The 70,094-nt window shown below is 43.6% G+C and overlaps 1 protein-coding gene and 1 pseudogene across 3 annotated transcripts; one reads left to right on the top strand and one right to left on the bottom strand.

The window, feature by feature from the left end:
* Window positions 1-9,955: 9,955 nt before the first annotated feature.
* On the bottom strand, window positions 9,956-65,659 carry WDTC1 (WD and tetratricopeptide repeats 1). Of its 3 annotated transcripts, none has more exons than XM_016216702.2 (16): window positions 65,564-65,659; window positions 46,047-46,194; window positions 44,235-44,318; window positions 28,739-28,785; window positions 28,214-28,325; window positions 24,316-24,503; window positions 21,569-21,751; window positions 20,635-20,729; window positions 20,122-20,237; window positions 19,288-19,363; window positions 18,569-18,677; window positions 17,612-17,785; window positions 14,300-14,535; window positions 12,633-12,813; window positions 11,543-11,735; window positions 9,956-10,283 (listed from the first exon to the last, which is right to left on the bottom strand). In XM_016216702.2, the coding sequence occupies exons 2-16, from the start codon at window positions 46,092-46,094 to the stop codon at window positions 10,086-10,088; spliced, it is 2,040 nt and encodes a 679-aa protein (XP_016072188.1). In that variant the 5' UTR covers window positions 46,095-46,194; window positions 65,564-65,659; the 3' UTR covers window positions 9,956-10,085. The 3 variants fall into 3 exon arrangements, with proteins under 3 accessions (XP_016072188.1, XP_016072181.1, XP_016072204.1); XM_016216695.2 differs by lacking the exon at window positions 65,564-65,659 and adding an exon at window positions 64,833-64,974; XM_016216718.2 differs by lacking the exons at window positions 44,235-44,318; window positions 46,047-46,194; window positions 65,564-65,659 and adding an exon at window positions 30,239-30,591.
* Window positions 65,660-68,086: 2,427 nt separating this feature from the next.
* LOC107540048 (NADH dehydrogenase [ubiquinone] 1 alpha subcomplex subunit 12 pseudogene) lies at window positions 68,087-68,512 on the top strand (annotated as a pseudogene).
* The last annotated feature ends 1,582 nt before the right edge of the window (window positions 68,513-70,094 follow it).

Here is a 70,094-nt window from a genome sequence, read left to right as displayed (position 1 = left end):
ATTAAGGCTCAAGGGGTGAGGTGAGTGGCCACGACTCAAACCCAGGTCTGTGTCTCCTTTGTCCATTTCATTCCCTGATCTCTCACGAGGCAGTGGTAGCATAAAGGACAGACTAAAATATTGTGTGTGGCGAAACAGGGAAGACTTGCCTAAAGATATTTGAGCTGGGTCTTGATATTTGCCAGATGGCACAGAGGTGGAGGGTGGGGGTGGAGGGGTTCGTGCAGCGGTGCAAAGAACGGCATTGCAGAGCTCAACATGTAGGAATGAGAATATCGCTTTGGCTGGAGTAAACCCTGAGCTTTAGATGCCATCCGATCCCTTCATTGTACAAATGGGAAAACCGAAGCTCAGGGAAGTTACGTAATTGTCTGAGATCACACACAAACATATGAAGAAACTAGTCTCAAATCTTGGATTCTTTGGGTTTTTTAAATGATGCCAAGATAGACAAAAAAAATCTGCTGGGTAACAAGAAGGAAAACAGGAACTAAAAACCAGGCCAGAGGGCTATATGGACAAGTCTACCTAGGAAGGTGGGAGTTACGCCTTTTGGGGAAGGTCTTTCTTCCATTAAATACCTCCCTCAATGCTGATCTACATAAAGGCTGCTGTCCTGTTTTTTAACACCTAATATTTTAATGCATTTTGAGGGATATGTCTGTCTCTTTTACGGAACTGTAAGGTCCTTGATTTCAGTAGCTAGCATAGTTCCTAGTGCAGAGCAGATGCCCACTAGATGTTTATTGATTTATTGAATGATTGAATGGATGTTTTATAAAGGCCTCATAGATATCACAGATGAAAATGATTCTAACTCACTCAAAATTCTTTGAGTATGTTTGTGCCTCTACTGTGACCCATGTGTGGTGTGTGATCCTTGAAGGGCAACAACCAGCATCTACCACCAGGTTTGGAATAGATTAGGTGTCCAGTATGTGTTGGTCGAATGAATAAATTACATGACTTCTCAATTCAGTCACTATAGCTATCTAATTTCTTCTGAATCACAGGCTCTGAGGAAGGTCTGTGGCTTAGACATTCCTCTACCATTACTGTCAACACATAATTCTAGCCCTTTAAGTACTTATTGTGTGTATGGATGAATAACCACCTGTCTTTCTTAGGGCCTGCCACAAATTGGGTAGCACTAACACAAGTACTGAATTTAATCTGACAACCTTCAGTGGCTTCCTATAGCTCTTCAGATAAATACAAATATCTTACCATGGTTTACAAGGCCCTGCATCTGGATATGCCCTTTTCTTTTCATGTTTTTATTCATTTTTGAGAGAGAGAGAGGGAGGAACATCAATGATGATCAGCTGCCTCCTGCATGCCCCCTACGGGGGATTGAGCCCACAACCTGGGCATGTGCCCTAACCTGGAATCAAACCATCAACCTGTTGGTGCACAGGATCCTGCTCAACCAACTGAGCTACACTGGCCAGGGCTGGGCATGCCCTTTTCTTATTAGTTCACTATACTATAGTCACCCTGGCCTTTTTTCAGTTTCTCTCATGTGCCATGCTCTTTCATACCCAGGAACTTGGCATACTCTGTTCTCTGAAATCCCCTCTTCCCCCCAACACTTAAACTGGCTAGCTTCCATTCATCTGAGATTAAATGTTGCTTTCTCAGAGAGCCCTTCCCTGGTCACACAATCTAAATGAGAAAGCCCCTGGCAATCTCCCTTGGGACACCCTGTTCTTTTTCTTCACAGCACATTTGTAGCTGTATATATTTGACTCCCTCACTAAACTGGAAATTCCTTGAGGGCAGAACTCCCTGTTCACTTTTATAAACCCAATGCCTAGTAGTGTCTAGCACATAGCACTTGCTTAATAAATATTTGCTAAATTGAATGAATGGCAAATACTTATAATCTGGTGTCATGTGCTGGCTAGACAGTCTAAGGGCAGGAACCTAGCTTGTCACTTGCTACCTCTTGGTGCCCCAAGCTTTTTAAAGCGGTCCAAGGAGGTTGATTGGCACAATGCTCTGAAGTAGGTCCTGACCAGAGAGCCCTAACTCTCTTCCCTGTGGCCTGCACCATCCTACCCTTGGCCTAGACAGCTGCATGGCCTAGGTAGGCCAAATGAGGAGGGCCAGGTACCTGGAGGGAGAAGCTGCTTCCTCCTCTGACTCCTCTGGGTCTCCTACCCCAGGCTTATTCCCCACCAAAGCCCATCTACAGGGCCCCCTCTCACACATACACATCACCTTGTTTCTCTCACCCACTGTGAAAACCTTCCTGGCTTGTGCCCTTGCCTCCTCTGCGGCTGCCACCCCTATCACCCACAGACAGATGGGAAATCTCCATCAAAGACTAACACTTCCTTCCAGGCTCCGGATCACAGCAGGGTCCTGGAAGAAGCTCCTCTAACAGAGAGCTCAGGAAAGGATTGATAGGGCTCATAGCTACCCCTCCCCCAACACACACTCCGACCTAAAATAGGAATGACCATCTGGATCCACTTATAGGGCTGGCTGGGGGAGGGAAGGAGGGCAGAGCTGGAATTGTCAAGCTGGGAAAGCTTGGAGGGTAAGATGTTGCTTGTCTGAAGGGTGAACTCAGGGCACGTTCTCTCGTGGTGGGAGTCAGGACACCTCTCACTTGGCCCCATGTATGAGTCCCCAGGGATCACATACCACCTCCCTCAGGCCATCTCACTCCTCACCCTGGCATTCAAGGCCCCCCTGATCTGGCCCAAGCTCCAAACTTGTTTTCCAGCCTCATCTCTGCCTCCCTTGGGACCTGCTTGGAGTTAACCTCACTGGGATGTCTGCCCATCGGAGAATGGAGCCCTGCACTGCATACCTCATGTCTTTGCTCACACTGTTCCTTCAGCAGCGTGCCCTTCCCCTAGTCTCCTATGCCACTTTCAAGGTTTCTGGCAAATGCTCCCTCTTTGCTCCCAGAGCACGGAGGCTGTTTCTACCTATTGAATATTCATGTGTAGTTGCATTAGCATTAGCTGTTTACATGTCTGTCTCCCCCAAGAGACTGTGAACTCCTTGAGAAGGGAACTGACTCGATCTATTGGTTCCTGGATTCAGTACAGCAATTGGCAGATAGGCAGTGCTCAGGGAATGTCACTGCAGCTATTTGTTGACCATAGATGGCCTCCTTTTAGGCTCTGGGGGAGAATCACCTCAATCAATAATCCAGGGAAGCAGGGCTGAGGCTGGAGGAGCAAAGGCTCAGGTTGGAGGAGCTGCTGGGTGTCATGCAGTGTGTGTGGTGTGTGGGAGGGCAGTGTCCTCTCTTCTGCAGCCTTTCTGCTTCTGTTCCATTCATTACCTTCTCTGGTTCCTGGAGACTGGGATTCTCCCCATGAAGCCCTAGAATGTCTCCTAGGATGGCTCCAAACCTTTCCACGGTGAGGAGGGGATCATTTGAGAACAGACCTTCTGAGGCTTTAGACATCAGCGTTTACAACTTTCTTTTCCATTCTATTTTATAGATGGACAAACATACCCAAGATTATAGAAAGCACAGCTAGGACCAGAATCTAAGTCTCTTACTCCCAGGTAAACAGTAAAGCACCATGGTTAAACATGTGAACTCGAGAGACAGCCAGCAAGCCCAGTGTTTGAACAGCCATACCTTAGGAAAGTGACCCTTCTCAGGGCATCAGTTTCCTCATCTCTAAAATGGGAAATTCGCATCTTGTAAGGTTTTTGTAAGGTTTGATAGGCTATACTTGAACAGTTACTGACCCCAAATAAACACTATTACAGCAGTTAAAACTACACATCATCGTTGTAGGACTCAACCACTTAAAAATCACTTTGATATGCATAATCTCACTATGATTTGGAGCCTCCTTACAATGCAGTGAAGTAACTAGAACAGTATTATAACACCCATTTTACCAGTGAAGAAAATGAGTCCAGAGAGGTTCAGAAACTTTCCTGAGGTCTAAGCATATATTAGAGTTGGGGTTCTGCATCTCAAAGCGGGGCTCTCTCCTGGTTACCTCTTTTAGGGCCATTAAGTGAGTGGATGAGGCCAGCCTGAGATTCTGTAAATCACTATAACATAGGTGCAAACTATGGCCTCATTAGGACCAGAACCGATTTTTGATATATTTTTAAAAAAATGGCTTGGGAGCAGGAAGCAGAACAAGGCCAAACAATAGAATGCCTCATGCCTGCCACTGTGTCCATCAGAATGCCTTTCTCCCCTGCCAGACGCAGAGCCTGGCACACAGCAGGGCACTTGATGGCAAATGTATGGGGGAGGAAATACAACATGCAGGGATCTTGCACAACCCCCATATTTGCTATTCCACATCTTCCAGATACTGTGAAGGCTCCAGGAGGGCAGGGACTCATTTGTTGTGTGCATTTTCATTAGGCCTGTGCCAGGCACATAAGAGGAGCTCAAAAAGTATATTAAATAAGAAAATGGTTTTTAAAGAACTGGACAAGAAATCGGAGATTAGGGATCCAGCCTTGGGTTTGCGTCTAATCCACTGGGGTCCTTAGGCAGCCCATCCCTTTCCCGCCCCTCTTTGGAACTCACTGTCCCTATTTGTACAGTGTGGGAATAGGACTCAATCAGTGGTTTCCAGCTCAGTTGGTAATTAGAATGAATCTCGGATGCTTAATGGGTGGACGCCTGCGACCCACCTTAGGCCAATTAAAATAGAATCTCTGGGGTGGAGCATGTAGTTTTTAAAGTATCTTGGGTGATTCTGATGTATAGCCAGAGCTAAGAACCTCCGAGCTAGATGATCCCTTACTGCCTCTTAAGTTCTGCAACCACATTCCAGCATGCTCCCAAGCACAAAGACTGGCAGCAGGCTTCTGGGGCTACACCTGCCCACCGCAAACACAGGGGGCCCAATTCTAATGTCTGTTTTGCTGTACACTCACTGTCTAGGCTTATCTAAGCCCCGGGCTCTCTATCCGCAGAGCTGGTGAGAGCTCTGGATGAGTCACACATGCGGAAGCACATTAAAAATGGAGCACCATGGGTCTTTTTACTGTCTATAGTTTTGCCTTTTCCAGAATGTCATATAGTTGGAGTCATACAGTGTGGCTTGCAGACTGGTTCCTTTCACTAGGCAACATGCATTTAAGTTTTCTCCATGTCTCTGTGGCTTGAGAGCTCCTTTCTTTTTATCATTGAATACTATTCCATTGTATGGCTGTACCACAGTTTATCCATTTACGGTTTGAAGGGCTTACTGGTTGCTTCCAAATTCTGGCAATTATGTATAACGCTGCTGCAAACATTCACGTAGGTTTTTGCGTGGACCCAAGTTGTCAATTCATTTGGGTAAATACTAAGGAGAGCAATTGCTGGATCCTATGGCAAGGCTATATTTCTTTTAAGAAATTGCCAAACTGTCTTCCAAAGTGGCTGTACCACTTTGCTTCACACCAGCGATGAGTGAGCGTGCCTATTGCTCTTGTTCTTTGGTATTGTCAGCCTTTTGGATTCTAGTCATCCTAAAGGCATGTGTAGTGGTATTTCATTGATTTAATTTGTAATTCCCTAATGAAAGAATGCTGAACATTTTTTCATGTTTATTAACCTGTATAGCCTCTTTGGTGAGGTGTCCATTCAGATCTTTTGCCCATTTTAAAAATTGGGTTGTTTTCATATTGTTAATAGTTCTTTATATATTTTGGATGTAAGTCCTTTATTTGATGTATTTTGCAAAATTTTTCTCATTCCTTGACTTGTCTTTTCCATTTTCTTTAACAGTGATTTCCTAGAGCAGTTTTTAATGAAGTCCAACTTAATTTTTCCTTTCATGGATTGTGCTTTTGATGGTGTATCTAGAAACTTATTGCCAAACCCAAGGTCACCTAGATTTCCTCCTTCATTATCTAGAAATTTTACACTTTTTTACATTTAGGTCTGTGGTCCATTTTGAGTAAATTTTTGTGAACAGTGTAAAGTCAGTGTTTAGATCCTTTTTTGCACGTGGATGTCCATTTGTCCCAGTGCTGCTTGTTGAAAAGGCCTCCTCTCTACATGAAACTGACTTTGCTCTCTGGTTAAAGACCAGTTGACCGTATTTGTGTGGGTCTGCTTTGGGGCCCTTATTAACTCCATTGATTGATTTGCCTAACCCTTTGCCAAGGCCACACCATCTTGATTACTGTAGCTTTATGTTAAGTCTTGAGGTTGGATAACATCAATCCTCCAACTTTGTTCTTCTTTGACTTTTTTATTTGTGTTGGCTTTTCTCTGTCTTTTGCATCTCCATATAAACTTAAAAAAAATCAGTTTGTGAATATTCACAAAATAAGTTGCTGGGATTTTGATTGGGATTTCACTGAAGCTATACAGACCAAGTTGGGAAGAAATGATATCTTAATAATATTGAGTTTTCCTGTCCATTAGCATGGAATATCTATTCACTTATTTGGATTTTTCTTGATTTCTTTCATCAGCTTTGTAGCTTTCCTTATATAGGTCTTGTATATATTTTGTGAGATTTATTCCTAAGTACTTCTTACTTATTGAGGGGGTGCTGATCAGGGCTGAACAGGTGGCGCACGATGAGTGATTCTGTATGATAATATAATGGCGGATACATGACATACATCTGTCAAAACTCACGGAACTGTACAATATAAAGGGTGAACCCTAAACTATAGGCTTTAGTTAATAATGTGTCAATAGTGGTTCATTAATTATAACAAATGTACCATACTAATGCAAGATGTTAATAATAGGGGAAACTGAGCCAGGGAGAAAGGAGGTATCTGGGACTCTCTTGTATTATCTGCCTAATTTTCTGTACACTCACAACTGCTCTAAAATAGAGTCTATTACTTTTTTAAAAAGGAGTAACAACTCCAAATGAAAAGGAGGAGCCCCCAGTGAAGTCTTCCAAAGGCTTTCAGGATTAAGCCTACTCCTTCACCAAGCACAGGGAGTCCTTCACAATTCAACTTCCCCTTCAGTCCATGGGCCACCCCTCCCTCTACAATGCAGCTGAACTGAAGCCCTCAGGCTCCATCAGGGATTCTGGGTCTTTGCACGACTCTCTTGGCCTGAAAGGAACATTGTCTTTCCCTTGCCTGGTCTGCAAATGTTTTGAAAAAGCTTCTGCAGACTTCAGTTTGGGAACACAGAGGAATGATACCAGCCCACAGCACCTGCTTCTGAACACCACCTACTGTGTTTCTGGCAAGACCTCTTTCCTGTCAGTCTCCTGTACTAAGCCGACCATAGCCTGCTGGCCCCAGTTTGGTTTTCAAATGTGCAAAGAGAAAAATAACAAAATTTCTGTAGTGAAACTATTGCTCCCACAGTACTGAACCACAGTTCCCAAATTGTGCATCAAGACACCTTAGGGCGCCCCATCAGACCTACAGGGGGTGCAGCAGGATATTGTAAATTTGAGATATTTGACATCTGTTGGCTGCGGAGAGAACTGCTAGCTCACGGTAGCTCAGTTCCATCATTAGGTTGTGCTACATTCCTCTGATTGTCCTCTCTGAGAAGCTGGGCTTTTAGTGGTTGCTGTGATAAAAAGCAAATAAAAGTCAATGTGCAACAGGAAATGAGGGTGGTGGTTTCCAATCTGATTAGAAAGCTTGACACATTTTTCAGTGCCCAACAAGCACACAGATCCCATTAGTTATTTAAGAAATAAATAAAAATATTATTTCATCTCATTTATATGTAGTATTTTTTAAATGACGACTGACTTGGTAAGACATAAATTCTTATTGATTTAACTACTTAATAAATCAAATTGTTGAGGTATTTCTTTTGGGTTAGAGGCTCCATGAAAAAAAATACACTAATGATGGGGGTAAGTGGTGTGAGCTGAGAAAGTTTGGGAACCTCTGGTCTAAGAAACCCTCTAATCCAGGACACATAAAAAGATCCTGCAGGCTGTGAAATAAATTTAGTGGGTTATAACCAGCATTTTTTCTCCTCAGTAAAATAGAATGGTAGATAGAACACAGTGCATGTAGCAATGGTATTACTGTATAAAATGTATGTTCATTATATACATACAAATAAGCATAGGTATCTTGGGTCACAATGTAACATGTCTATTTCTTGTCTGGGTTCTAATTTAAAAGTTTGAAAAAAACACTAAGACCCCAACCTCCTTATTTTACAGGTGAGAAAACAGCCCAGAGAGTGAAAGCTGATTACTGCAAATCACAGCCACCTGTGAGTGCTGAGTGCTGGGCTTGGGGACTCAGCCCTGCGAGGCTGGGTAGCCACTGCTCACAGGGTCCTTCCCAAGGCATGCCTCATTTTGCCTGGTAGAGGCGTAATTACTCAAAGTCACAGATTTACAGAGGTGAGAGATCAGGTACCCTCACTTTGGTCCCAAGACCCCATTTGCACCCCACAAATGCCACTAGCCACACCTAGAACAAAACGGTTTTAATCAATTGCGTCACCCTCACTCTCCTGGGAGCGGAGCAACAAAAAGGCTCGGCTCCTGCCCCCAGAGGACAGTAAGGCTTATGTGTCTCTCCACACTGCAGGGCCAGGGCTGGACAGGCAGGGCACGGGGGCGGGGTGGGGGGGGGTGGGAAGCAGGGAGAGAGGAAATGGTGGGCAGCTCCAACACAGGAAAGCAAAGGGGCCCCTGCTGGTCCGTGGGCCCCAGGGCCCAGCCCCATTACTCCAAGCTCTCCCCTCCCTGGCTGGAGAAAGGTCATGAAGAAGTGTCAGGGGAGCAAGTCCCAGCAGCAGGAGAAGCAGCAGCAGCTGTTTCCTTCGCCAATAAATATACTTCATTACCAAGCTAGAAGAGAGGGGTGGGAAGAGGGATTGGGGTGGGAGGGAGGGAGAGAAGCTGCCACCTGTGTTGCTGGGATTAAAGCAATGAGGAGATAGTGCCAGACCCCCCACCACTATCCTCACCCCCGTCTTCTTAAAATTGTGAAAAAGCTTTTAACATGGCCTTCCTGTCTCCAGGGCTGCTCTGAAGCCTGACTGAGAGGAGGCACCTGGCAGAGACAGGGGTGGAAGGAGAGGGAGGGAGGAAGGGAGGGAGAAAAAGAAGGGAGGCTGCTTCTCCCCAGAGGCTGCAGCTGGAGGGCTGGAGCCAAGTAAGCACTGAGGGGAAGGAGGAGGGAGAGGGGAGGAAGGATAAACCAACTACCAGGAGCGGCTCCTGAGCTGAGAGCCAAGGGGGCAGAGAGAGGGGGGCTTGGTGAGAGGTGGGGTGACCGCTGCATCCAGTGTAAAGCTTGGGGCTGCTGAGGAGGGAGGGGACTGAGTTAGGGACTTTCCCATCTGAGTGGCTCAGGAGAGTCACCCTCCTCCCCCCAGAGCAGCAGGGGACAGAGAAAAGCCATCACTTCTTTGGTCTTTGTGGCGGCTCTGCATGTGGGGTGGAAGGGAGGGCAGAAAGGGCGAGAAGGGCCCTTAGCAGGGAGCCCCACCTTAGCAAAAGTAGGCCTGGCTGGGAGCTCTGGCAGAAAGGTCACAGTGAGGCCAGGAGCGCCTGAGAAAGGAGAGTGGCCGTAGTGTGGAAGGGCTGGCATGGGTGGGCAGGGTACGGTGTGGTGCCCCACCCTTGCCAGGGTCCTCAGGAAAGGCTGAGCCCCCAGAGGTGGCCAGTAAGAGCAGGCACAGTGGCCTGGCCTTACCCACTCCAGGGCTCCCCATTGTTTTTTCAGAACCTTCCCTGAAGACCACGGGGAAGCTAGCCTTGCCAGTCAGGGAGCAAGAGTGGCAACAGGTCAAGGCTAGCCCTTATGGACTGGGAATTCCAATCCCCTTCCTGTTGCCAACCAAAGGGTAGGGCAGTCCTTGAAGACAGCTTCAGCCTTGCCTCCACACCTGAGGCAGGCCAGAGCCCTCCAGGGACCTGAGAGGGGGAGGTGGGGGGCATAGGGAGGGGCTTTCCCTCCTGCTCTTTTGCTCAGGGCTGGGGTCAGTCAAGGGCAATCTGCCCAAAAGTCTGAAAGCCAGCAAAATGTAGCAACCCCCATCCCCAATGCCAAACTAACAAAGAAAACAGGGGAAAAGAAAAAATGGGGTAGGGGGAAGACAAACCAAAACAGAACCCCCTGACCTCCTGCCAGGGCAGAGGGTCCAGCCAGTAGCAGGGGCTGGGGACCAGGGCTAGGAGGGTCTAGCTGGGCCGGCACTGCACCTGGCCCTCGGAGCTGTCCTCATCATCAGAGGCCCCAGCACCCCCGCTGCTCAGGCCTGTGATCCGATAGCCCATGTTGAGCAGCATCACTTCCAACGGGTCTGCATTCATGCGCCGCTGGTTGGCCTGGGAAGCACCCTCCATGTCTTCTACAACTCTGCCTGTGAGGTCTTCACTCTGTGGGGGGAGGGACACATACATCTGGGATATATGTGTGGGACATACAGACTGAGCTATACATGTGGAGGGGGATGTGCACACCAGATATCTGTGGGTTTATATCAGTTTGTCTATACCTGTACATGGGTAAAAGGAACATACACACTGGGATATGCACTGGGACACACACACCAGGACATACGTGAGGAGACACCCACATGGGAGGGAACAACACACTGGGATATGTGTGGGGGATGCACATGCTGGGATAGTGGGGGGAACACACACACCAGGGTATACATGGGGTGGTCTGCACCAGTAGATGATGGGGATATAGCACATCAGGACTCACACATAGGGGCCCACACATGGGCATGTGTGAGGGAGGACAGACACAACTACCCCACCCCCGTTTGCTGTTGCCATTCCCAATAGCCCTCCCTTTGCCCTTCTCTTCCTCCCCCCTGAAGGAAGGGCCCTGGGGCTCTCTACAATTTGAAGAAAATTGACTTTGGAATTAGATACACCACCTGCCTTCTGTTTTGCCAGCTGGGAAGAGGGAGGAGGTGGGGCAGAGGGCACTGGAAGCCTCAGGCTGGCCCACGTGGCTACCCACCCTGGAAGTGGAAGGGACCACACTGTTCTGAGTGACACCACACAGGCATCACTTCTTTAATCCTTAAAGCAACCTTCTGAAGAGGTGCTGTCACTCCCATGCCAGTGTGGAGATGATAAAAACCTGGGTCAGAGATGGTTAAGTTCCTGAGGCAGTGAGTGAAGGGACCAGGGTTCAAACTGAGGCCCACCAGACTCTAAAGCCTGAACACTTCCGCGTGACAGAGGGAGAGGCCTCTATACGGCGTCTGGGAACACACCACAGTGGTATATGAGGGGAAGAGTACCCCGGGAGCCTGAATGCCCATTCTCATGACATGCTGGAGCTGGTCTGGTTCCCTCTCTGCCCTGCCCTTGGATACTGTGTCCTGTATGTGAGACACATCTTCACAGCTTGCTCAAAACTATGGCCCTCAAAGGCAGGAGCCAACTCTTGGCTCTGGGACTTCTCACTGCATCTGGAACTGTCAGAACTCAATGGCTCCCACCTTCACATAGTCTTGGGCCCTCGAGGGAGAACTCACCCTAGCAGCTTCTACCCTCTGTGTGATGCATTTCCCTTCCCAACCCTCACAGGTTCAGTCAGAGGCCCAGCATTGGGTCCATCCCTACCCATGGACAGGGTCCATGTCTAGCTTCGGCCACCTTGTCTACACCCTCACCTCTGGCCGAGGATTCCACAGCCGTACAACAGGGTCGATGCCGCTGGTGGCCAGGAAGCAGTAGCTGGGGTGCGGCTGCAGGCAGTTGACGATGGACTCATCCCCCTGGAGTACGCGGACTAGGTTGGTGGTCTCCTTTTCCCAGATGAAGAAGGAGCCATCGTCAGAGCCACTGACGATGTACTGAGCATTGCTGGCGGGAGGGGCAAAGGGCAGGGAGATCAGGTGGGGTACTGCCCTACAGCCTCAAGGAGAGGCTGTGTGGCTTAGGGCAAGGGGGAGTAGGGAATTCTGTATCCGTTCAGCACCCCAAACTCTAGGGTCTTCACTTGACTCAGCACATGGTAGTTCTCTCCATACTGCAGAGCTCCAGTTACTGTTTAACTGTTCTCTTAAACTCAGGGTCAGGGACTGCCTGGGTCCCTCCAAGTTACTATCCCTCAGAGTACATCCTAAGCTTCTTGGGTGTCAGGATTGGGTCTTGTGTCTCTGGGAACGCCCTGGTCTAAGCATTCCTTCAGTAGTCCTAGCCTACTGGATCGAGATGCCCAAATCCTACATACACCGTGAACATTTAGGTGGATCTTGGTGGAGAGATTCTCAATCCATGTTCATGTGTCTTACCTACCAAAGAAAGTGCAACATCTACAAAGGAGGGTTGGGGATGATGGTATCTGGGACACAGGCTCTGCGTCAGTACCATGGGGCACATGATAGGTGTGCCAAGACTGCCAGCTTCTGAGGGCCCTTGCCTCATACCTCCAGAGGGAGACTCCAAGCACCCAGATAAAGAAACCAAGCTTCTTGGAGACAGAGGGAGGAGGTGGGGAATGGAGGAATAGTCCAGGTACTGCACTAGATGCTCTTATGAATTATCTCATTAGTCCTGCTCACTATGGCTCCATGAGTGGGGGTTAGGGTTTCATTTTATACATGAAGAAACTGAGGCTGACAGAGGTGAAGCCATTTGCCCAAGTGTACAGAGGCAGAGCTGGGATTTGAGACTTTTCTAGAAAAAGTGTGCCCTCATGTCCCCCAACCTCCTGCTGCCCAACCAGGCTGTGCCCTGCTCCTCTTCAGGGCCTCGGACCTGCCAAAGAAATTGGCCTCCTTGATATCCGTGGTGGTGTTGCAGTGGCCACAGTAGCGGAACTGATAGTCGTAGCTTCGTTCCCGCAGCACCATCTCATCTTCTGAGATGGAATCCTTGCGGCTCGTGCTGCGGAGGCGGACTGGGCCGCCACCACCACCACCAGCTCCCTTCTTCTCCTCTGGGGGCAGAGAGCAAGGAAATGTAAGAGTCCTGTCTCTCTTTCCCCTCCCCCATCTGTCCCCTTCCCTTAGTCCTGTTTTCAGCCCAAGTACTAGCAATGTAGGCTACCTGCCCTCTACCCCTAACCTGGAAAACTGGGAATGACTGGGAGAGAAGCTTTTTTGGACCTAACCCTTCAGGATATTCAAGAGGTGACCTCTGATGCCAGGAAGGCATTGGCTCAGGTCCCTGAGGCCCCAAGGATACACAGACCCAAGGTCTGTTTCTATGGAGGTGAGAAGCACTACCAAGAAAGCTTGAAGGGGTGATTTTTCTAAATAGATCCATAGCTCCGAAGGCAGTGAGGTCCAAGCCCTTCCTTTCTGGAAGACAAGTTATCATGGATACCAAGTGAAGCACTGATGGGCTAAGGGCCTTGGGTTAAATCACACCAGTTTTCTCAGTGCCTTAAAAGTGCCTTGTTCCTGCCTGCTTCAGGGCCTTTGCATGTGCTGGTCCCTATGCCAGGAACTATTCACTTCCCATAGCTACACTCTGTATCTGGTCAACTCTTCTTTCTCATCCTTGAGATCTCAGCTTAAATGTCTCCCTCAAGAACCCCAGACTGCTGTCAAGCCCTCCCCCATACGCCTATACCATATCAGGTCGCCATGGCACTCCTCATGCTCTTAGTTTCTCCTTCATTCCTTGGTTCCTTCACTAGGCTGTAAACTCCATGACTACAGAAATCCCATCTCACTTGTTCACAGCTGTATTCCCAGGACCCAGCACAGTGCCTGGCACATGGTAGAAGCTTGATAACTTCGAACAAACGAATCACTGCATGGTTAGTAAATTGCAAAGGAGAGAGATAGGAGTCCATGTCTGCCTCCAGTGAGCTCACCTTTCATGTTTATAGCCCACACTACAATCACCCAGCTTTTTCTCCAAAGCTAACGAGGTGAGCTGGGCAGGACTTTGAATGTTCTCTGTGCGGTAAGGCAGCAGGTTCACAGAGGCTGCGCTTTACCAAGGTCATATGCTCACTACATGGCAGAGCTGATATTGGAACCTGAGGCTCCACACCCCGCACCCAAGGCATTTCTACTGCCCTCTGCTGCTGTCTGTTGCAAGGGTGCCAATGGGAACAAGCACAACCCCAGCTGCCCAAGGCCCTGTCTGTGAGAGGGTGAGTGTGTCCTGCAAGCCACATGGCCCGAGTGGGCTCAGCTTCCTCTTATCCTGATTCCCGGGCATCACACAGGTGCTCTAAACAGACTACTGCTAACCTTCATAGAAACTGAATGGGAAGTGCTATCCTTCCTCATTTTCAGATCAGGAAATTGAGTCTCAAAGAAACCAAATGAGTGTCTCAAGGTCACATGGTTTCTGAATCAGCCTCTGAACCCAGGACTCTCCAATCCCAGAACTATGTCCTCCCCAGAATGTCATGTAGCACCTCAAATAGAAAGACTGAGGGCAGCCCTTCCTCAGTGCCCACTCACCACTATCATTTTTGGAGAAGAGGGCGGCAGTGATGTCACGGCCCAATGCATCACAGGCGCTGCTGTGGGCCTGCTCCGGGAACTTCCCTTTGAAGTCATCCAGGCACTCCAGGGCCTCAGCCACGTACTTGAGCTCAAAGAGGCAGCGGGCCAGGCGGAAATGTGCCTTCAGATGGCATGGATTTAGGGAGATGGCCTTGAGGCAGTCCCTCAGGGCATCGTAGTGGTCACCATCCCTGGATAAGGTAGGAGAGTGTGGCTTGGAGGTGGGGCCACATGGCAAGCAAAGAGTTGTCCTCACTCAGTCCCTGCTTTCTGTGGCCACCCCAGCCCACCTCTGACAGTCTCAGAGCAATGGTACTTGGGGATGAACAGAGTCTTGGCTCAGCCCAGGTCTTGCTCCCCAGGAGACAGAGTATATTCAAGAGGCAAGCCAGAAACCTTGAGGTCTTGGGGGTGGGGTGGGAGGTGGGTGTGTAGCAAAACCCAGTGTTAGGCTGCCCTCTGCTGGATATAGCATGTAACTGCATACCCGTTCACCCCAGGCACCCGCAGCTCTGCAGCAGAAGGCCTGGCATCTTGCCCATCTCAGGCTCCCCAAGCCCTCCTTCTCTCTTCCTCCGTCTACCTCCTCAAATCCCCCTGACTGGCCTTCAAAGCCATGTCCGAGGCAGGGGGCCCTCAAAGACACTTCTGTGGTCTGGGGAAGCCAGAAGTGCCAGGCTGGAGACTTAGGGTCTGACCAGCAGGCAGCAAGCCCTCAGCCAGACCCCCCTCTGTCCTGGCTGACTGATCCACAGCATCTGTGGCCTCTACCTCCGGGGCTGGAGGATGGGGCCTGGCAGACTGGCAGAGTCAGCTCTCTGGAAGCTGATGGTGAAGGGGGGTGGCGGCTTGCACACCAGGAGCTCCAAATCGTCCCTGCTTACTTCTCCAATCTCCCAAAGCATGGGTGAAGGGAAGTGGAAATGTTTCTTTGTGGGGGAGTAAGTGGGGAGGGTCAAAGGAGAAGCCCCTCCTCCCACCCTGTGCTAGAATATAAGATACGCACTCACCCAGCACCAATAGACTGGTTCTCACCTCTCATCTGGACCCAGACATCACAGGAGCCACTTCTTTGGGAGCTGTTTTTCATCCTTCTGGGCTTAAGACCCAACTATGCCAAGCAGCACACCCAGAGCTGGTGGCCCCTCCACCAAAGCAAAGCTCACAACTCTCCTGAACAGGGCCAAAGCAGGCCTGACATGGGAAATGTCCTCCTGACCCTCCTCTCCTACAACACTTTGAGGGTGTACCCAGCCCTTGGAGCAGCCATGCTCAGACCAAGAAGCAGCAGCTCAGCCAGTGTGGGGGCAGGCAGGAGGCAGAGTGCTTCCATGGCATGGCCAGTGTCAGAACGAGTGGCTGTGATGAGGGAGCAGGCGCTGTTAGGAAACTCAATTACCGCCTGCAAGGTGCCCCTCAGAGCTCCTGGGGAGAGCCAGACCAGAGACCAGCCAGAAGCCAGAGGGTGACAGCTCCCACTGCATCCAGGAGCAGATGGCAGCCTTGGGGAGACTGGCCTGGGACAGAATGTGACATTCTAGGGGTCACTGGCAGGCATGTGAGAGAGAATGAGGAGAGAGCAGACTGGCCCCAGGGCTCACCCATCCAGACTCACTGCCAGATCAATCTCCCTGAAAGGACAGCCCTCAGCACATCCCTCTCCTGCTCAAAACTCAAAACTCTTCAGTAGCTGCCCATCATCCACTGAATCAAGGCCAAAACACTGCCACCGCTCCGCATTCCAAGTCCTTCCCAGGCCGGCCCCAGGCTACCTCACAGACTCATCTCCTGCCAGTCCCTTCCCGAACCCTCTGCTCCAGCCAAATGGATTTGTTGTTCTGCAAACAAGCTCTTCATTCAGTTCCCCACCCCCATGCCTTTGTTCACACCATTTCATCTCCCTGGGAATGTCCTTCCCCCACAGTCCCCTCCTCCTTTTCATCTCCTTGTCTAAGCCTGCCTACACTTAAAGCCCATGCAGCACCATATCTTCCGGATGCTTTCCTGATCGATCCCGAACTATAGTGACCCAACTTTTCTTTGACTGGTCAGCACTTCACCTGACCATTCAAAAAGATCTACTGCTTCCTGCCTCTTTGATGACAGACCATGTCCCTGTCTTTGTCCCCTGTCCAGAGGCTGGGGACTCCAGAGCACAAGAACTCAGAGTGACAGAACTTTGTGCACAGGAGGAGAACAGAGAACATGTCAGGGGCAGCCATTGGTTAGGAATTTATCAGCCTCTCTCAGCAAGAATGCAGGTGTGAAACAGCTCTCAGGCTAAAGCCTGATGAGAACCACCCAACTACTGGGGAAAAGAGGCAAAACACTTCAGGAACCCCCCCCCCAAACCATCATCTCCTGGGTCTGGCTGCCATCTGAGCCCTTGGCAAACTCCTGTTGCCTAAGCTAAGGCCTGTGAGAATAGCATATTCCCAAACCCCCATCCACCATCCTGCTGACTTGGGTGGGTTTCTTAAGCTTCCCTCTCTGGCCTGCCTACTTGCAGCCAGACGATGGCACACCAGCTGGCCTGTCTGTCTGGGCAGAGCCGACGGATGCCAGACGGAGCAGAAATGGCTGTGGGCCCAGCTCTATCCATCTCTAGTCCTGGCCCTGGCTGGGGGATGGGGTCTGCCTGTCTGCTTGCCTGCTGGTGCTGCAGGCAGAAAAGCTGGGGGCCCTGAGGTTCCCCAAAGATAAAGGGTTCTTCACGATATGGACCTACTCCTTTATCACTGGCCACTACAACCTAGCACAACCCACAGCCAGCTTCAGACATCTGGGATTTTGCTTGTGCCTGGTCCAAAGGGTCTAAAAGCATAGGAAAGCACTCCCCAAGGTCAAGGAGCTGCAGAATTGTTTCAGACAAATATTAACTGAATTCACCAAACGCCTCATTTCCATCTAGCAAGATTCTGCTGCTCCTTCAAAGTCCAATTCAAGGCCCAATTCTCCAACAGTTTAGATTAACCATTCTCTCAATTCCTACTTCCCCAGTGGCCACAGCACTAATAAGAAAGCACCATGTTGAAGCTACTCGTGCACATGTTCCACTTAACTGTGAGCTTTCCTGGTGCTTGAGACATCCTGACTAATAGGTCAGGTGCCTGCCCACCACCAGCCTAGAGGTGAGGAGGAGAGGCCTGGGCCCAAGAAGCCCTAAGGGGTTGCAGCATGTCACTACCACCTTCCTTGGATGCCTCAGTAACATGGCTCCGTCAAGCTCATTGCCTTCATTCCTCACCCTGGCCCAGACCCACTCACCACTTGCGCTTCATGTAGGCAGCAGCTCGGTTCCCATACAGCATGGCATTGTGAGGGGCCCTCTGCACGGCCTTGCTGTAAAGCTGAATGGCCTGGGTCCACTGCTGGCAGGCAAAAGCTTCATTGGCTTGCTGTTTCACACGCTCCAGGTATGGGGGCAGCTCTACCTGGGGGCTATAGAGGCAAAGCCAAGTCAGGCCAGCCAAAGAAGGTCAGAGCAGCCCCTCAAGAAGTCTGTAGCCTTGTCTGAGGGTCACCCAGGCTTTCTTGGCCTTTGGGATCTGTACTGTCATCTAGAAGAGGGGACCACTCCTATTCTTGGCCTGAGTTACTGTGATAGGTAATAGATACAATTCTAGATACTCTGAGCCAGTAAAAAACAAGAGAGGCAGAAATGAAGCTGTCCTGGATAGGTTTAAGGCCATTCTTAACCAAACTCCTGAGCATGATAGTAGCTGACACCACCTGCCTCCACGGTGAGCTAAATCTTGTGACCACCCAAGTCCCTCCCATGGATCTCTCTAGAGAGAATTCTGTTTTTCTCAAGGGCTAGAGGATTTGAACACCTCTGTATCCAAAGCCCAGCACATGGGCCTGACAGAGAATAGAGGCCAAAAGGTGCTATGTGATGGAGAAAAATATAATGAAAGAGGCCCATCTGTGTGGAACCCTTTAGGAAGGAGCTCAGTGATAAGAGGCACTTAGCCTCTGGGTCCTGACCACAGCTTCTGGTCCAAGGGACCAGAGCTTCAGTCTGAGCATGACTGGAGTCCTACCAGGTAGGAATGGCATTGGGACCACTAATCACCCTCCAGAAAATTCTTTGTTCCAGTCCCCTGACTCTGGGGTATGTGCCTGGGTGGGGAGTCAGGAGGAAGGGTTATAAGATATGCTCCACCCTCTGGTCTAGAGATGCAATTGGGACTGGGAGGGTTGGACAAGTGAGGCTGGCCTCACCTGACATGTCCCCTACTCTCCGGCAGCCGGAAGCCGTTGCTGTGAAGGTGCAGGCCATTGGACACACCGTTGGACACACCATTGGTGGACATCTTGCCATTTTGAACTTCTGGTGGAGGATGAGGAGAGGGGAAGAGCAACAACTCAGGGAGAGGTCCTCACATCTCCTTGGCAGCCCTTCAGCTTCCATCAGAGGGTCTCATGGTTCCATTGTGAGGCCATCCTCCCAGAGTAAGATCCATTCCCAGAAAGCAAGTTCGGACCAGCAGGCAAGGGCATAAAGAAAACCTGTGCGCCCTCTGCTGGCTGAAGAAGGACACCGCTTCAACTTGGCATTACCCTCAGCTGGAGCTGGGATGGGGATGGGAGGGGGGGTGAGGAGGTGCCTAAATCAACTTAAGGCCCCAGTTAGAAATGAGTGAGGAGACTGATCCAGGAAAATGCAGGAAGGGCAACTCCTTCAGGTCCTCAAGAGCCAACCCATGGGAAGAACCTGCTTTTTCAGAGGGAAGTGCAAAGGGCTGTGGTTTAAATCCTTCTGACAGATTTCTGTGATCTACTGTTATCTTCTTTTTCACTGTATAGACAGTGTATTTCAGAAAATATACTCATTTTGGAGGATCACGCCACAGCCCAAGGTAAGGTTTCTCAGCAGAGGTGGCGCACACTCAAGCTCCTCAGAAGAGATACTCTAAAGGACATCCTAATGGAGAACTTACCCCCTGAGGAGTGGCATTTTCTAGGCAACAGGAACGTGTACGGCCGCTGCTTGTAAGTCAGGTCAAATAAATAGACCTAGAGTAGAGGGGTCAAGAAGAAATGAGGGCTGTGAAGTAAGCATGTGGCTGAGTAAGGCCTGGGTTGGCTCTCAGGAACACAGTGAGTGTTGGGCAGGGAACCATCGAGCAAGGCCAGGAGTGGTTTCTATGGAGCAAATCTCAAGTAGAGAAATCTTCCCAGTTCCTGCTGGAAATGCTGTCATCAATTAGAATCACATGTTTAAGCTGAAAAGGTCCTCGGAGGTCACAAAGAAATGTCTCATTTTACAGATGGGAAAACAAGCCTCAGAGAAGAGAAGCAATTTACCTAAAATAACACTGCTAGTTACTTCCCTGTAAATATTGTCTATTATTACTTAACATTTATTGAATTCCTACTTTGCTCCAGGAGCTCTGTTTAGTGTTTTATATGATGTATCTCATTCCATCCTCAAAACCATCCCACGAAGAGGTACTATTATCATCACCCCTTTTACAGAAACGTACACTCAGAAGAGACTTGTTCAAAGTCAGAGCGCACAGCTAGTAAATAGAAGTTCAGGATTTGAAGGCAGGTCTCTCAGTTCTAAAACTTATGCTAAAAAAAAAAAAAGACCAGGCCAGGGCACGTCTCTGGGACCTCCAGTGATGCCATGTGACTGCCACATTTCACTATAACATCATTTACTATAAGGCTTCTTGTCTGCATCATGGCAGTGGACATGAGGTACACAGCCCTGGCTGCTGGATATGGGGTGGTGGTGGGGCAAAGCCAACTTAGTCAGTCATACGTACCTGCTCCCCTCCCATGTTCACCAGCAGCTCTGTGCCATTGGGGCTGAAGGTCACATAGGTGGCAACCAGCACTCTCAGACGGTTGTTGTAGTCAGGCAGCTTCACTGGCAGATGACCTGCAGGGAACAGTCCAGTCACCCTAGTGTGAGGCTCCCAGGGCCCCCAAAAAGGGACACGGAGTTGTGTGAAGTCAGCCATATAAACGATGATAGCAATCATCTTCATCATAAAAAGAGCTACAAGTGTTGAGCCCTTACATGTGTTGGGCTGCTTTATATGCTTTATATCATTTAGTCATTATAACCCCATTTTATAGAAATTAAGATTCATCAAGGGTCAGTAATTTGCCAATGGTCATGATGGCTCATTAATGGCAGTCAGAATTAAAGCCCAGGTATTTCTGACTCTAAAACCCTTGCTCTTGACCACTGTGCCACGCCACCTCCCTGCACTGCCCCAGAGTGAGCCAGTACCCCACCAAGAGTTTGGGGCCAGAGCTGGGCTGAGCCCTACCTGCTACGTAATACTGGGCTGCACCATCCGGAAGGGGCTTCTGCCGGTCACAGAAGGTGTGCACACCTGCTGAAGGGCTCTGCTTCATGCTCTTTCTGGTGGAAAGGCAAACCATATAGGTTACAATGCTTAGCACTACCCCTGGCTAGATCAGACTACACTCCCTAGAGGAAAATCTAAGTTTGTATCCCTGAGAGAAACAGAAAGTACCTTTCTTCTTTATGTCAACACCCCCACAGGTCTACCAACTAGACAGCTGTGGACACATACATTACAGTACCTAACAAGAAGGTCCTGCGCAATGTTTCATTTTGTGACCACCCCATTACCCTCATTTTACAGATGAGGAAGCTAGGGCCCAAGGCCTAATCCAAGTTGTAACGTGTGAGGAGCAACAGTGGTTGCCCAAACCCATGAATGAAGGTAAAGCAGGCCAGACGTTCTTGCACCTCCCTCAGGAGTCCATAAAACCCAGGCTAGCAGAGCTGCTCAGGTCTGGGACTTCTGTGGAGGTTCTAGTATATCTTACTTTTGTTTTTGAAGAAAAAAAAAAAGAACAAAATAAAACTACATGTACAAAAAAGCAATTACGTACAAGATTATAACCCTGTACAAACACTCATAGTAAAAGAATAAGCAGAAAATATTATAGATGGTGATTTCTTTCAGGTGATGGATTATGGGTAATTTTTAATTTATACTTTTCATATTTCCAAAACAAGCATGAATTACAGTTTTTTAAACATCACAAAAATTAACCTCTATTAATTGTGTTAACCAATGTCACTCCAATAAATTCAATAAAAAAGAAAAATTATTTTAAAAAAATCACAAAAATTTAAAAACCCACCTTGAAAAGAAGAGGGCATGGTAATGAGGGAAAGGGGCAGCAGATTCCTGGGGACTTGCCCGCAGGAGGCTGAGCTGTTCATACCTGTGGTTATGGATCATGCGAATGTCGTAGAGTCTCACGAAGGGCCCACTGGCCCCTACTGCCAGACAGTTGTTGTCCTGGGGGTTGACAGTGAGGCACTTGGCCTCCACCAGCTGGCCACAGTACTCTGTCAGGTCAATCAGCACTTCCGAGTGTTTGCTGTTTTCCCGAAGGTCATACTGTCTGTGAGAGAGGGCAGAGTTAGGGGACTGGGGGCCAGACCCCTGTGTTGAAGGCAGGGGAGAAGCCAAAGCCCTGTTATACAAGGTGATTGGGAGGGGCTCTTAGACCTGTTGTAAATAATAAGAATGTCAAAAACCACTCTCATTTCTTGAGTGCCCACTGTGTGCCAGGCCCCTGTAGCAGGCATCTCAGTGTTTTATTCTAACATAACTCCTTAACGTAAACACTACTGTACCTTTTTAAAAAAACCCACACAGATGTCAGTATTATTGCTACTAAGTATTATTACTACTGATTACTAACACAGTGAGAAATTGCTTTGTGTCCAGTACTGTCCCTAAGTGTTGCGTGTATGTTACCTAATTAAATCCTCACACCATCCCTAGGTACCATTAGAACATTGAGGTTCAAAGCAGTTAAATAACTTGCCTGGGACAACACTGCTAGTAAATGCAGAGCTGGGATAGCTTCCTAAGACTGCTCTGCTCCTTAATTCTAATTCTTATTGTAAATCTCGTTTCTTATAGGAAACAAAAGAAGTATGGAGGTGACAAAAAAAGAGTATTTGGAGATCATCTAAGAGCTACCTAGAAACACCAGTGCCAACAGAAGCCCAAGAGTCCCATCTAGGTGGCAAAGGTCATGCCAAACATCCACCTGGCAGCAGCACACACCCATCACTGCAGCCTGGGGAGCTTTTTGGCTGCCCAAACACAGGCACAAGCAGAGAGTGGGAGGTACATCATCCTGTGCTCACCTACCTGTTGCCTAGACATCTGCAATGATCTCTTCACTGTTTGCCTTATCTTTCTAACTAACTCTCTAGCTCAAAACTGCAGCAATTCCTCGATATTTTCAGCATGAATGTACTTTTAGTTTACTTTTACCAAACTCCTCAGTCTGGTTTTCAAGATCTGATTTCACATCCCTCTCCAACCTTGTTCCTCAGTTTTCTAAACGTGGGTCAATTACAACTACAGAACTCTCTATCCTTACATGCCACGTTTACCCCTGCCTTTAAAAACTCTGCTCAAGCTGGGAATCCCCTCTGCTTTTCTTTGCCCATCCAAATCCTGTCTATTCTGGAAGGCCAGTTTATGCTTACCTTCAACTAGGACACCTTCCCTGACTGCTTGCGTTGAAGTGCTCAGGCTCCTACCCAAGGCCCTTGATGTTCAGCTTCTACCTGTTGCCCTGACAGTCTGGTCAGTCAAGGTCAGCAAGTGCAACATAGAGTTGTACTCGCCACTAACCCAGTGCTTTCTGTTTTCTAAGTACAGCAGGTCCTTGAATAATGTCTTTTTGTCATTCAATGTTTTTCATTATAATGTTGATGAGATGCATTGGAACTTAACTCTTGTTTATATCAATGAGCCTATGGTGAAACTGGTTTCATTATGTGTCGTTTCACTTAAAGTCACAGAACCTATGGATGACATTAAGTGAGGACTTAATGTACTATGCTAAGGTTTTACTGGCACTATATCAATTTCAATGCTCAGGCCAACAAGGGAGATACATTTTATAGATGAGGAAACTGAGGTTCAGGAGTTAAGTGACTTGCCCCAGTCAAACACTGAGTGACAAAGGCAGGACTTGACCCCAGATCTGTCTGACTTCAGTGCCCTGCTTCTAATTGCTGTGTTACAGTTTATACATGACTTAGCTACCTCTCCTCCTTTGTAATGGGGGAGAGGGCACAAGATCCTATAGGTTCTTAAGGGAGGCAGTTAAGGCAGGTTAGGGAGATAAGGAAAAATGTCTAAAGTCATATCTGAAGAGACGAGTTAAAGAAGGACAATGAGACCACTTTAGGATGAAGGGAAGCAGAGGCAAAGGTGTGACAATACTGGCCACTGGAAAAAGGGACAGTCTACCATTTCTGGATGACTCTCCCCCTTACAGGCACATGCCCACTGACCAACCATTCAAGAGAAATGTATCAAGTGTATCTATGTGCCAGGCACTGTGCTGGGCCCTAGGGATACAACCCAAGGACAAGACAGACATGGAGCTGCTCTGAGAGAGTTTACTATTCAGCGAGGAGGGATACAGACAAAAAAGTGAACCAACAAGTAAATAAAGTAACTACAGGTGATGACTAGAGTTATAGAGGATACAATAGGGTGCTGAGACAAAGAATAATGAGGGAGGGTCTACTTTAGGATGGTCAGAGAAGGTTCTTCTGAGAAGGTGATTCTTAAGCAGATCACTTTAGGATAAGAAAGAGTCATACACGGAAAGAGCTGGGTACAGAGAAAACCAGGTAGAGGGAACAGCAGTGTGAAAGCCCAGAGGAGGCAGACTGCATCTGAGGTGGTGGGAGGCCGGCAGGCCTGGAGGCAATACAGGAAAGGGAAAAGAGTGGGGAAGGTGAGAGTAGGGGAAGCAAATGTTCCCAGGTGAGCTTGTCCACAGACGACTGCTCTGGGCAGACTAATGAGGCTGGAACTCTGCTGTAAGGAAGGAGTCAAGCCTGTGGAAGGAAGTGGTATGGGCAGGCAGGAGGGAAGAGCCAACATGCAGTGAGAGGTACAGGCCCCATCAATGCTTCAGGCCCTTACCGGATAAGCCCATCCTCAGCGGCACTCCAGAATGTGTTGGGCCACATGGGTGCTGTGGCAATGCGTTTCACCCTGTTCGTGTGGTCTCCAAACATGTGGATCGTCTCCTTTACTGTCAGGTCATGGACATGCACCTTGGAGTCAGCTGCCCCCGTAATCAAGATGCGGTCCCCAGCATGAGGCAGGAACTGCTCCGGAGAGATTGAAGAAGACATTGGCAGGCAGTGGAGGTAGGGCTGGCCACGGAAGGAGACTGCCCTGCATATTAGCACCCTCTTTCTCTTTCAGTATCAGATAAGAAAATGAGTCTATCTAAGATAACCCACCAGGAAAACTTTGGACCTCAAACATTAGTCCTCAGGCCTAAAGGTCAAAATCAAGGCTTCACCTTTGCTTTTCAGAAGAGTCCTGACCTATGCCAAGCTGGACTACCTAAGGAAACATTTTCCTCTGATTCTTCCACAGGTTAAGAGCTAAGTGAATGAAAATCATAGCTGTTACCATGTACTAAGCATTTACCAAGTGCTAGACAACAGGGCAGGTACTTTATCTTATTGATAGTTAAAATAAAATAATCCCATTAACAACTCAGGTTTGGCATTAACATTCAGTAGGACTGTCTGACTCCCTTATGCCATACTGCCTCATGACCACTACTTAAGAGCCTGGAGGTTAAGTAATACATTAGTCTTAAGTTGAAAAGGACTTTCAGTGTCTTAAGGGAGTGGGTATTTAAAATTGGTTCAAGTATTTCTGGAGAACAACCTGGCAATAGGTAGCAAAGATAAAAACTTCTATCTTTTGAAAAACTTTCTATCTTTTGATCCAAAACTTCTACTTCTGAGAAATAATTCCAAAATAAAAAGGGATCTATGCAAAAATGGAACTCATTATAATGACAAAAGCTGGAACAGGCTCAAATGTCAGACCTTGGGGAAAGAAGAAGGGCTGAGCACCTAGAGGATACATCTCTTTGAGGCAAGAACCCTGGCTGGTGCGGCTCAGTCGGTTGGAGCATTGTCCTGTACAACAAAAGGTTGTGAGTTTGATTCCTGGTAAGGGCACATAGCCAGGTTATAGGTTTGATCCCCAACTGGGGTGCATGTGGGTGGCAGCCAATTGACGTTTCTTTCTCATATCTATGGTGTTTTTTTCTCTCTCTTTCCCTTCCCTTCCTCTCTCTAAAATTAAAAAGAAAGAATGAGAATCCCACCATTCTGATGAGGTGGAGAACAAAACACTCTAGGTGACATAATAGTAAGAACAAAACAGCCACATAGTTTAAATAATAGTAATTTTAAAAAAAATCCTCGCCCAGTCGGGCGTGGCTCAGCGGCTGTGCGTTGACCTGGGATCTAGGCAATCGGGGTTCGATTCCCAGTCAGGGCACATGCCCAGGTTGTGGGCTCAATCAATGACTCTCTCATCATTGATGTTTCTATCTCTCTCTCTCCTTCTCCTTTCCTGTCTCTGAAATCAATAAAGATATATATATATAAATCCTCACCCAAGGATATGTAAGAGAGAAGGGGGAAGGGGAGGAGAGAGGGATAGGGAGAGGGAGAGAGAGAGAGAAACATCAATGTGAGAAAGAAACATAGTCGGTTACCTTCCATACATGCCCAAAAACCCACAACCTAGGTATGTGCCCTCACCGGGAATCAAACCCATGACCTTTTGGTGTAGTGGACGATGCTCCAACCAATTGAACCACACCAGCCAGGACTGAATAGTAATTTTTAAAAGTATGCTATTCTATCACCAGTTTTGAGGAAGAAAATTTTTGAGGTGTGGTGTTGAGTTCTCTTCTCTCTTAGGTTCAAAAGATTGAATTATCTTTTTTTCTGAATTGAAAAGTTTCTCACAACCCACAACAAGGCTGAATGGGTGCTGGGGGGAGTGCAATACTCTGCATTTAAACAACTAAAGTCCCACCTGGCTTAAATGTTCACACAAAAGCAACAATTCACTCTTCCAACATATGCTTCTCTAATGGCTCACTAGGACAAGGGCTAGATGAAATAGATGGAATTTAGTAATTTTGAGGGACAACCAGTAGTCTTTAATCCTGTCTGGAGACATGTACTCCATGCACAAAAGAAGTAACAGGAGAACTCTTGGGAAGAACTTGTGACTGCTGCCACACTTGTCATACACTGTAGCAGCCACCAGGGGGAACTCGTGGGTTAAATACAGGGGTGAGCAAAAGTAGGTTTACAGTTATGAGTACATGAAGCCGTTTATTCTTGTATTATTATTTATTAATTATTGCATTGTTTTCCATATGAACAACTGTAAACCTACTCTGCCACCCTTGTAAGTATATCTAGTGTTTTACTAACAGAAGAGAGAAGAATCCTTTTCCATACTTTTTTTTTTTTTAACAGAAGAGAAGGCTGAGGGTCTGGAATATAATTGCCTTGCTCTAAGTCTTACCATTAGCTAGTATCAAGGCCATTGTCAAAGTCTGGTCTCTGAACTCAATGTTTTGTGCTCTATGATGCCAAACTGATGGCTTAGGTCCCTTCCCCAGATCTGACCCCACAGACTCAAACTGGACCTAACGCTTTTCAGGGGCAGAAAGCAGTCTCTGTTTGCCATGAAAGAGGTGAATCAGCAAGGGTTCTCCTGTTCTGTCTGTAAAATAGCAGAACTTCACCTAGGACTGGTCAGACAGGGATGAGAATCGCAGCCTGGGAAAAAGGTAGGGTTTAGGGAAATAAGTGGGTTTTGAGCTCTTGAATCTGCCTTCTTCCGGTATGTTATAATTCCTCTTGATATTAATTAGGAAAGGACAACCTCACTCTCACATCCATCCATTATAGAATTTCAGAGCTGGAGAGGTCCTTAAAGGTCATTTCCTCCAACTTTAAACCTGGCAGATAAAGTTCCCAACAAGCAGAATACCTCAGTGCTAGTATATTTACTACATCTTCAGAGGGCCCATTCTACTTTTCTCAAATTGCTCTAAGCCTTAGACAGTTCTTTCCTTCATCAGGCCTGCATTTGCTTCTGTGGACTTACAGCCGTTATCCTAGGTCTGTTCTCTGGGATCAAAAGGGAAAAGTTTCATGCCACTTCCACATAATAGGTCTCCAGAGGTTGGAGGACACTTCTAAGTCCCTTTCCCACCTGTCCTCAGCTTAACTCCGCTCCACCAACAAATCAGCAGACCCATTTCCTACAAAAGCTAGAACAGTTAAAAGCACCTGTGCCAAGTAACTTCAACCCTGTGGATTGCTACTTCCTTTTTAAAAATTATTTATTCACTCATTTATTCATGAATCAGGGATTTTCCTTAGCTACTACCTTTTTATAGATGAGCAAACACGCTCAGGTGATTTGCCTAGTTCACAAAGCTTCCAAAAGGCAGGTAAGCCCGGCTGGGCGCGGCTCAGCAGTTGAGTGTCGACCTAGGATCCAGGGGATCACGGTTCAATTCCTGGTCAGGGCACATGCCCAGGTTGTGGGCTTGATCCCCAGTAGGGGGAGTGCAGGAGGCAGCCGATCAATGATGACTCTCTCATCACTGATGTTTCAACTCTCTCTCTCCCTCTCCCTTCCTCTCTCTGAAATCAATAAAGACATATTTTTTAAAAAACAAAAACAAATAAAAGGCAAATAAGGGAGTCACACAGGTATTCCTCCTATATAAATTCATCCTCAGAACGGTATCTCCCACCATCACCACGCACATAAATATAAATTCATCTAGAATTTGTCTCCTGGCTCTAAGAGAGAAAGCAGAATATGGAAACAGGTGGGGTTTTAGGAATCACCATCAGATGCTCAGATCACAAAGGTGTATGTGACCCCAAGGGGTACACACATATGCAAACATGACCATGTGCACAGCCCAGTCACCCTGTTCACTTGCTCTGTGGCTTATCCTGCTCACCTTGACAGAGAAGATATTTGCAGTGTGTCCCGTGTGCATGGAGAGCAGCTTTTTGTGGTGCAGCGGGTCCCACACAATCGTGTGCTGGTCATCGGAACCAGAGGCCAGCAAGCTGCAAGCAGAGTGAGGGGTTCTGACCTCAAGTTCCTGGGCAATTTTCCCCTAACCCACGTTCCCAGATAAGGAGTTAGGCCGCACAGGACTTAAATAACAGTATATGCCATAGAATTTAAGGCTATCTTGTAAACACTGGTTGATTCTCTTCTATTTGTCCTGAGAATTTGCCATTATTCCATAAACTTTGCATTAGTTTATCAAAAAACAGGGTTTGGATGGTCATCCAACCTTCCATCTCTGGGCTTCACTGTTTAACTGTGTATCGACGATGATGGACTAAAGTACGTGGCAGAGAGCAGCAGTCTCTTTTCACTTGGGTCTATTCTTCTCCTTACATCTAGGAAGAGGATCTCCCAGCCTCCCACTCTCATTCTTTAGCACCCCCTAGGTGCTCTAGCTCATACTTACTCTCCTTTCTCATTCCACTCCAGACAGTTGACGCATCCTGAGTGACCCTGGGGGAGCAAATGGAAAGGGACAATAAAAAAGCCAGTTAGAGGTTCTTTTGGGGAACTCAACACCAAGTAGAATTCAACACCAAAAAGTAGAACTGAACAGGTGAACTAACCTTTCCATCATCAATGTTTTCTAGGTGCATGTGAGTGACCAGAATTGAATTAAACTGCCTGGCATCTTACAATATATAAAGTACTTTCACTGTCATGATCTTACTTGATACCAAGTACCCCTGAGTGATAAAGGGCAGGTTTCACTGATAACATTTTGCAGAAAAGTAAACTGAAGTTCAGATAATAATAAGTAACAAAAGTGAGATCCAACCAAATTTCTACTCCTACCACTAGAAGCGACATGTCAACAGTCCCTTCAAGGGATAGCCTCTTGACGACAGAAAATTTGCCCAGAGAAGCATCTGATCCAAGGGCAGCCAATTAACTAGAAGGCTGATCGTTCATTCATTTGACATATATTTAATTTATCGAGCACTCACTGCATGCCAGCTACTGTTCAGATGCTGGGGTACAGCAGTGTATAAATAAAAGTCCCTGATCTTCTGGAGCTTACTTCCAGTAGGGGGAGCCTGGTATAGTAAGGTACATTGTGTCAGTGTCTTGAGCTTGGGGATTTGAATTAAGAAACATGGACAGTGAGGCAGTTAACAGATGCTGAAGTTGAAAACATGCAGAGAGAGAAATCATGGCAAAGCTAGAATTACGAGGAAACAGAATCCATGAAAGCAGAAGGTATGAAGCGTCAGAAACGTGTTACATGGGAAAAGGAGAAAACAAGTCAGTAGGCATTCCTACACACTGTTCTTTCCGTTCCCTCACGCTCCCTCATTCCTAATGGTACCTTGATTTTCACTGAATTATCTCCCTGCCCAAATGAGACCATGTGTTGCAGGAAGGGTAAACCCGTTGTTCGTTCCACAGTGATAGGTTCAGAAACTTAGGCCTAAGCCAAATTAGACATGGCATTCACTTGGGCACAGGAATTGGCTTAGAAATGAGCCTGTGACCCCAATCAGGTGCAAGGGGAACAGTTGCTGGGAGCTTCTAGGAAAGGAGTTTTCTCATTCAGGAGAGAGTCTATGAAAGAGATGCCTTTCTTCTTCTGGATGCTGGGAATACTGATGTGACACCTGGGATTGCCACCATGAGGGAAGCCAGCCAGAGAATGAAACTGATATAGAAAGAAAAGCCCAGATGAGGGAATCATAGCAAAATGGAGCCAGAATGACCACAGTAAGCAAGCCAGATGCCTACTCTACTCCTGGACTTCCGCTTAAGCCAATCAGTTCATTACTGTTTAAGGCCATTTGAGTTGGGTTGTTACTTGTGGCCCAGAGCATCCTAACTGATAAACTCCAACTCATTCTTCAGGTTTCAGTTTATGGGCACTTCCTTCAAGATGCCTTTCCTGTCGTGTAAATTTGGGAGGGAGGCATACCCTTCCTGTGGGCTCCTGCTGTCACACTGTACCATGGCTTTGTGTTGACATGGTTGTTTGCTTCACTGGACTGAGTCCTGAGAAAGCAGGCTTTTGTGTATTGTGTTCACTGCATCTCCAAGGCCAGCTACAGTCCCTGCCACATATCTGTTGCATAAATGAACAAATGAGACCAGTGGGACTAATGGGAAGAATGAAGAGATATGAACAAATCTAATTCCCTATCAGTCAGAAAAGGATTTTCCTCTCCTTCTCTTTCCCTCTTACCCTTTGTTCTATAAAGATTTTCATCTGGGTTGAACCTCATTTATTTCCAGGTTCTGCACTTACACACACTGCAGACACATTGACTCCATCCAAACTTGTCAGAGTACTTGCTGACCTGACTCCTCTCCTGAGGCCTCTCACTTCCCTGCGGCACTTGGTTGAAACTCCACCCATGGCTTTGGTCACTCTTTCTGGGTCAGAATAATTTCTGTCCTTGGCCCTCTCATTTTTTTTCACCAGGCTATAAATTACTTGTGCCTAGGGGTCACATCTTCAATTTGCAATTTCCGAGAGTACCAAAGGCTTTGAGAGATTGCTCCTAAGTGAGGGCTTACAAAGAGCTAGGCACAGTGCTAAGTGCTTGAGGTAAGCAGAACAATGGCCCTTACAGATGTCCATGATCTGATCCTCTGGAACCTATGAATATGTTCTGTTAGGTGGCAAAAGGGATTTTGCAGATGTAATTAAGGTCAAAGTCCTTGAGATGGGAAGACTGTCCCAGATTATCCAAGTGGGCCCAATATAATCACACAAGTCCTTAAAATCAGAACTTTCTTGGCTGCAGAGACTAGAGGGACATGTGAAAGGGACTTGACCTGCTGGCTTTGAAGATGGAAAAGGGAGTCATGAGCCTAGAAATGTAGCAGCCTGTAGAAGCTGGGAACTGCAACATAGCCCTGTGAAGTCCTTGCTTTTAGCCTGGTGAGACCCTTGTTAGACTTCTGATCAACAGAACTGTAAGATAATAAATTTGCATTGTTTTAAACCACTAAGTTTGTGGTAATTTGTTATGGCAGCAATAGGAAACTAATACAGCACTCTGTATCCATTATCTTGTTTAAGAAACAGGTATTATAACTCATTTTAAGAAAAACAATGTTCAGCCCTAGCTGGTTTGGCTCAGTGGATAGAGTGTTAGCCTGTGGACTGAAGGGTCCCAGGTTCAATTTCGGCCAATGGCATGTACCTCAGTTGCAGGCTTGATCCCTGGCCCGGTAGGGGCTCGTGTGGGAGGCAACTGATCGGTGTTTCTCTCTCACATTGATGTTTCTCTCTCTCTGTCCCTTCCACTCTCTGAAAAGCAACAGAAAAAATATCCTCGGGTGAGGATTAAAAGAACCAAAAAAAACACACACAAAAAAGAAAAACAATGTTCAGAGAGGTTGAACTACTGTGATACTGTGATTTATAATAAGATATATTTGGTCTTTATCCCTGTTACCGGCACAAAGCTCCTAAAACCCTTGTAACTTCCTAGTAAGAGCGATAAAGGTGTCTTGATATTCATAACAAACCCCTTTCAACCACACCTGAGTTTATTAATAAAGTGATTTCTGGAAAGCACCAAAGGATGGGGGCTGGCTGCTAGGGGAACCAACCACATAATTGGATGATTAGAACTTTCAGCTCCATCTCCCTGACCTCCATGGACGTTGAACAGATCACCAATGGCCAATGATTTAATCAATTGTGTCCATGTAATGAGTCCTCTATAAAAACCCAAAAAGATAGGGTTCAGAGAGCTTCTGGGTTGATAAACTTGTGGAGATTTGGGGGGAGTGGCATACGCAGAGAGAGCAAGGAAGTTTTGTGCTCCTTCCCACATACCTTGCTCTATGCATCTCTGTGTGGCTGTTCTCGAATTATATTGTTTTATAATAAAGTGGTAACCTAGTAAGTAAAATCAATAAGTACCTGTACTGCTTTCGATCTGTGGTTGAGAGTCTATGGATGTGGAGGGTAGACTATATGAACTGATCAATACCATTTTATATAAGCGACTTAAGCATCCACAAATTTCTGTATCTGTGGGGGTCCTGAAACCAATCTCCTGCAGATACTGAGGGTAGTTAAGTTTTGGGGAATCAAAAAGTTAAACACAGATTTTTGACTGTGTGTGGGGGTTGGTGCCCTTAATCCCTTGTGTTGTTCAAGGGTCAACTGTACTGACAAAAAATATTAATAAAGGGTTTTATAAGTTAGAACATGTGTTTGGGAAGCTACTTTATGGGAAATAGAGTGTTTAAGAGGAGTTATTTTGGCCTTGATAAGGCTGGATAACATATAGGTGCATGATTTATGATTATGTTGAAGAATACAATGGAAGAAAATATGCCTATGACATATCAAAATTAAAAAGTGGGTAAAAAGAAGGGGATAAAACCTCAAATTTTCAAGGAATTGAGAGGAGAGACTGTTTAGAAAGGGCTCCCAGAGAGGAATAGACTTCTGTGTGCCTCCCTGGAATCCTAGAAATATTTGTACTTAGAGTGAGCCTTGCACATCAGCGACCTGGAGGAAACAAAGTGCACAGAAAAATATCCTGCAATAAAAGCTCCAAATCTCACTTAAGTTCCAAATTCCAACCTAATTCTTAGTTCCTGCTTAACTTTATTAAATATTCATTATAATTACTATATATGTCCCTGTACTCTGCTAGGTAGCATGGTATACAGGAGAAGGAGGCAAAGAGGAGCATTTTATCACTGACATTGTGTAGAACTGTAGGTGCATAATGATGATAAAAAGTGAACTTTTAGTTGGTTTTATTACTGCTTTTAAATTCTGTACAGACTATGTACCCCCTTATAGCCTGCACTGTCCTCACATTAGTATTCTACTGCTAGGTAGAATACTAGGTATTAATATACACAGTCTCATTATCACTCTCTTTTTACAGGTAAAACTGAGTCTCACACATTAAATAACTTACCCAAGTTCACACAAATGGTAAATATCAGAGCCCAGATGGGAACCCAGGTCAATGTAACTCCAAAGTCTGTGGCTATGTTGGACTACCTCAAATGTCACCCTATTACTGCCTATATTAAAAAAAACATCTCATTGCTACCATCACCTTAGAGAACTGTTTGGTAGTTTCAGATAAAGTTGAGCTTGTATCTATCTACACTATGACCCAGTAATTCCACTTGTAGGTATTTACTCGAGGGAAATGAAAACATTTGTCTCACAAAAACTGGTTTAAAATATCCATAGATGCTTTATTTTTAAAAGCCCCAAACTGGAAATAACCCAAATGGTCATCAAGGGGAGAATGGATAAACAAAATGCATCGCATCCATCCCGTGTATCACCACTCGTCAATACAAAGGAACACACTATAGATACGCGCAACAGGGATGAAGCTCAAACAACATGCTAAGCAAAAGAAATCAAACACACAAAAACACGTACTATAGAACTGTATTTACATAAAGTATAAGAACAGGCAAAACTAATCTATGGAGACAGAAGCCAAAATGGGGTTGCTCTGAGATAGGAGGGGTCACTGTAAAGGATACCAGGGGAACTTTTAGGGAGATGGACGTATTTTCTATTTTGTTGTGAATGGTAGTTACACAAGTGTCAAAACTCATCTAACGCAATACTTGAGACATGTGCACTTTATTTTTATGTAAATCACACCTCAATAAAGAAAGAGAAAAAAGGTAATAATAGCAATAATAGTAGCTAATATACACTAAGCACTTTCTCACCACGTACAGGGACAATATTGTGCCCTTTATGTATGCTTTTAGTTAATCTTTACAACTACCTTGTGATGGAAACACCATTACTATTCTTAGTTTTCAGATGAGAAAAAGGTTAACACCTTGTATTGTGTAAACAGTACGGCTGGAATGTGACGCCATGTCTGACAGATTCTAGAGCTTGGCTCTTACGATGTCACACTGCCTTTTAAAATTCTAGGCTGTCTCTCTTAAAACTTATATCCCTGCTATGTGCCTGCCAGCGTTGTACTGGGCTCACAGAGTGAGTCAGACAGACACATCTCCAGTCCTCACAGAACTGATGAGGTTTTGTTTTCCCCTCCTCTTCTCCAAACCTATAGAACATTAGCCTTTCCCCATGTTATCATGATCTCCTTGTAAGCATCACTTCAAATAACTATAGAATATTCCTCCAGAGGTTAAACCATATTTATTTCTGCCTTAGGTTAGTTCCAATGTTGCTGAGTTGATGTGTTTCAAAAGTCCTGTGGGACTAAAACATTTACAGGTGACTGGGTGGCCCAGACTAGGAACAATGTCATGGTTTTTTGCATTTGACTGGAAATATACAAAATCTGTGTTGTAACCTTATGTATATCCCATGCTACTCAGGAGCTCAGATGTGCAGTCAGTGTGGAAAAATCCATTAAAATGGAAAAAATTAATAAATATGATTTAGTAGACAACAATCTATCAAAATGTGGGATCCACAGGGGTAAAATAAGAAGTCATTCTTGCTAGGGGAAAAAGTTGGGACCCACTGCATTAAGTAAATAAGAAAAGAGAAGTAGCCCAGCTGGCGTGACTCATAGGTTGAGCACAGACCTATGATCCAGGTGATCACAGTTCAATTCTTGGTCAGGGCACGTGCCCGGGTTGCAGGCTTGATCCCCAGTAGGGAGCATGCAGGAGGCAGCCAATCAATGATTCTCTCTCATCACTGATGTTTCTCTCTCCCGCTCCCTTCTGCTCTCTGAAATGAATAAAGACATACTTTAAAAAAGAAAAAGAAAAAAAAGAGAAGCAAAGAGCTAGGAAGTCTGCAAATCAATGTGTATCCTGGTATAGCCCAAAGAACTTGGGATCCTTTTGTCCAAATTTACTTTTTACAAGAGGAAACTGAGGCTACGAGGCTGGTCAGTGAAAAGCAGAATTGTAAAGTGAAAGAGCTGTCTGGGTTCAACTTTGGCTTGGCCTCTTCCTAAGTATGTGGGTAGTTTCTTAAGATTCCCAGAGCTTCAGATTTTTCATTTGGAAATGGGGATGGTGATAATGTCACCTGACAAGATCATTGTGAAGATCAAATGATGCAATATATGCTAAGTGCCCAGCACACTTTGGTAAATGCTGGCTCCCTGGAACTAGTCCTAAGGTATCTTCTTTTGCCAACCTGTATGTTCTTCCAGGTCCTACTCTCAAAGACCCCCTTTACGTGGCTAGGGTACTTACAAAGGGTACGCGTCTTAAACAATTGGATTCCTTCCTATTTACTTACTTGTTAAAAAAGGGTTATTTCTGCAGCTATTAACATGCTAGTCTAGACTCTGATCAAACAGAAAATTCATTTATTCAATACCCATATGTATAAGGTATTGGGAGAAAAGGGAATAAATAGCAGGATGAACAAAGACTGGTCTATGTTTATGGCAACATGAGACAAAGTTCTACCATAATAGGGGAAGGAGAAAGGTATCCTAGAAGAAGATAGGAATTCCAGGCTCCAGGAACAAATTTAAAGGACCTTTGAGGACACCGTCTGGCTTGCAGACCAAGCCTGTGACCCAGTTTGCATACATGTAAGGACCCTCTCTTAATTGCAACCCAATAATATACACATTTAACTTATCCACTGACTTCAGACCTAAACCCTTGTATAATGAAACTCTACTTAAAAGTTCAATGTCAAAGAGCCTGAGAGAGATTTCAGTGGAGCCTCCACAAGAAATGCCAACCAGGAAAGACAGGAAGCAGATGGACATCTCTATAACTCCTTAACAGCGTGACTAGGAGTCTGAACAAGCAAGATTTAGATTAAAATCCAGCAAACATTAATTGAGCACCTACTCAATATCAGGGTAAGTGCTAAGCTTTCGCATATATCAGTTCACTATAACTTCACAGTACATGTTTATTACCAGATATTAAGATAATATAGGTGTATTACTATAACAGAATGGAAGGAGTCCTGAAAGCAAACAAAACTCTCGAGAATTCTTCATTTACCTTCTATTCACGTAAGGATTTGATACTTATCTTAGAGGCAGAATGATCTGAATATCCAGGTATCTCCATAAAACCTTTCCTTTTGTTGCTTCTTTAACCTGTCTCAATGGTTCCTCAAATTTTATTGTGCCTAAGAATTACTATATGGAACAGTAATAGTAATAAGAATAACTAAACTTAGCTTACTATCTGTCAGGCCCTGTCCTCTTCACATAATCACCCTTGAAAATCTGTTAAATTGTCCATAAAGTACAGTAAATGTGGTTTTAAGTGTATAAGCTGTGTTTCCTTGAGCAAGTTCTTTAACCTCTCTGTACCTCAGGTTCTACATCTATGAAAAAGGAAATAATAATTATAAGTAACCTCATAGAGTTGTAGAAAATGAATCAATGTTTGCAAAGCACTTTAGTCGCTTTAATTGCTGAGTGGCAGAGCTGAAAATCAAATCCAAGAATGTTCTTTCAATTGCACCATAATTCAAGACTTATAATACAGCCTGATGTGAACTAAGATTTCTGGGGAAGGAAAAAATCCTCCGAGAAGTCATGAAAAGGAGCAATTTAAAACATATTTCAATTTCTATATGTTTTACCTAAAAATCTAACTAGAGTGGGGCAAGCACACAACCATAATTCACATTAGAAAGTTTTTCCTTATACAGAGTCTATATCTGCTATCTATCCCCGAAAATTCTCTTTATTCATTCATTTTTTTTATTTGAGCATCTACTATATGCTAGGCACTCTTTTGCATGCAAAGGCTATCATGGTAAATAAGACAGAGAACTCTAGTAGTGGTGACAAAGAAAAAATAAACATGTGAATCAGTAAGGTGAGCTCAAAGAGAAAATAAACCATGGTCATGGAATATATTTTAGATACAGTGGTCAGGGAAAGCCACTCTGATGAAGTAATGTTTGAAATAAAACTTGAATACTGAGAAGGAGAAAGTAACAAAGATCAAAAGGAAAAGCATGGCAGGCATAGGGAAGAACAAGTGCAAAGATAGGTTTGGTATGCTGGAGAAGCAGAAATGAAGGCAGTGTGGCTAGAGCACAGTGATGAAGGGGGCAGGCTAAGGCAAAATGAGCTCAGGAAGGTGAGTAGAGACCAGATTCTGAGGTCATACAGACCACAGCAAGAAGCTTCATGAGGCCAGGAATTGTGTTGGTCTTTCATTGCTGTATTCATCTCCCACGGTCTAGAACATTCTTGGCATATTGTAGGCACTCAGTATTTGCTTGAACATATGACTGAATTAATGAATGACTCCTAGTTCTGCCCTTTGGTGCTTCAGAGCATGAATTTACTCCATCATCTAAAGCAGAGGTTGGCACTTTTTCCTGTAAAGAGCCAGATAGTGAATATTTTAAGCTTCGCAGGCCATATGGGCTCTTAAGAACTACGCAATTCTGCTGCTGAATCATTAAGACAGCCTTAGACAATACATAAATGAGCATGGCTGTGTTCCAATAAAATTTTATTTATAAAAATAGGTGGCGATATTTTCAACCTAATTCCTATAAAATCCTATCTGCCTTCTCTATGGAAATTCACAAGCTGACCCTAAAACTCATGTGTAAATACAAGAGACCAGAAGAGCCAATACAATCCTGAAAAAGAAAAACAAAGTTGGAAGACTCACATTTCCTAATTTCAAAACTTACTACAAAAGCTAAAGTAATCTTTTTTTTTTCTTTTTTCTAAAACAGCATGGTACTGACATTAGGACAGTTAGGTAAATGGAATAGAGTTGAGAGCTCATAAATAAATCCTTACATTTAGAGTCAACTGATTTCCAACAAGAGTGCCAAGACAATTCAAAGGGGGAAAGAATAGTCTTTATGACAAAGGTGCGGGGACAACTGGATATCTACATGCAAAAGGATGAAGTACTGATTCATGGTACATCATGGATGAATCTTGAAAACATCATGCTAAGTGAAAGAAGCCAGATACAAAAATGTCACATATTGTATGATTCCATTTATATGAGATATCCAGAATAGGAAAATCCAGGGACAAAAAGTAGATTAGAGATTGCTAGTGCCGGGGTTGTGGGTAGGGGATGGGGAATAACTGCTAATATGGGTAAAGGATTTCTTTTGGGGGTGATGAAAATGTCTGGAATTAGAGTGGTGATGGTCCCACAACTTTGTAAATATACTAAAAACTAATTAGTTGTATACTTATATAAAATAAAAAATAAACTTGAGAAACAAGCCAACAAACAGGTAGCAGGCTGGATTTGGCCTGCAGGCCATAATTTGCTGACCCCTGATTTAAAGGATAGTCCTTTAAATCTCTCATGAAGTTAGGTCTCCCCTCTATATTCTTCTTTGAGGGTGATTATTTAATAAACTTGGTATCTAATTTACTTCTCTAAACTAATAATGTAAAAAAAACTCTGACAAGTCTTTGTTAGAATCAGGTTACAATGTGAAACTGCTCTGATCTACCAACCTTAGAAAAGAAAGAAACCAATCTAGTTTGATATGACTTGTTTCCAGTGAATTTATATTCAAATTATATTAGAAACAAAAGCAATCAAACCAGATTGTGAAGGTAAGATATATAATGTTTGCAACTTGTTTAAGGAAAATATTAAGAAAACAAATAAGGCAAGAGAATAAGACCACCAAGCCAAGAACTATTTGTTAAGTCTTTTAAAAAAGTAGACATGCCCAACTGACATGGCTCAGCAGTTGAGCATCGACCTAGGATCCAGCAGATCACAGTTCGATTCCTGGTCAGGGCACATGTCCAGGTTGTGGGCTTGATCCCCAGGGGAGGGTGTGCAGGAGGCAGCCGATCAATGACTCTCATCATTGATGTTTCTCTCTCTCTCTCTCTCTCTCTCTCAAATCAATACACGACACTTTAAAAAAAAGTAGACACATGGTTGAAGTAAAAAGAATATGAACTATGGAGCCAGACAGGCCTGATATAAATATTAATCTTCTTCCACTTATGTGACCTTGGAAATGCAGTTTTATTCTCATTTGTAAAGTGAGGTTCCTTTCCTACAGAAGAGTGAGAACAAAGCCTAGGATAGAGCCATAAGGAAGACCAACATAAGGGACAGGTGGACAAAGAGCATGCAAAGGGTATCAAGAAAGACACTAGAGGAGTAGGAAGGAAAACAGAGAGGGTGATGCCTCAGAACCCAGATGGAGAAAGTTTCACTGAGGAAGTGTCCCGTACTACCAAATACTGCTGGATCAAGCAAGGTAAGGATTAAGAAGTGTCCATTGACTTAGGGCAAGGAAGCTACAATGGTAACCTTGGCAAGAGCCATTTTTGTGGTATGTAGTGCAGATAAATAGAAGGGGGTTGAGGATTTACAGTCACGCGCTACACTATGATATACCAGGTAGCCTAGGTGTGTAATAGGCTGTACCATTTACTTTTGTGTATGCACACTGTAAGATGTTGCACAATGACAAAATCACCTAATGATGAATTTTTCAGAATGTATCCCTGTAATTAAGCAGCCCATGGCTGTATTAGGAAGTGAGGAAGTGAAAATACTGAATATAGACTACTCTTCCAGTCTTTCAGGGGAAAGAGAAATGGAAGGCTATAGCTAGATATGGCTTTGGCATCAAGGAAGACTTTCTTAGATTGGAAAAGCTTGAACATATTTAATTGCAAGGGGAAAGAATCAATAGAGAAAGGGAAAGTTAAAGATACAGGAAAGCTAAAGGATCATCTGGGGTTGGGGTTTTATCAGATGAATGTTGCAAGAGAATGGCTGTAGTAATGAGTCATGGATTCTTAAGGGGATAGGGAAGGGAGTAAAGACATAAGGTGGCATGTAAGAGGACTTGTTGAGGATGTAGAATCATTGAGGCATGATAGACTTATATACCTTTTTTTCACTTACCAATATATCTTGGAAATCTCTCATATCAGTTCATAGAGTTCTTTTTCATAGCTGCATAGCACTTTATTGTGTAGATGAACCAATATTTATTCAATGAATTTCTCATGTATGGATTCTTAAGAGTTGTTTCTGATAGTTTGCAATTATAGCAATACCATAATAAATAATCTTGTGCACATTTCTTTTATTATTGCTGGAGATGTATCTTCAGGTTAAAAACCCAGAAGTGGGAGTGCTGGCCAAAGAGTAAATGTATATGTGGTTTTTGTTAGATATTGCCAAATTTCCGTCACTGGGAGTTACACCATTTTGCTTTCCCAGTAGCAATGCATGAGAGTACCTGTTTCTCCACAACTCACCAACAGACAGTGTGGTTAAGCTTTTGAATTTTTTACCATTCTGACAGATGAAAAATGGCATCTCAACATAGTTTTAAGTTACATTTCTCTTATGAGTGAAATTGAATATCTTTTCCATATGTTTAAAGGCTATTTTAATATAATTTTTGTCATTTTGGTATAACAAAGGAGGGAAAAATAAGAATTTACATATGTACCTGCATATTTTTGCAAACACAAGTACAGAATGGATAAGCAGAAACTAATGAAGTTGGTCCCCTCTAGGGGGTGGAAGATATAGGGTGAAGAGTAGAGAAAGGATATGAGTAATCCTGCTCTGGACCTTTTTGTAGATTTTTTACTTTTAGAAAAAAGTTGAGGTTTTGCACATGCAAAAAGTAAAAGTAAAAAAAAAAAAGTAAAACTAACATACCTAACAAAGCTGAGGATGGGATGCTAACTAACCCAAGTAATTTTTTTACACAGTACTTTGACTATATATTCTTCAACCGTGTATATTTTAAAGACAAAATAAACTTTAAGGAAATCTTGATTGAACCCTAATTAGTAGATTTGTCATTTGTAGTGATATTGCTGTAGCAATTCTGTAACTATTTTGTGTATACTGTAAAATTGAGTAAATGAGTAACTATATCAGTGCTGTTGAGATAAATATCTCAATGTTAATATATAATAAATATAATACTTTTAAATTTTTATTTTTTAGTTTTTTATCTTTATTGATTTTTAGAGTGAGAGAGAGAGATTGATGTGCAAGAGAAACATTCATCAGTTGCCTCCCATACATGCCCTGACTGGGGATTGAACCCACAACCTAGGTATGTGTCCTGACTGGGTATCAAACCTGCAATTCTTTCCACCTGCTCTCACTTCTCTAAGTCTCATAAGAGGCAAAGCTGTACATTCCTTCATACTATGCACTGTTACTTAGAGGTCCTGGGCAAGGTGGCCTTTAAGCAAGTGCAAATTGGAACAGTTCACCTTAACATAATTGTTTTTGAGTTCCAGACCTTGGAAAACAATAGATGGGATCCTGTTTTGTAGTCATAGAAGTTTCCAATCTATTCTGGACAAAGTTATTAAACCAGGAAGAGATGGTAAAGATAATATGGGATGGGTGGAGGCACAGCTAAAAGGAGAAGCCCAGCCAGCGAGGGGTCACTGTCTATTCAGCATCCACCAGAGCAGGGTATCTCAGCCTCAGCATTATTGGCATTTGGGGCTGCATAATTCTTTGTGGCACTTTCTTTGCTGTCCTATATATTGTAGGATGTTTAGCAGCATCCTGAGCCTCTACCCACTATCTGTCTGCAGTACCCTTCTAGTTTTGACCATCATAATTGTTTCTGGACATTGCCAAATGTTCCCTTGGAGGTAAAATCTCCCATGCCCCATCACCAACTGCACTGAGCTTTGTTCTAAAGGAAACATGGAGAGAAACTTAAAAAAAAAAAGGATAAATAATAAAATACATAAAAAATTATGTTTTCAAATAATTTTTAGAGATATGGGAAAACAATCATAATACAAAAGTATAAAAGGTTTTCTCAAACTGTGTAAACGGTACAAGCCCTGTTTGTAGGAAAAAAAATTACATAAGCATGGAAAAAAACTAGAAGATTTAAGAATCATAACTGCTATTTTATTGAATTAGCTTGCTATGATCCAGACACTGTCAAGTGCTTCACACAAACCTTCTAATTTAATCATCAAAACAATTCTCAGTTATTGCTCTATTTTACTGATCAGGAAACTAGGGGTAACTTGCACAAGGCTATATAGCTGTGGAGAAGATAGGTCTTGAAAATAAATTTATGAGGCTCCAATGCCCATCTCTCTTTTTTTTTTTTTTTTTTTTAATATATTTTTATTGATTTCATAGAGAGGAAGGGAGAGGGAGAGAGAGATAGAAACATCAATGATGAGAGTCATTGATTGGCTGCCTCCTGCACACCCCCAACTGGGGATCAAGCCTGCAACCCAGCCATGTGCCCTGACCGGGAATCAAACCCCAATCGCCTGGATCCTAGGTCGATGCTCAACCGCTGAGCCACGCCTGGCCGGGCATCCAATGCCCATCTCTTAATGAGTATTCTGTTTCATAATACACAAAGACAGTACACCAAATGTTAACAATGTTTATCTCTAGATGACAGAATTAAACGTGATTTTGTTTTCTTCTCTACATTTTCCTGTCTATTCCATATTTGCTACTATATTTCTTCTATAATCAGAAAAAAAAAATAAGTAAAAGTTGTGAAGCCTACTTGGTAACATGAAGAAAAGAATTATTATATGTTAACTTAAAAAAAATTCAATGCAGCCCTGGCTGGTGTGGCATAGTCGGCTGAGCGTTGTCCCAAGCACCAAAAGGTTGCTGGTTCGATTTCCGGTCAGGGCACATGCCTGGGTTGTGGGCTCGATCCCTGGTGGGGGGTGTGCAGGAGGCAGCTAATCAATGTTGTGCTCTCACATCGATGTTTCTCTTTCTCTCTCCCTCTTGCTTCCTCTCTCTTTAAAAATCAATAAAACTATTTTTTTTTAAATTCAATGTAAAGTATGATTACAATTATGTAAAAATATACAGGAAATAAAACAAAGTACGTGAAATGCTAATAGTAACTGTATTATGGAGGGAGGACTAAGAAGTAATTTTTACTTATCTTTTCCATATTACTATTAATGTAGTTATATTTTATAATGGATAAAAGTTTATAATTAAAAGAAAGCAATCACAATCATCTATAATCTCACTACCTTAAGATAACACAATGTTAACATTCAATAAATTTCTTTCTAGTCTTTTTCTAAGACCAACATGATCACTTACAAACACTAATCTGAAGAAACTAAAGAGAATTCTTACTCAACCTGCAGATAACACTAAGTTGGATAGGACAGTTAAAAGTTGGATTCAAAACATGATCTTGAGCAAGAAAGGGAATGAAACTAACATTATGGAGTGTCTCTGTCAGACACAGTGGAAAAGAAGAAATTCTTTTTTTTTTTTTAAATATATCTTTATTGATGTCAGAGAGAGGAAAGGAGAGGGAGAGAGAGAGAGAGAGAGAAACATCAATGATGAGAGAGTCATTGATTGAGCCCACAACCTGGGCATGTGCCCTGACTGGGAATCGAACCCTGATCGCCTGGATCCTAGGTCAACGCTCAACCGCTGAGCCACGCCCGGCCGGGCAAAAGAAGAAATTCTTGACTGAAAAAGCCTAGATCTCCATGGCCTGGACAGGACAACACTAGACAAGGTGCTTGGCCTTTCTAAACTTGTTTTTATTTTTATTTTATTTTATTTTATTTTAATTTTTTTTGTAATACCTAGTCCCTATCTACCTTCCCACAGAGTTTCTTTGAAGCTAAAATGAGAAAGTGTGTGCATGTGTGTGTGTATGAAAACACTCTGTAAACTCTAAATTCCTGTATAAAGGTAAGAATCATTATTGTCTTAAGCCAACAGTAAAAACAGTGGTATGCAATTAAAAAATATTTCCAAGCACAAAGCAAATAATATGACCCAAAAATAATTTCTGCATGACCATGTAAATAACTAATCTTGATTCAGATTTACCTACCTAATAAAACTGCTGGAAAGGAGAGGTAACCTTTAGGTATGACCTGCAGAGAAAAACTTGTTTATGACTTGTTTATGACTTGAATAATGCCAAGAGGATTCTCTGCAGGCAAAGAAAGGAGAGCCAGCCATCTGCATTTAGGGAAGCAAACTGGATCTCTTACCTGCAGCTCTGCTTCCAGGCCCAGCCGTCTGATAAAGGGGTCAGTGACATGGTAGTGCCTCTCAAAGCTCAGGGCACCCCGCTCCTGGGGGCAGAAATGAACACATAGTTTCACTGATTTAATTCAACATGATTTATTATGTGCCTATTATATATCCAACACTTGTGCTTGGCACCACAGGAGTTAAAAAAGATAACAAGAAATCAGCTTGTGGAGACCTGCACTACACTTAGGCAGGGATTAGAGAATAATAGAAGAGAGTATGTAAGTAGTAGTAAATTGTGCTTGCTGGATTAAAAAAAAAGGAAAGAAAAACATTGGAAACAAAAAATAGGGAATGTTTCCATATTAGGCTGGAGAGGATGAACATCATCTTTAGGACACATACTGTGTGAGATATGTGAAGGAAAAAATAACTCTCATGGTCCCTCCAATTCTATGATTCTGTGTCTCTAGGTAATGGTCCTTGCCCTTGAGGGCTATCAGTTTAATGAAATCACAAACCACCCCCACAAATGAACAAAGTTCCAAAAAGATTCAGGGATGCAAAGAAAAATACTATATAAAACACAGACTAACATGCACAAAGTACATGGCTCACACAGAGGCATACACTCAATCTTTCTGGATGGTGACCACAGCTTATGTTACATGCCACTTTTTTTTCCTTATCATCAATATTATTATTTTTTAATCCTCACCCCAGGATATTTTTTCCATCGCTTTTCAAAGAGAAGAAGGGGAAGAAAGAGAGAGATAGAAACATTGATGTGAGACACATTGATTGGTGCTGCCCCCCCTCCACTGACCTGGGCTGGGGGTTGAGCCTGCAACCGAGGTATGTGCCCCTGGCCAGAATCGAACCCAGGACCCTTCAGTCTGTGGGCTAATGCTCTAACCACTGAACCAAACTGGTTATGGCCATGCCACTTATTTTTTAAAAGATTTTTAATTAAAAGAATATTTTAGCACTTAATCTTTTCAAAGAACTTTCTCATGTTCTTTTGGATTTCATTCTCAAGATCAGCCTGCAGGTGACAGACATTATTATCACTTAACAACAGAAAACTGAGGCCCAAGGAGGTAAATGACTAAAGTCTTCCAGGTAGTTAATTAGGGCAGTGGTGAGGTTAAGCTCCTGACGCCAGCTTAGGGTTCTTAATAGAGAAGCACATCATGTCTTGGTTGAATCTCTTCCATTAAATTCCTGTGCTCCTTTACTGAGGGCTTCCCTGACAAAGTCTGGGCTACCTCGCTAAATGAACTTGACTACCCAGTCATCCACTCATCTCACAGTACTGGAGTGTCTTCTATGTACATCCTGCAGAGGATGGGTACGGGCTTTGTTTGGTACAGGAGACCCACGAAGAAAAGGAGTCTAAGCTGAACTGGGACTAAGACTCTCCCAGGTTCTGTTATATGTTCAATTTAGCAGCTGGAGCAACACGAAGCTACATTTACTCCTGCACAACCCCTCACATACGCACGTACCCAAGCACCTGCAAACACAAACACACATACACAAATGTACACACACATGCACAACATACTAATGGCTCCCCTCTCTCATCAGCCTCTATTAATCTCAGTGGCCTGGGCACAAACACTTGAACAGAGGAGTCTCCATGAATTCTATGTTCTTGAGTAAAAATGTGGGAGCCAAGGGACATTAGTTCGAGTCCAGTCTGTCACTAATTAGCTATGTGACTTTAGGCAAGTCACCAACTCTAAACCTCAATTTCCTTGTCTGTAAACTGAACCTGTGAGGAAGAAAGGATCTCATGCTCTGGTTCAGAGGTCTGGGTTGCTTACCTTGATCTGCCTATGAATGAGGTCTCTAGTTATGTTGACTTTTGCCATCTTCTCTTAATGGATTCAACAGAAGGAAGCTATATAAAGATCTTCAGAACCCTTGCGCATTCCAGCAAAGCCCAGGTCCACACGACACACATTTAATTACCTGGGGAGAAAAAAAATCATCAAACCTTGGAGGATGGAATAAGGTGGCTTCAGAGTCCCAATTTCACCTCTAAAACAGCCCCTCAGCCTACTTGGTGAACTGGCTATTGCCTGTGATTTATGACACAGTATTGAAGAACCTCTGGAGGGCAAAGGGCATAGGGGAGAGGGGAGACAATGACTCACAGCCACAGAAAGTATTGGAACAAACACTGAATAAGTCATGTATGCTTCACCAGAAAAGGAGGGTTTGGATATGAGTATGAAGGAAGATGGAAGCATATCCTGAAAATAAGAACAAGGTACACAGCAAGAAAGATGATGTCAAGTTTCACATGCTCAGTATGCATCTGTGGCAACCAGTCTGAAACTTTTAATTATGCTTCAAATCTCTGACCCTCAGCTTGGCTCTCACCAAAACCAAATTAGTATCATAGACAGAACACAGAACCCTCTAACAGATTCACAGAATCAAAGAGAGGACAGGAGTTGTAATGGCACCATGTCCAAGATCCAATCTGATAAAGAAATCCCTCTTCAACCTGGCCATGCGTGGCTCAGCAGTTGAGCATCAGCCTGGGATCTAGGGGATCGAGGTTTGATTCCCGGTCAGGGTACATGCCAGGGTTGCGAGCTCAATTCCCAGGTGGGGGTGTGCAGGAGGCAGCCGATCAGTGACTCTCTCTCATCATTAATGTTTCTCTCTCCCCCCCCTCCCTGAAATCAATAAAGATATATTTTTTAAAATTAAAAAAAAAGAAATCCCTCTTCAATATCCCAATAGGTATGCTTTCGATCTTACAACTTCTTGAAGCAACTTGTTCCTGTTCTACAATTCTGATGGCTAGAAAGACCTAGTAATCTCATTTGTGATAATTTACTATAAGAAAACACAAAATGTAATAAAAAAGTTCCATATCCAAGCATATTCATCATATTTTATAAAAGCAAAATAATTTTGCTTTTACAAGTTTCCATCGATAGAGGGTTAAATAATGTGCAGCCATGTTATATTATACAGCATTAGAAATGCTACCTATGAAAGAAAAATGCTTATATCAATCACATCAAATGTTTACGTAATAACATGCTCTTTCAATAAATAATATTATCAGTTATCTTTTTGTTCATTGTCATCTCTCTCTCTTGTAAACTTTTTCTTATGGAAAATTTCAAGCATAAACAAACTAGAATAACAAGTATAATGACTTGCCAAATTCCCATCACCAGTTTTGGTAATTATAAACATCTAGCTGATCAGGTTTTACCTATACTCCATCCAAGTTTCCCCCTGAAGTATTATTTCAAAGCAATTCTCAAACATAGTATTTCATCCATAGACAGTTCAGTGTATATCTCTGAGAAATAAGGAGGTTTTTTTTAATCCTCATTCAAGGATACTTTTTTCCATTAATTTTTTTAGAGAGAGTGAAGGGGAGGGAGGAGGGGAATGAGAGAAAGAAAGAGCCGCATCGAGTGGTTGCTTCCTGCACATGCCCCGACTGGGGCTGGGGATCGAGCCTGCAACCAAGATACATGCCCTTGATCGGGAATCAAACCTGGGACCCTTCAGTCCATGGGCTGACACTCGGACCACTGAGCCAAACCTGCCAGGGCAAGGACAGTTTTATAAAAGTAACCATAATGCCATTATCACACCTAAAAAATTAACAATTATTCCTTGGTAGCATTAAATAAATATTCAGTCAATGTTCAAATTTCCCCACTTGCTTAAAAATGATTTTTATAGTGGTTGTGTTTGAATTAGGATCCAAATAATGTCCATTCATTGTGTTGATTTATCTCTTAAATCTCTTTTAGTCCATGACAATTCTTCCTTCTTCTTCATTTTTTCTGTCACTTACTTGCTGGAGAAATCATGTCACTTGGTCTGAAGAATTTCCCACATTCTGGATCCACTGACTGCGCCTCTATGAAGTCCTTTAACATGTCTCTCTATCCCCTATATTATATTTCCTGTAAACTGGGATGGTAGGATGCAGGTTCAGTTTTTTGGCAAGACTACTCATAGTGGATGCTGTGTACTTATTACATCTTATCAGTAGTCATATACCATCCTTTGCCTCTCTTTTTGTGATGACAGTTAATTTTTAAAAAGGAAATACAGCCCTAGCCGGTTTGGCTCAGTGGTTAGAGCACCAGCCCATGGACTGAAGGGTCCTTGGTTTAATTCCAGCCAGGGGCATGTGCCTTGGTTGCAGGCTTGATCCTGGCTCTGGTTGGGGTATGTGGAGGAGGCAAACAATTGATGTGTCTCTCACACTGATGTTTCTCTCTCTCTCTCTCTTCCACTCTCTCTGAAAAAGCAATGGGGGGAAAAAGGAAATACAGGGTGGGGCAAATGTAGGTTTACAGTTGTTCATATGGAAAATAATACAATAATTAATATTATGCACTTATTATATACCAGGAATTGTGCTAAGTGCTTTATATTTATTCATTCACTCAAGAAATGAGCACAAGAAGCTTGTTATATGCCAGCTACTATTCCAGGCCCAGGGAATACAGCAGTGACTAAAACAGGCAAGTTCCTTACTCTCATGGTACTTGCATTCTAGCAGGAGGGGATATATAATAAACAATAATACAAATAAAATAAGAATATATCCAGTAGTGATAAGTGCTATGATGAAAACAAAACAAGTTGATATGAGAGACTGATTAGCTACTTTTACACTTGAGGTCAAAGAAGATGCAGTACACATTTGTCGAGGTTTCTGGCTGCTAGCATTTGAACCCCTTCCTATATTTTGGTAATTCCCCATTTAATGAGTCTGGTGGGAGGCAGAGCACCCTCTTACTATCAAGTGAAAATGGCGGAAATTCTCTTTCTGAGGCTCCCTTGAAACTAGAGTGTGTGAACACTGCCCTGGTTTTCCCAACCTGGCACATTAGCCCCAGACCTTAATTGGGATCTGGTGTCAAAGAGTCAGAGGACACAGAGAGTCCATGCTGGCAGCAAGGGACAGCTATAATGGCCATGAAGGTCCAGTCATCTGGTGGTAGTGGTGTAAGCTATATAAGTGGCAGCAGTGATCTCATGAACTGGTTCTGTGAATGATTCTGGCTGTGGGTCCTGGCTGCTACCCAGTTTCCCTTGTTCTAGCCCATTCTTCAAGCCTGGCTTTGTGGCCTTCCATGATATTTTGTAAAGTTTCCCTAATATCCTTTCATTAATCAGCCAGAGTTGGTTTCTGTTGCTTACAACTACAAATCCTACCTAGTACAGAGAGGGTCTCTGAGAAGATAACATTTAAGCTGAAACATGAATGACGAGAAGTCGCAAACAACTAGGGGAGGACACTTCCTAGGAGAGAGAACTAGTGCTACGGCCACAGATGAAGACTGGTTCAAAAAGCTTGTATTGTAGATGCTATTACTATCATTTTACAGATGATGAAACAGGGTAATGGACATGACATAATTTTCACAATACTACACAGCTAATAAACTGGAGCTGGAGCAGAGACTCAAACTCAGAATTGTATGCATACTCTTAACTACTATGGTATGTAATTTCCTAGAGTAATGACCACTATGAGAATCCACCAAAAGAGCTAACTACATTGTCACTACTCATTCATTAATTTTCCTAAAACATTACCTAAGCCCAGCTGGTGTGGCTCAGTGGCTGAACATCGACCTATGAATCAGGAGATTGTGGCTTGATTCCTGGTCAGGGCACATGCCTGGGTTGCGGGCTTGATCCCCAGTAGAGGGTGTGCAGGACACAGCCAATCAATGACTCTCTCATCATTGATGTTTCTATCTCTCTCTCCCTCTCCCTTCCTCTCTCTGAAATCAATAAAGACATATTAAGAAAAAAAAAAAGAAACCACTAAGATTTTTAAAAAACAACAAATAAAATACATTAACTAAGAATTTACCAAGTATCAAGCACTGTGCTAGACATGGGGCAGTACTGAGATGAAAGACATAGTACCTATACTAAGGCAAAGGCAATGGGCTTTAGCTAAGATTGGTGTGTAGCTTGGAAATATTAGAAGGAAAAAGCAGACAAGCAAAAAACTACTGTAATGTAGATAAATGGTAAAATGGAAACTGGAATTTTAAAATAATATTAAGACTAGCCCTAGCCGGTTTAGCTCAGCGGTTAGAGCATCGGCCTGAGAATGAAAGGTCCTGGATTCAATTACAGCCAAGGACACGTACCTCAGTTGCAGGCTCAGTGCCCGCCCTGGTTGGCGTGAGAGGGAGGCAACCAATCGATGTGTCTCTCTTGCATCGATGTTTCTCTCTCTTTCCCTTTCACTCTCTCTAAAAAGCAATGGAAAAACTATCCTCCAGTGAGGATTAAAATAAAATAATATCAGACTAGTATGCAGAGGTTTCAAAAACCAAACATCAAATTTAAAAGCTCAGTTGGCATTTTGGTAAACACTTATGTTCACATCCTGAGAAGAAATGATAGCATACTGGCAGATAGCTCATTCTGGGTCACAGCCCACCCCTTACAAGGAAACAGGAATTCAGTGCCTTTCCACAAACATTTATAGGCTGACAAGCACAAGTGGAAATACTTGTAAGTAGGGATTATTTAAAAGGTTAACATCAGGAGAGAATACCCTCATATCTACCAAGAAACATAACTAGTGTCATACTTCAGTCCAAAAGTCTCTCAAATATAAATAATCAGATCAATAAATGGTTATTTGAATATGAGAAGATTTAATCATGGTCAAATTTTATTTTATTTATTTATTTTTTATTCCTCACCCAAGGATATTTTTTCCATTGTTTTTCAGAGAGAGTGGAAGGGAGAGACAGAGAGAGAGAGGGAGAGAGAGACACATTAATGTGAGAAACATCAACTGGTTGTCTCCTGCACGCACCCCAACTGGGGCTTGGGAAATCAAACCCCACACTGTTCAGTCTGCAGGCCGATGCTCTAACCACTGGACAACCGGCTAGGGCTAATCATGGTCAAATTTTAAAAGCATTATTTTAAGGAGGGCTCTGAAACAGTCAATTCTACAGAGTAAAGAACTAACTCATAGATATGGAATGATATGAATGAATGACTTGGAGTTGACAAAAGGAAGTTATATATATGATTAAACACTAAAAAGGGCTACATCAAGGGATTTCAATCTGGTGCAGCAAAGTACACAATGTTCAGTTCTGCCAAGAGGCAAAAAGACTGAAATAAGTGACTTCAAGGATCCATAAAATAAAATTTTCAAAGCCTACTAAGCCAGTTACTCTGCTTAACTTTGAAAATATGGCAAAGAACAAGCCAAACACAGACTCTTCTCTTCAAGAGCACACAATACAGTTGTCATTAATTGAGTATCAATGGCACCAAGACTATTGGTATAATCGGAGCTCCACAGAGGGACTGAAAAAGGATAATTTAACTGAATGACCAAAATTAATAACTAGGATAGTAAATTCAAAAGGAACAACATGGAATGACAAATTAAATCTTGTCTTTATTCATACATCTTAGAAGAAAGCACAAAAATGACAATGGGGGAAATAAACTAAACGTATGACAGTAGAGCAAGAAAAAATTTGGAAATAACTAATGAAAAATAAGGATTTTAACAGACCACAAGCAACTTTTAATGTATATTCTTCATTCTAAGAATAGTATATAACTGAATATACCCTTATTTACAAACACAGCTCTAATAACATTGAGGGCTAATTTGTTGGCAGATCATGAAAGCTCCATAAAAACTTTCTCTAGCTAGAGTACAAAGGTTTAAGAACGGCATCTGCTGTAATTTAGGATATTGCAGGCCAGCTCTTGTAGGTACTCAGTGAAAAGGAAAAAGAAGAAAGCCAGTTTCTGTGAGCTGGGAATATGAAAAACACAAAAATACCTAAGGCACAGAGGAAAACATATGACATAATGCTATAAAGAAAATATGAGCTGCGATGCAGATGTTACACCTCCCAAAAGGTATTCTATTCCTGGAGCTCTAAAATGCCTAGCATGTCACCAGTTAACTCCATCCCTTCTACAAACTTTTAGCTCGGGCTACTGGGAAACTTTTTTCCATAGACATATCTCTGCTATTATAAAGGGAGCTAATTAAAGAAAATTCACCCTGGATGGTGTTGCTCAGTGGTTCAAGTATTGGGCACACACTGAAGGGTCACAGGTTTGATTCTAGATCAAGGGCACATACCTGGGTTGTAGGTTCGATCTCTGGCCCTGGTTCGGGCACATGGGGAGGCAACCAACCAATGTGTCTCATCTCTCTCTCTCTTCTCTTTCTCTCTTTCCCCTTCCCTCCCTTCCACTTTCTCTAAAAATCCATGAAAAAATATCCTCAGGTGAGGATTAACAACAAGAATAAATAAATAAAATAAAATTCAATTAACAGTTCAATTTGGAGGAATTAATCTATTTCATAATGCAAAGGGTACCAGTACTATAGCCTGAGGTCAACCAGACTTAGAACAAACTATAACTGGTGAATACTCATCTGGAACCAGGGATTGAACGCTAATATCCAAACAAATATCAGGAACCACCTATTTCAGGTGTGCCATGTCCTTGTTTGGGATTTGGATAATGTGGCAGAAAGAAAAACAGACTTAAAATACTCAGACCTGAATTCCATCCCCCTCATTGTGCCAATTGGTACATTCTCAGTCAAGTTACTTAACCCTTCTGAGTTTCAATTTTCGAATTTTTAAAAATTGGTTTGAGAGAGGGAGAGGGAAGGAGAGAGAGAGAGAGAGGTTGATTTGTTGTTCTACTTCCTTATGCATTCATTGGTTGATTCTTATGTGTGCCCTGACCAGGGAATGAACCCACGACCTTGCCATATTGGGACAATGCTCTAACCAACTGACTACCCGACCAGGGCTTCAATTTTCTCATTTGTAAAATGGGGATGCTAACCTATTTCAATGGGTTGTTTTGAGGAATAAATTATGAAATATATATGAAAGTACAAAATAGTACTTGGATCACAGTAGGTGCTCAACAGATGGCAGCTAAATCTGAATTCTCCTAAGACCTGATAACTCCTATTATCTATGCTCAGTGGCATGGTTGCAACATTTCTCCCTTTCTTTTTTCCCTACCAGAGAGACAAAGCTAACATTGGGGACTCCATTGTAGGATGGTGGGGCACAGAGAGTACGATGTCTTTACCACTTCTGCTAGCTTTGAAATCAAGATCAGGAAAAAAGAAGTGACTCTGTTGGAAACAAAGGAACTCCATACAAAAATATGTACAAAATATATAGCAGCGTTATTCATAATAGCTAAAAGTAGAAACAACCCAAATGCCTATCAACTGATGAGTGGATAAACAAAATATGGTATATCCATACAATGGAACATTATTTGGCCATAAAAAAGAATGAAGTACAAATACATGCTACATCATGGATGAACCTTGAAGACATTATGCTAAGCGAGGAAGCCCACATTATTATATAATTCCATTTATATGAAATATCCAGAATAGGCAAATCTATAGAAATAGAAGATTTCTGGTTTCTTGGTGCTGGAGGGAATGGGGGATAGAGAGGTCATAGCTAAAGAATGTGTGTTTCCTTTGAAGTGAAATTCACATTAAAAAAAATTAATCATTTTAAAGTGTACAGTTCAGTGGTATTTAGCACATTCACAATATTGTACAACCATCACCTCTAACTAGTTCCAAAATATTTTTATCACCCCAAAAGAAAACTCCGTACCCATTAAGCAGTCCCTATTTCCTCTTCCTACCAGTACCTGGCAACCACCAATTTGCTTTCTGTATCTATGGATTTACCTATTCTAGGTTTTTCATATGAAGAGAATACTACAACATCTGACCTTTTGTGTCTGGCTTCTTTCACTTAGCATAATGTTTTAAGGTTCATCCATGTTGTAGCATGTATCAGCACTTCATTACTTTTTATGGCTGTATTATTGCTATGCCACTTTGTATTTATACATTCATCCATTGGCTGTGGTGAATAGTGTTGCTATGAACATTCATGTACAAGTATCTGTTTGAATACCTGTTTTCAATTATTTTGGGTATATACCTAGGAGTGTAATTGCTGCGTCATATGACAATTCTATGTTTAACTCTTTGAGGAATGGCCAAACTGATTTCCACAGCAGCTGCACCATTTTACAATCACACCAGCAATGTACAAGAGTTCTAATTTCTCCACATCCTCACCAGCACTTGCTTTTTTTTTTTTAATTATACCTATCTTAAAGGGTATAAAGTAGTATTTCATTGCAGTCCAATGTTTCTTTTTGAAGTGATGTTTTAAAATTGACCATGGTAATTGTTTCACATATCTGTGAGTATGCTAAAAACAACTGAATTACACATTTAAAATAGGTGAACTGTATGATATGTAAATTGTATCCTAATAGTTACTATATTTAAAAAAAAAAAAGGAACTACTGACACAGGCAAAGATATGGATAAATCTCACAGATGCTGAGCAACAAAAGCCAGACATAAAAAAGTATGTACTATATGATTCCATTTATATGAAAGTCTAGAACAGGCAAAACTGTAGTAAAAAAAAAAAAATCAGAAGTGTGTTACCTAGGAGCATGGAGATGAACAAGGAAAGGACACCTGAGAACTTTCTAGGATAAGAGAAAGGTTTTATAGATAGATGATAGATGATAGATGATAGATAGATAGATATAGGCATATATATATATATATATATAAAATATGTCTTTATTGATATCAGAGAGAGGAAGGGAGAGGGAGAGAAAGAGATAGAAACATCAATGATGACAGAGTCACTGATCGGTTGCCTCCTGCATGCCCCCTACTGGGGATCAAGCCCACAACCCAGGCATATGCCCTGACCAGGAATCAAACCACGATCTCCTGGATCATAGGTTGGTGTTCAACTGCTGAGCCACGGCAGCCGGGCAAGGTTCTATATTTATGGGAGTATGGTTACATGAGTACTGAATGGATGGGTTACATGGGTATGTCCATTTGTCAAAATTGTACAATCAAGATTAGTGAATTTTAATGTTTGTAAGTTTTACCTAAAAAATGGAAAGGGCTAGGCAGAAAGCAGGGGAAGTATAGAGGAAACAAGAATGGCATAATATTAAGTTACTGATATAGGGTGATGGGTGCACAGGGGTTTATTATTCTGTTCTATTCTGTTTACTTTGTATATATTTGGAATTCTCTCTAATAAAGTCCTTTTAAAAATGTTTATTTCATAGACTCATTCAAAACATGGAAGAGTAATTAATGAAATGGACAATCATTAATCATATATAGTTCAAGAATTAGGTTCAAGACATATATATGGCCATTCCAGCCTTGGGAGGGGAGAAGAAAAACCAAAAAGTACACATATATCTGTAATGCTCTAACAGGAAGGATATGCACCAAAAATGTTAGCTCTCTGGTAGGACAACAGGTGATTTTTCTCTCTCTGTTCCTCTGTATTTTCCAAGTATTCCACTGTAAATATTTGCTACTTTTATAATAATATAGAAATAGCTGTTAGGAACCAGCTTTGGACCGAAAGAAACTTGAGTTTGAATCTGGCTCTACTATACAATAGGGTGTGTGATCCTGGGCAAAACTATTTAGCTTTAAGCTCCTGGGTTGTTGTTGTTTTGAACCTGTCACATAGATACATGTAATAATATCTCTCTCATAGAGTTATTGGGAACATTAATGAGATAATACATTGTAAAATAGTACAGTACCTGACATGTGGTAAGTGTTCAAGAAACAATGGCTATTTCTTCACCTATTACATGAAGATAATAGTACCTATAGTGCTGTTGTAAGAGTTACATAGGACAACTGGATAATTTACTAAATGTGAGTGACAGTATTATTCCCAAGAAGAAAAAAACTGCTTAAGAAAGCCTCCTCTTGCCCTGGCCCGTGTGGCTCAGTTGCCTGGGAGTCGACCCATGCACCAGGAGGTTGCTGATTTGATTCCCGATCAAGGATACATGCCTGGGTTGCGGGCTTAATCCCAGGGAGGGGGCATGCAGGAGGCAGCCGATCAATGTTCCACTCTCACATTGATGTTTCTCTCTCTCCCTTCTTCTCTCTCTAAAAATCAATAAACTATTAAAAATGAAAAGAAAGTCTCCTCTTGGCCCTGGCTACTGTGGTAGCTCAGTTGGTTAGTGTCGTCTGGATACAACAAGGTTGTGGGCTCTATTCCTGGTCAGGGTACATACCAGAAGCAACCAATGAATGCATAAATAAGTAAAACAAATCTCTCTCTCTCTCCCTCTCTCTCTCTCTCCTCCCTCTCAAAAAGTTTTAGTTACCACATGAACCAAAAATTTCACTCCTAGATATACACCCCAAAGAAAACATATGTCCATGAAAACTTGCACATGAATGTTCATAGCAGCATTGTTTCTAATAGCTCAAAAGTAGAAACAACCCAAGTGTCCATGTCCATCAATAGATAAATAAAATGTTGTATATCCATGTAATGGAATATTATTCAGCTAAAAAAAGGAATGAGTTCTGATTCATGTTACAACATGGATGAAACTTGAAAACATTATGTTAACTGGAAGAAGCAAGTCACAAAAGGACACATATTATATGAATCCATTTATATTAAATGCCAAGAATAGGAAAAGTTATAGAGACAGAAAGTAGGTCAGTGGCTGCCTAGGGTTGAGGGAGAAGATGGGAGTAAATGGGGTGGACGGTGATAGCTCAAGGGTATAGGTTTCTTAGGGGGGGCAGGTGATGAAAATATTCTGGAATTAGATAGTGGTGATGGTTGCACAGCTTTGTGGATATATTAAAAACTGAAGAATTGTATGCATTAAAAGGCTAGATTTTACGGTATGTGAATTATATCTCAATTATAAAGAAGTCACCAAACCCTTTCTTTTCTCCCTTTCCTTTCTTTGTCTCCTAACTTCTCTTTCTTAAAAGACTAACAGCATCCTGTGTGCCATCTCTTCACCTGATTCATCTATTTACCCCTCCCACGTCTCCAAGAAGTAATATGGGCTTAAAGGATGCCAATAAATACTTACTGAATAATAGCACGACTAGCTTACATATATATAGTGTTTTATACCTATCAGAGTACTTTTGTTCATGCTTTTAATTTGAGCTTTACAACAATCCTGTGAAAAAGCTTGAAAGCTATTAGCATCCCCATTTAACTAGTGAGAACTGAAGCACAATGTTATGTGGTACTGAGGAAGAAGTACTGGACTGGGACCTACAATCTTGTGCTCCAGGCCAGGCTCTGCCTCTAACTGGCTGTATGACCCTCAGTGAGGCATTTCATTCTGTCAGCCCATTTCCCCATCTGTAAAATGAGAGGCAGACTCTGAGATGAGCTACAAAACCCCTTTCAATGCCACTATCCTATGATTCTAAGGACACACTACTAGAAAGCAGTAGAGTGGAGATGGAACCCACATCATCTGTAGTCTCTTTCCTCTGGACATGCTGCCTCCCACTGCAGGGAATTGCCCCAAGCAGGAGTGACAACTGACCCCTTTTCAACATTCTGAATTATGCAAAAGATGTATGCAAGTTTTCTTCCACTCTATTTGTAGTGGTTTTCCTATTGGAGCATTCCTAAAGTAAAGAAAAATAAATGCACTTCCAATGCCTAAAGGTCATTGGAACTAGCAAAATAAAATAAAAAGAGTTGGGCTGTGAAGTCCGAAGGTTCAAATTCAAGTTCTGCTACCTACTTTCTGTGTGACAGCATTTCTAAACCTTGGTTTCCTAATCTATAAAACAGAGATAGTAATGCCTACCTTTGCAGAGTGATAAGAAATGGAAGAGCCATACATGTAAAATACCTGCCACTGAGCCTGGTAAATATTTATTGAACATTCTAAGCATTTTAGAAGTGTTATCTGATGACTACTCATAACAACCCTATGAAACAGGTACTATTATCCTCATTTTACAAATGAAGGATCTGAGGCACAGAGAATTCATTTCCCCAAAGTTAGAGTCATTAAATGGAGAGTCAAACTAGATAGTTTAATTGTAAGACCCACACTGTTGGCCATTAAAAAATAGTTACTATCTGTAATCAGACCACGTCCAAGTAGTCTTGCATAGAAATGTTGCCTCCTGCCCAGCCGGGCATGGCTCAGTGGTTAAGCGTCAACCTAGGATCCAGGCGATCAGGGTTCGATTCCCGATCAGGGCACATGCCCGGGTTGCGGGCTCGATCAATGACTCTCTCATCATTGATGTTTCTATCTCTCTCTCTCCCTCTCCTTTCCTTTCTGAACTCAATAAAGATATATTAAAAAAAAAAAAAAATTGCCTCCTACAATTCGTTAGGGTTAAGCTAAGAAATCACAAACACCTTGACTCTGCTGGTATCAAACACAAATTTAAAGACTGCATTTCAGGGTCATGGACTAAGCTGGCACAAGGACAGCATTTAAATAATGTGTGTTTGCTAGGACAGGCCCAACAGCAAAGCATCACTGGAAAAGTTCTTTGCCATCTTTGAAGCTCCAGGCTCAAATGAGTGCATATGGGGCCGACAAGCTTTTTCTGTGGAAGTCCATCCTAAGAAATCCTTCACTTTGTGGGAAACTCTGGATGAAAACTAACCTTGATGTCTTCTCTGCCTGAACAGGTTCTGGTCTGCCATTTGAGCTTTGTGAAATTAATTTCCTTAATGTTTTCAGAAGTTTGCTTTTCAGTGATCATAGCTAATTTACCTGCTTCCTCCTAGGGCCACAATTACCTTATGATAGTGGAAGAGAACAGAAAGAGAAAAGGGAGCATATTTTGATAATGCTGTCCTCTCACTGAATTTAAGAACATCCATAGTCTTGCATTTTGCCTTTAGCTTGCACCTTTATCCTGCCATGATTCAAAGTACTTCTCATAAAAAAGCCTTTGAAGTTTCACCCTCCAACTTTACTCCTAGCTGAAAGGTCAAGGAAAACTAAGCCAATCAATTTGGAAATGCTTCCTTCTAATTCAGTTGTAGCTGTTGTTACACACGAATGTCTGGCTCAAGAGGGAACAGGTATGTCATCCGCACCCAAACAGGCCTCAACCGATGAAGTTACCTGACCGGAAATGCCTGACTCCCATTCTGAGAAAGGCTCTCTAAAAGGTTCTGGGACAAGCACAGCTTTATGCTTTCTGAAAATAGAATCTGGAGGTTATGAACAAGAACAAAATTCTACCAAGGTCCTGATCCTGACACTGCCTCCAAAGAGCCCCTAAGTAGCTACCTAGGCAAGGTCTGATCCTGTTCTGTGCCCCCACTCCCACCCCAAGAAATGGAGTTAATACCTCCCCAGATGGCTACAGGGAAGATTAAGGGTTATTATTCTTGGCATCTAACTCTGTCACAGCTCTAGCAATTGTGACCTTGTTCATCCTAAAATAAGACATTAAATATAAAAATACAAACAGTGATCCCTCAATCTTACTCTACAGTAGGGTGAGAATTTTCTTTCTACAAGGCCTCTGGCACTGTCTCCTATATTCCAACCTGTTGACTGAAACCTCCTCTTATTCAGGCCTTAAGTTTCTAAGGTATTAGTCACTAATGCCACAAAGCCCTTCGAGGAGTCAGCAGCTATTACTAATAGCACAAAGAATGAACCCCAGAGCTCTCAGGGTTTCAGTCAGGTCTGAATTTACCCTGAAGAAGCCAAAGGGGTACCCCTTTACACCTAAGCCTGGACTCTTGAGGGCAACCAGTGAGATCTAGTAAAAAGTGTATATTAGATAATTTCGTCCTCATAAACCCATTGTAAAAGGGTGCTGTCACAAGTCTCATTTCAGAGAAAACTAGCTCAGCAAGGACATGATTTACCCTAGGTCACAGAGCTAAAAAAGTGCAGACATAGACTCAAATATCAGCCTTACTACTACTAGCTGTGTAACCTCCAGTACATTTTTTTAACTTTCTGGAATCTGTTTCCTCATTTGTAAAGTGAAGATAATGATAATACCTACCTCCTAGGGGATTTCTGAGGATTAAGTGAGATATTACAGGAAAAGTGTCTAGCAAGTGCCTGGCACAAAGTAAGTATTAAGTGCATGTTGGTATTTGTGTGTGTGTGTTTTTGTTTGTTTGTTTTTTAATCCTTACCTGAGGATATTTTTTCCATTGCTTTTCAGAGAGAGTGGAAGGACAGAGAGAGAGAAATATCAATGTGAGAGAGATACATCAATTGGTTGCCTCCCACATTCTCCCCAACTGGGGCTGGGGATCAAGCCTGCAACCGAGTTTTGTGACCTTGGCAGGAATCAAACCTGTGACCCTTCAGCTTGCAGGCTGATGCTCTAACCACTGAGCAAAACTGGCTAGGGCTGCCTGTTAGTTTTTTACAGATGACAATGACAGGATTTTGACATAATTTTCACATAACAGAATTTAAAGTACTAAAAAATAATTTAGTTCAATTACCTACATAAGTATGAACTCCTCTACATATCCTTGATAAGAAATGGTAAAACTCTCCTTGAATACCTCCAGTAATGGGTAGCTCACTCTCTCACAAGGCAGCCCATTTTGTTTTTAGAAAGTCAAATTCTCTCCTATCAAGCTGTCTACCCTCTTGGAATTTCCATCCTTTGATCCTAGCACTGCCTTCCAGAATCACACAGAGAAAGTCCAGTTCCCTTTCCACATGACTGTTCTTCAAGTATTTGAAGCCAGGTATCATGTTCCCCAGGCTCTTAGCTTTGGTCCTTGCAGCTCTTCCTCATGTGTCACAGTCCCTGAAGAGTCAGACCTTGGTTTGAATTCTGATCCTTGACTTTACTAGCTGTGTGACCGTAGGCAAGTTATTTAACATCTCTGAACCTGTATCTTCATATGTATAATACAGAAAACGATTTTAACCTCACAGGGCAGTCATGAGAATTAAATTAGTTAAAGGAAGAACACTACTTAGGACAGAGCCCAACATAAAACAGTCACTTTTCAGGATGTATGTCAATTAGTATATATCTCTCAAGTAAATTACTCAGAATTAAATGTAACACCATGGGACTGGTTTCTGACAGCAAGTGCCAGGGTTTGGGTTTTTGAAGAGCTGTCTATGAAGAAAGCACAGCCTAGGAGTTACGTGGGCCATCTGCAATGGCAGCCCAAAGATGCAGTGGAGAATCTGGAAAGGTGAGGATGAAAGAAGAAAAAGGGACGTATCATTAAACCAGTGACCCAAAAGAAAAGGTAAGTATCACCGTATTACAAGTTATCTATTACTTCCTCCCTTAGACCCAGGACTCCACATGTGAGCCACATTTCCTAATTCAAAAAGGAGAGACAAGCCGGGCCAGGCATGGCTCAGTGGTTGAGCGCTGACCTAGGATCCAGGCAATCAGGGTTCGATTCCTGGTCAGGGAACATGCCCGGGTTTCGGGCTTGGTCCCCAGTCGGGGGTGTGCGGGAGGTGGCCTATCAATGACTCTCTCATCATTGATGTTTCTATCTCTCTCTCCCTCTCCTTTCCTCTCTCTGAAATCAATAAAGATATGTTTTAAAAAAAAAAAAGGAGAGAAGAAAATAAAAATAATGAAAATCACAGTTCTGGGTCTTCCCAGTAGTTGGTCCCTCAAGGTCCACAGATGTTTAATGAGGATCTTCAGTTGTATCCTTTAAGATCCTGAAGTTCAGGTGTGTGAAAATACCCTACATAGGATGTCCCAGGACTCAATACTGAGTTCCTTTCAGCTAGAAAAATTGTCAGTTGTGTGACAATTCTAAAACTCAAAACTTGCTAATCATAAATGTTAACACCACCACCATAATCTACACATATTCTCTTTCCTTCAGTAATCCTAAGGGAAGGAGTCCCAGGTAGAAATATGGATTGTTCAATTATTCTGCAGCGTTGACCCAAAACACTGCTATTACAAACTGAGATGTGACTTGAACATAAGTGCCCCTAAATAGGTCAAAAGAAGGATAGCCCAGCTGGTGTGGCTCAGTGGTTGAGCACTGACCCATGAACCAGGAGATGATGGTTCGATTCCTGGTCAGGGTACATGCCTAGGTTTCAAGCTTGATCTCCAGTAGGGGGCACGCAGGAGGCAGCTGATGGATGATTCTCTCTCATCATTGATGTTTCTATCTCCCTCTCCCTTCCTCTCTCTGAAATCAATAAAAACATATATTTTTTAAATCTCTTTAAAAAAAAAAAGAAAAAAGGATAGTAGGACCCCAGAATTATTCAAGCAGCATGATCACAAACTATGGCAGGAAAGGTAATTTCCTACCTGCCAATGAAATACAAACAATCTGTAATAAGGAAATCCATTGTTAGTTTCAGATTCAGCCCAAAGAAGCCCCAACAGTTACCCCTTAGTCTGTCACAGAGGATCTATCAACAGCCAAGATTCAGTTCAATTCCTTTAAAAATATAAAAATTACAGCCCAGGCCAGTATGTCCCGGTCAGTTAGAGCGTCAACCTGTGCACCAAAGGGTCACATGTTTGATTCCTGGTCAGGGCACATACCCAGGTTGCAGGTTTGATCCTGGGTCAGGGCGTGTACAGGAGGCAACTAATCCATGTTTCTCTCTCATCTCACATTGATGTTTCTCTCTGTCTCTTTCTCTCCCTTCTTCTCTCCCTAGAATCAATGAAAAACATATCCTTGGGTGAGGAGTAAAAAAACAAAATAAAATAAAAATTACAAACTTGGCCAGTTTGGGTCAGTGGTTAGAGGACTGGCCCATGGATCAAAGGGTCGCAGGTTCAATTTCTGGTAAAGGGCATATACTATGGTTGCAGGTTCGATCTCCAGCCCCAGTCGGGCACGTGTGGGAGGCAACCAATCGATGTGTCTCCCTCACGTGGATGTTTCTCTCTCTCATTCCCTCTCCCTCCTCCTCTCACCTTTCCACTCTCTCTAAAAAATCAATGGAAAAATATTCTTGGGTGAAGATTAAAAAATAAAAATGGTAAAAAAAATAAAAATCATAAGGAAGAATAAGCCAGAACAAAAACCAGAAACAGCCTTAAGTAGGTCCTTCATCTAGTGAACAGAGACTGACCACTCAAGAAGGACTGTAAGGAACAGAAAAGCTTAGTGTGGGCCATTGGGAATACCTGTGCCCTACCTAGGTAGGGATTTCATGTCTGTAAGTCAAGACATGCCCTCAGAATAGTTTTATTCTCAAAACTGTTTCAGGCTTTATTAAAAAGAAACTCTTAACTATCACTTTACCCTGATCATCTACCCCATCCTTGGGAAGAATGGGGAAGCTACAGCCAACCTGCCAGGCTTCTACGCTCACAAACTTGAGAGGAAAACTTTAAAGTTGCAACGCCTCTACCTCAAGAAGCTAAAGAAAGTCACAGAAGAAAAGGACTTTGGGGGATATAGTCAAATGAGGCTGTTAGACATTAGTCATAAGTTCCCATACCTCTTTTCAAGAGACCCTGTTAGTACACCTGCAGAGGAGAGCGGGAGGGCACTAAGCAAATTCAACCTGGCTGGCAAAGGGGCGTCCCACTGCAGCTTTCAGTAACAAGAATTGGATCCTGCAGGTTCGCTCTCTTCAACTCCACACTTTCTATTTACTCTTTGAAGTTACTACTGAATAGCCTGCCCCGTCCCAAGTAAAGGCCCTTTGTACCGGCAATACAGTTGCCTGGTGGAAATACTTTGGCAGAGTTCAGTTTGGTGCCAGGATAGGTCACTGAAGGCATCTGCGACTGGCAGAGCCTGGTCAGGGACACACCGACCGACTCGAACAGAAAGAAAAGGGGGGGGGGGGGGGGAGAAAGAAAGAGAAAGAAGGAAAGAAAGAAATCAAGAAAGGACGAGAAAGAAAAAGAAAGAAAGAGAGAGAGAGAGAGAGAGAGAGAGAGAGAGAGAGAGAGAGAGAGAGAGAGAGAGAGAGAGAAAGAAAGAAAGAAAGAAAGAAAGAAAGAAAGAAAGAAAGAAAGAGAGAAAGAGAAAGAAAGAGAGAGAGAAAGAAAGAGAGAGAGAAAGAGAGAGAAAGGAAGAAAGAAAGAAAAAGGGAAAGAAGAAAGAAAAGAAAGAAAGAGAGAAAGGGAGAAAGGGAGAAAGAAAGAACGGGAGAAAGGGAGAAAAGGAGAGAAGAAGGGAAGGGAGGGGAGGGAGGAAGGAAGGGAGGAAGGAAGGGAGGGAGGAAGGGAGGAAGGAAGGAAAGAAGGAAGGGAAAGGAAAGGAAAGGAAAGGAAAGGAAAGGAAAGGAAAGGAAAGGAAAGGAAAGGAAAGGAAAGGAAAGGAAAGGAAAGGAAAGGAAAGGAAAGAAGAGAGAGAGAGAAAGAAAGAAACTAAGAGGGCAAGGTAAACGTTGCCCTCTAGGCACTTCCACCTGCCCATTTCTTCCTGAGAGCCGCGCCAGATCAGGTGTCAAACAAAAACTCCGCAAAAAAAGTCCCGTGATGGGACGACTTTCACCTCTCCCACGGCAGAGCCTCTCCGGACTCCCAGAGCCTTCCCCCGACGTCCCAGCCAGCCCTCCGTGTCCAGCCCGCCCCCGGCCCACTCTGCCCTTCGCCCCAGCGAGGCCTGAACCCGTCTCGGGACACCCCGGAGCCCCGAGGTAGGCGAGCTCAGGCTCCCGGGCCGGCTAGGTTGGGGCCGGCCCAGAGCGAGCGGCCCGAGTGCCGGGGCTGCGGGAGCCAGTCCAGGGAAGGGGGCGGCAGCTACCCGTACCTGTCAGGCCTCTTCCCAGGACCGGCGGCGGTGCAACTTCAGGAGCCCATGTCCGTCGGGGGGCCCGGCCCCTCTCCCGGGAGGGGGAGCGCGGATCCCGGGGAGAGGGCTCGGGGGCCCAGGCAGCTCTAGCCCCTTCCCATGCTCTCCGCCCGGCGCCTGGCCGGGGCCGGACAGCGCCTCCGCCCGCCCCTGCGCACCGTCTCACACCCGCGCTCACACACACTCACACTCCCTCGCGCGCTCTCACACACGCACTCCCCTCCCTCCTCCTGCTCTGTTTATCTCCTCCAGCTGTCTGGGGACCCAGGAGAAGCCCAGCAACGCGCCTGCGCCACGTAGTCTCCGCCCCCACCCCGCGCCTCACTGCCGGCGGCTACGCTACGAAGAGAGCGCCTGGCCGTTTCCAGAATGGCGAGCCGGGTTCCCCTCCACTCGAGCCCGGTCAACGTCTGCTGCCGGCGGCGCCCACTAACCTGCTAGTGTGGGAGCCCCCGCACTGCCGCGACCAATCCGCTTTGCCGCTCGCCGGACCGGCAGCCAGTGGGCGGGCGGGAAAGCCGGACTCAGCCCTGGGGCATCTTGGGAGTCGTAGTTTTTCCTCTGTCTAAGCGCTCCCACAGAGTGGGCCCACCCCGCCCAGTTGCCATTAGTTACCCAGACGCACCTCCCACCCTACATCCACGTAAACTGCTCCCTCATGTCGCTTCTGAGAGAAACCTGGCACTCACCCTTTGCTCCGCTGAGCTCGACACAGTCTTTTAAAAGCCTCCTTATGACTTTCGCAGAGTCCCAGAATTGCAGGACCCTCAGGCTAGATCCTCAGGGTTCCCCACAGCAAGGCTCAGCATCTTCCTTTCTGCTCTGGGAGGCTGCACATTCCTCACTCTCCCGGGCCTGAACGAAGACAATAAAAAGGGATCAGTTCTACACGGAATGGCCTGAAGGAGAGCCAGCCAACACACTCTGGGAGCCCTCAGGCTGATGCGAGACACAAGATACATTTGAGACTGGTGGAGGCACTGCCGTTCCCATTTCTGAGGTAGAGAAGCAGTTCGAGCCTTTTTACCTCCTTTCTAAGGAAGTTCCCAAGGGGACAAGGCGGGAATTATGCTTAACTTCTGAAGGCAGATACCAGGCCCCACCCATAAGGAGCCTCAAGTCAGAAAAGGAAGTCAGTGTCATCTTCTGAGAATGGAAACTTGTCACTCACCCATAGGGTGCCATTTGTTAGATAACAATACTTTGTTTTTATTGAGCATTTACTATGTCAGCACTCTTTTGAGTACAGTTCCTTAGATAGGTACTGTTACTATACGTGTTTTGCAGAAGATGAAATTGATGCATAAAGACGTTAAAAGCCACTTGCCTAGGGTCACATAGCTGATAAGGAACCAAGTAGAGCTTCAAACCCAGATCTGCCTGACCCCAGAGTTGGAGCTTTTGAACAATTCTCCCTCCCGTGAAAACCAAGCTGCACCCATCCTCAGGAAGGACTGAATATACAGTCCTGAGATACTTAATGATAGTGTTACTGGAAGGGGACCTCACCCTTGGCAGTTCTGTCTAGGACCAGCCAGTAGTGTGTGGGTTCTTGACTTCGTGGAGGAAAAATTTCACAACACGAGTCCAGATGACGAGGGAACATTTATTAAAGATGGGGATGGCCCAGCCAGCGTGGCTCAGCAGTTGAGCATGGACCTATGAACCAGGAGATCCCAGTTGGATTCTGGGTCAGGGCACATGCGCTGGTTGCGGGCTGGATCACCAGTAGGGGGCATGCAGGAGGCAGTCAATCAATGACTCTCATCATTGATGTTTCTATCTCTCTCCCCCTCTCCCTTCCACTCTCTGAAATCAATAAAAATACAAAATAAAATAAAAAGCTGGGGATGTAAAACAAGAAAGGGCTTAGCATAGAAGAAGCAACAGGAGAGTCTAGGCTGGGCTGCCCTAGCTCTCTGGGAAGTCAGAGAAAAGGGGACCTTGGGAACAGGTTCAGGGGACTAGCCTTCAAGGAGTTGCTGCTGCTCATTGCTCCCCAGTTTAGAAGTTTCATGGGGCTCCTTAGGGTTTAGGAGATGCCTGCCTGCCTGTGAGGGAGGAAGAGGGGAAAGGGAATGAGGGGGGGCCTGCTCCCCAGAGAGCACAGCTGGGTCCTTTGTCTTGAGGCTTTTATTTCTCTCTTGCAGGTGGGAGTCTTAGGAGAGGATGTCAACAGGATATTCATCAGTTTCCTAGGTGTGCTACTTTAGGGTTGTGATCTTCACTGATTCATCAGTGTTAGGGCAGGAGGGGTCGTCAGTCATCAAAGCTGGTCCTGGTGTCGCCCATCTGGTTTCACTGCTTTTCTGAGTCTGAAGCTGAAATACAACTGAGGCTAGATGTTCTTTCTAGGGAGGTGACCTATATCTGCTGTAAAGTGCTCTGTCAATTTGTTCAGCTATCTGTCTCAGTTTCCCTATTCCACTTGTCCCGGCTTACTGCCCTGTCTCAATAGGAATACGTATTGAGAAATGCATCGTTATCTGATTTTGTCATTGTTCCAACATCACAGACCTATTTGGTACAGTTTACACACCTAGGCTGCAATGGTACAGCCTATTGCTCCTAGGTTATAAGCCTGTACAGCGTGTTACTATGCAAAAAGCACGAGATTAAATCAAGCATAAGAGGAAATAATCAACACATGCGGTAAGCATGAGATGTATGAGGCTGCTACTACCACAGCAACATGACATACTGTTTACAGCATACTTGTTTTTTATAAATAGAAAGAGTACACTCTTAAATAATAATAAAAAGTATAGTATAGTAAATACATAAACCTCTGACAGTTGTTTACTATCATTATCAAGTATTATGTACTGTACATAACTGTGTGCACTATACTTTTATATTACTGGCAGTGCAATAGGTTTGTTTACACCAGCATCACCACAGACTCATGAGTAATGCACTGTGCTACAAATTTTCTGCCGGCTATGACCTCGCCAGGCAATAGGAATTTTTCAGCTCCATTATAATCTTAGGAAACCACTGTCATGTATGGGGTCCATTGTTGACCAAAATGTCGTTATGTGGCTCATGACTGTCCATATTTCATATTTATGGTGTTTGCCCCATGTTTATCATTCCATGAGTTGCTCGGTTTTTTCTTCTGCTGCTCACATCCAGAATTCCTGCAGCTGAGCGTTCGCTGCCTCCCCGTGCATTCTGCAGGGTGAAACCGCGAGCTGGGCCTGTGGGACGAGATGGAGCTCCTGCAGGTCCTGAGTCTCGGACCACAGCAGGTCAGTGGCCACCGTGGCCTCGGAGGCCATCGATGAATTCTCTTCAGGGCAAATGATGGGAGAGTTGGTACATTAGTGGGGGAAGACAAATATGGAAACAAATACTATGAAGACAAGAAGCAGTTCTTGGCCGTCTGGAGAGTTTGTCTATGCTACTAAAATGGATGGCAAAACACATTCTAGGGTGGAAGCATGGTGTCCCCGAATGGTACCTTGGCTTCACTGTATGACCGATCATCTGCTAACAACAAAACCGCCTACTGCTAGTAAGTTCATTTGGACAAACCATAAATTCAACATGAATGGCACTCCAGAAAATATGTACCTTATTTCACCACCAGAAAGAAGATTCAGGGGTGGGTCCCCCCTTCAACACCCTACAAATAAAGACAATGAAGAACAATTTAAACATGTAAAACATGAGACTTTTCCTGTAACTGCGCTTTTACTGCTTACTGTTAACTTGATTAATATTATTTGATTTTAAAAAAAGATTATGCCTGGCTGGGTAGCTCAGTTGGTTAGAGTGTAGTCCCCATACATCAAGGTTGTGGGTTCATTCCCTGGTGAGGGCACATATAAGAATCAACCAATGAATGCATAAATAAGTGGAACCAAAAAATCGATGTTTCTCTCCCTCTAAAATCAATAAAAATTTTAAAACATTTTTTAATCCTTAAAGAAGATTATGAATTGGTCTGTAGCTCCCAAGGGGTGATTTTGTCCTATTTGGAGGAGTTAGAACCTACCCTGGTGAAATTAGCTTTGTGAAATGCCTTTCTCCTGAAAATGTTGTGGGTCATTCCTCCTGATCTCTCCTCCACATACGTCCCACTGAATATAACAAAATCATAAACTTTGGGACAAGAAGAAAGCTTTGAGATCATTTATCCATAGACCCCCCCCAGGTTCAGGCTGAAACCCTGGTTATGGTCACTGGATCAATTAAACTGAATACTAGCTAACACTTATTGAATATTTACCATGGGAGATAAGTGCTTCTCAGTGAATTAAGTAATACTCTCACAAATCACATAGCTAGAAAGTGGTACAGTTGGGATAAAAACCCAGGTTATTTGAATCCACAACCCTCATTTAAAACCCTTGTTCTATGCTGGCATTATCACAGAGGATCTTAGAAATACCAACAGAAGTGTGGGTGAGATTTCTGTGACTCCTAGCACAGTCTTTGGCAAAGAGCAGACAGTAAATACTTGTTGTCAGAATGAAAATTTACATATATATATACACATATATATATATTGGGGAGGGGAAGGGAGAGGGAGAGAGATAGATAAAAACATCAATTATAGGAAAATCATTGATTGGCTGCCTCCTGCACTGCCCCCACTGGGGATCAAGCCCCCCAACCTGGGCATGTGCCCTGAGCGGGAATCAAACCTTGATCTCCTGGATCCTAGGTCCATGCTCAACCGCTGAGCCACGCCTGGCCAGGCTTGCCTTATTTTCTTACAATTTTTTTCAAGAAATAAAACATCAGAGATATGTTCTAAGCCCCAGTGTATCCCTCCTTTCACCCATTCCTTTTCCTCTCTCCTCAGACATAATTGCTTGCCTGAAGGTTTTATTTCCACATGATTTTTTAAAACTATGTATGTATGAATCCTTAAATAGCATATAATGTTGTCTGTCTTATTTAAAAATTTTATAGACATGGTATCAAGCTGTATATAACCTTCTGCAACTTTTTTCACATTTTGTTTTATCCATGCTGATACCTGTCCTTTGGTTTAATCACTTTAACTGTTTTGTAGTGTTTTATATTATGAATATATCACAGCTAATTTCCCCATTCTCCAGTAGATTGTCTCTACTATTATTATTATTTGCTATTTCATATAGTGCTACAATAAACACACTTACTCCTGTAGCCTGTGTCTATGTTCATTGCTGAAAACTTGGAAGCTTAAAAAAAATAGAAAGATGCCTGGCCTGGCGTGGCTCAGCA

The sequence above is a fragment of the Miniopterus natalensis genome, chromosome 9 (assembly GCF_054644295.1).
Source record: "Miniopterus natalensis isolate mMinNat1 chromosome 9, mMinNat1.hap1, whole genome shotgun sequence".
Lineage (NCBI taxonomy): Eukaryota > Metazoa > Chordata > Mammalia > Chiroptera > Miniopteridae > Miniopterus > Miniopterus natalensis.
Note: the sequence above shows the minus strand (reverse complement) of the source record. Positions and strands in the feature narration are given on the sequence as shown.

What these genes read in the sequence shown, in the direction of transcription:
- WDTC1 (XM_016216702.2), bottom strand. Translation starts at nt 46,094, where the DNA reads ATGGCAAAAGTCAACATAACTAGAGACCTCATTCATAGGCAGATCAAG. An exon ending in GAGAGTAGGGGACATGTCAG is followed by an intron (nt 17,786 to 18,568) that starts GTGAGGCCAGCC and finishes TTGCCTCTATAG; the next exon opens with CCCCCAGGTAGAGCTGCCCC. An exon ending in TGTGGAATCCTCGGCCAGAG is followed by an intron (nt 10,284 to 11,542) that starts GTGAGGGTGTAG and finishes CTCCCCCCACAG; the next exon opens with AGTGAAGACCTCACAGGCAG.